Genomic DNA, 56567 nt, shown 5'->3' on the forward strand with positions numbered 1-56567 from the left:
ATCTCCTCTTTTGGTGTAGAATTAGATGGACTACTAATAACCTTTGGTACACTCGAAATATTAAAGCGATGTTTTGCAGAAATGGCTTCTTCATTCAACGTGGCTAGTTGGAAGGCTTGTCTAGTTGGCAGTGAAATTCTTACACCCGCTCGACGACCCGATATGAAGCACCCTACCAAAAATGATTCCGGTAAGCACGAGGTGCGATTCGCCATGCGTTCGAGCTGTGCTTGGTAGGCTCAAACCGTCGTGGTTTGATTCAGTTTCACGAGTGCCCCATTTGGAACTTCCTGTTCATAGGCCCAAACGGCGTGCATAAAGCACGAGTGAATTGCTGAGATGTCATCTCGCCAATAGTGTGTCACATCCACTAATACCAAGGGATGGCATCACCGGTAAGATAGATGGTAGCTAGATCTACCATCTGATCATTTGGAATATTGCTAAAATCTTCGAATTTTTCGGCATTGAAAACCCACCCAGATGGATCTGCTTCATTGAATCGTGGAAAGTCAAGTTTAACAAACCGATGATATGTGGGTGGTCGAGGTGGTCCATCAATTCCGTCGGCGTTTTGGCGAACCCCATGTTGCGGGTTGTTTTCATGATTGGATGCTTCCAGGGAGGATGGTCATGGTTGATTCTTTAGAGAGTCAATTTCTTCATGGATGGTTGTCGCTAAATTCTGTTTGGAGTCCGGTTGAGAGGCCGATCAAGGATCCCTGCATCGAATCAAATTAGCCAAAGGTGTGGATCGAGCACTCTTGCGCCGAAGATGACTGAGGCTAAGCGATCTGCCGAAGCTGTGGATCAAATGTGGATCAAATCGCTTGAGAATTTCACCGAATTGCTCTCATAGTTGGGTGATGTCCTGCCCCAATTCTGCGTTGGTGGGCATGCTGTCGGCTCTAATACCAAATAATACGATCCTAGATCGTATCGTAAATAAAAAATTTTGAAGAAGATGAAGGGAAGAAAAATAGCCAATAGAGGGGCTACGACCTCCTAATTCCAGACGTTTTTCATTCACTGCTTTCCTCGTTACAGCCAAGTCCAATAAAAATAACATCTAAAAGGATAACTACAAATAAAGATAAAGATAACTAAAATACGGTAGAGATAATTACAAAATAAGCTAAACCAAATAAGCTAACCAACACAACCCATGTGGAATAAGGAATCTTGGAAAATAGGATCGTATCAAATACCCAACCATACAAATGTGACAGTGGTTGCCCCTTAAAAGTTACTAGTAAAGGTATGTCAAATGTCGTAATGGAAACAGCGAAAACATAGCAATTATGTAAGCATTTCTCAAATACATCATAAACATAATGCAAACATAATGAATCATATGAAGCATGAGTTGCCATTCACCATTGGTATTACTCTAATCAATGGATTTCTTACAATGCAAAAAAAAAAAAAAAAAAAAGGTTCTACTTGAGGATTGGATCTTCCTAATTCCAGATTGATATTTACCACGTAAATTTAGAATAGCTAAAGAAGTTGAGTTGCAAATTTATCGGCTCTGTACACCGGCTTAAAATTATTTGTGATATACAAAATTTCAGTCACCAGAAGATTCTTCCAATTTTTATATAAACAGCTGAGATATAGGATTCTTTTGAATAAAAATTTAGGCTAACACGTTAGCCAGTTTCATTGCAGTCGCTGTATTTTTACCAACAAATAAAAATAAATGGCAACTTGTAACCATCTAAAAAAAGGCAACTTGTTACCATGTATGCAAATATGCAGAAATTATTCTAAACTCTAAGTATTTAGTTGCAATGAAATAAACGAAGAAAAATAAATGATTTCTACATCTAGCTTTGCACTTTAACCAAAAGCCCATTTTCATCCTATGTATGTCTAAGAATCTCCCTTCTTTCCACATTGCTTCTTCTTCTTGCAATTTCCTCAACTTCTCCCTCAGTCTCTCCACGTATCCGCCCCTTCTTCGAGTTAAGCTACATCATAAGATTCTGCTAACATTGTTTATTTGAATGATGTAGTTTTTTTTCCATTTGCAAAAAAAAAACTATATCATTCAAATAAACAATGTTAGCAGACCCACTAATTTGCCACTAGTACATTCCATTCTCCAATTGGTTGCCAATCACAATTCCAACATCACCACTCACAAGCGTAACTTTTACCGCTATGACAATGTCATCCAGGAGTTTGTGGCCAGACTATCAGTACTAGCTCAACATTGAAGCGACAGTTTGGCCACAAAGCCATGGATGATGCAAAGACATGGTTGATTTCCAAATCAAACAGGATGTGAATTCCGGACACCGAACGAACCGGAATTAGAGAGGGAAAAGTCTCAAAAAACAGGAACAAACAGAAGAATGAAAACAGGGAGAACCCAAAAGGAACATAACAAAAAGTTATAAATCTCCAAAACATTAATGCCCTGTTCGTTTCAGATTGTCACACCCGATTGTGAGGCCCCAACCGATTATTGGCTCAAAATTACATTTAATTATAAGCCAATAATCGGATGGGAGCCTCACAATCGGTTGTGACAATCTGAAGGTAGGATTTTGAGAACCGATTGTGAGTCCAAAACAAAGTCCTAAGAAAACAACGATCGTGGAAATAGGAGTAAAGAAGCCTAAAATCCTAACGATCGAGTGAAAGCAGAGTGTACTAAAATCCTGTTCAGAAAGCACTTAGAAACGATTTGGAATAATACAGAAACAATCTGAAATTTTATAGATTCAATAAAAGATCCGAAATCAGGTATATGAAGTCTCAAAATGATCTGCAATCAAACAAATGATAGAAGATGAAGAGGGTAAAAGAATTAACCGAAGGCTAGGGTTTCTCAACTCGCATCGAAATCACCGCCATCGAGCAAGACAGAAGGAGAAATGGCATGGGCATGAATTTATAGAATGCCCTAGAAATATCTACGGTCCTGATGTTTGAGTATTATAGGCGGTGCTTTTAGATCAACGATTCGTGTGCAATCGTAACCAACGGCTAAGATCTCTAATCATCTTCGTCCTCGTCAGCGAACGGTTGGGCAGCATTTATTTATGGAAAATGATATAGGGACCGAGAATAGGACCTAAGAGAGGACCTGCAATGAGAATAATATTGATTGACCTCCTCACAAGTTATTGTTTGTACAAGTCTTGTTATATTTGAGTAGAGTTCTTCAAATTTTGATAATTTGGCCCATATATTTTACACATCCTCACGTGTTGGTATTCACCCACCTTGTGGCCATGGAAGAGGTCATTATTTGTGGCCACTGGCCACTGATTTCCCTACACTTTGTGGCTCAACTGAGATTCCACTATGAAGCATTTCACGTGTCTCCTTGTAGGTATTGGTGTCACATTTGCTAAGGCAACTAACCTCCAGATAGGCCTGTATTTCATCCTACAGCTCGTTGTGCCACAGGACCAGTTGAGATAAGCTGAGTGCAGATGAGTTGGGGGACTTATTTCATGTCAAGAAAGGTGATCTGCTTGTCCTAGCTTTTGTAGGTCCTCTTGGGGTGGTGGACATAGTTCATATTTGGTACTGGATGCACACTAAACGACCAGTTTTAGGGCTCTAGCCGGTAACAAGAATAATTTTCTTACAGCCAAACATAAAAATAGCACCAATAAGAAGAGGAACAAAAGAAAAGGAGAAATCCTACTCAAGAACAAAAGGACAAAAGAAAGAGCAGAAAAGCATTAAAATTTCCCAAGATTTCCATCCTAATGTTTGATGTCTCTTAAAATCTCAAAATCAAACCAACAACTCCCCCCCTCCCAAAAAAAAAAAAACTGCCACCATGCACATTAATGAGCCACAAATTGTTTTCACAAAGTAGAAACAAACAACCTTTCATGAAAACCCTGGCTAATGTGTTTACTTGCTGATCGTAATTGTTCACATGGATTATTTACAAGCCTCAGGGCACCTTCTCTCCAATGAAAAGACGGTGTGCTTCTATGCTTTTTTTTCATTTTATAAGACACTGATTAGTGGCTAAAATGGCATTCTTATTGTCAGTACAATTCGTTGAAAGACCTCTGTCGACCTAATTTCTTTAAGGAGAAGTCTCTAATTCAGACTGGCTCAAAAACAGGTGAAAATATAGTAGATCTAGCAACTGTCATTTGCTTTTTGTTCATCCAGGAAACCAAGTTACCTCCAGCGAAATTCAGTAATTGATCTTCTTTTACATATCATTCAAAAGAGGTCTTATTTGACATGACATCCAGAAAAATTTGCAGCTTGGTACCTTGCGAAAGCATAAGGCCACAAATCTGGCTCTTATGTATCAAGGAACAGTGGGATTTTTGGGTATCTATAATTGGTCGCACGCCCGACTGCATAGGATAAAATGAGTCTGGTAATGGTCAAGTAAATTACACTATTTACATGTCTCCTTGGCTGGTAGTTGTGCAAAAGAAAGTAGCTAAAAACTTCATCCACCTGTCTGTCTCTGACCATGGGCTTAGAGCTAACATAGCTCTTTGTTTCTCCCCTACCACTGAATGTTGCTGATAAGGGATGTATTCAATTTAATTATTTCATTTTTCTGAATTAACTAGCCTTACTATGTTGGGGCCATGTTCCCCATCTTTTCTGCATTTAAACTTGCCATCATTGCATATATAGCCTCAGCTTCCATATGAAATCTATCACCAGAAGTGAATATGTTCACTTTATTTCCCACATATACCCAGCTGCAACCAGCAAGCTTTTTAGCCTCCCTTCCTCTCATTTTATTTCTGATCCTTCTCATATCAGTCCACTCTCCCTCTGCTGATAAGGGATGTATTCAATTTAATTATTTCATTTTTCTGAATTCACTAGCCTTACTATGTTGGGGCCATGTTCCCCATCATTTCTGCATTTAAACTTGCCATCATTGCATATATAGCCTCAGCTTCCATATGAAATCTATCACCAGAAGTGAATATGTTCACTTTATTTCCCACATATACCCAGCTGCAACCAGCAAGCTTTTTAGCCTCCCTTCCTCTCATTTTATTTCTGATCCTTCTCATATCAGTCCACTCTCCCTCTGCAGCATAAACATTTGCCAACTGCACATATCTGGCTCCATTATATGCTACTATGTCTAACAGTTTTTCCTCAGCTTCTCTTGCCAACTCTAAATTCCCATGTAACCTGCAAGCATTCAGAAAAGCCCCCCAGATTATAGCATCGGGTTTGACCGGCATCATTGTTATCAAAGACAATGCCTTGTCCAAGCGATTTGCCCGCCCAAATAGATCAACCATGCAGGAATAATGATCAATTTCAGGTAATATCCCATGATCTTCAACCATAGAACCAAAGTATTTCTCCCCTGCATCTACTAGTCCGGCATGTCGACATGCAGAGAGAAGAGCAATGAAAGTAACCTCATCAGGCCCGATATCCCTCCGTAACATCTCTTCGAATAACAGAATAGCTTCATTTTCACGCCCATTGTGTGCATATCCAGCCATCAGCGCATTGTAGAGAACCTGATCTCTGTTAGTAACTTGCTTGAATATTACTTCTGAATAGTTCATATTACCGCATTTCGCATACATATCAACCATAGCACTACTCAATTTATCTTCCATCTCAATCCCCATCCTTATTATGTAATTGTGCACCTGCTTTCCATGATCTAGAGCTGCTTGAATGGCACATGCTCCAAGCACGGTCACAAGGATCAACACATCAGGAACCACCCCACTTTCTCTCATTGTGAACTCCCTGAAGAGGTCATAAACGGCATTGCACTGCCTAAGTCTGATGTACCCAGAAAACAAAGCTGTCCAAACAACAGAGTTCTTTTCAGATAATGAATCGAAAAGCATCCGTGCTTGTACCATCTTCCCTTGACTGCAATATCCCATGATCAACGAACTGTTTGAGAAGACATTCTCTGTGTGGATCGCTCCATGAACATACTCCGCATACTGTAAATTATCACATTTACAGTAGACATCGACGATTCCACTGCTTATGAACGAATTCAAGCTCAAACCGTTCTTTAACACAAAAGCATGGACTTCCTTTCCATGTTTTAAACTCTTGAGACTAGAGCAAGCATTCAATACGCTTGCAAAAGTGTGTTCATTCTGTCTAATCCCATTTTTCCCCATTTGGACAAACAATTCCAGTGCCTTAACTCCATAACCCTTCTGGGCACAACCTGAAATCAGTGTATTCCAAGAAACTGTGTCATTGATGGCTGGAACTTTTTGAAATATATCGAAAGCCAGCTCCAATTCTCCTTCTCTGCAACAAGCCGCAACCATTGCATTCTTAGAAACTAAATCTTTCTCACTTGTTTCATTAAATACTTGAAACGCGTCCGAGAAACATCCACATTTCGAGTACATGTCAACCAAAGAACTCGACCCAAAACTGTTTGAATCATTGCTGGTTTTCACCATGTAGGTATGGATCTGTTTGCCATAATCTAAAACTGTTAGCTTTGCTACTAAGTTCAGCATTGTCGTGAGTGTGAATTCATCAATTCGTGTCCCGTTACATTGCATTTTGGCAAAGAGCTCAAGTGCTTTCTGTTCAAGTCCGCCACTTACATAGCCTGAAATCATCGAATTGTAACTGACCGAGTCTTTATCTGGGGCCAAATCAAAGAGAAGACGAGCTTCTTTCAAATCCTTGTTCTTGATGTGACCATGGATGATGGCATTCCAACTGAATACATTTCTTTCAGGCATTCTGTCAAACACTCGGCGAGCTTCGTGTAGAAGGCCAGTTTTAGAGTAGACTTCTATGAGCTGGTTTGAAGTGAAAATAGTTGGGAGAAAACCCTTTTTTATGATGTGGGCATGGAAACTAAGGCCTTGTCCCAGAGATTTCATCTACATAGCTAGTGTACAGAGATGGTCTGTCTCTGAAAAAACTCAACTGGAAGGATAGAAAATAACAAGGATAACACCGGATTCCTGTTCTGATTTTCTATGCAAAATCAAACAGTGGATAACTCGGGATCCTGATATCTCCACTATTCCTGCTCTGTTAATCCCAAAAGAAACAGCTCCGTAATAAATTGTAGTCATGTTTAGTTGATTATCGTGTTTTAATTTGCATTGGAAGGCAGGAAGTTTAGGATAGTATTTGTAACAAAAGATCCGATAATTTCAGGATGAACGTATCCAACTGAGATTGCCAATCTCGAGAACAACTTATCCAAGGATTTATTCTAGTCTCGTGGTAGATAATCCAAGATTTCGATTGCTGATGACAGTTTAATGTTGACATTTATTTACAAATCTAACCCTTAAATAAGGGTATTTGAGTCATGACGACTGATATTTGCGCTACCATTTTTTTTATAATGAGACAAAGTTATCTTGTCTTTTCCTTTTTAATTGGCTGCTGAGGCTTTTTGGGAATTGTAATAGCTTTTTGCAGCTGGTTAAATAATAAAAAAATAAGGTTTAGTTTTTATCATTATCAAACCATGGTAGTGGGAATGTTAGTAGCCTTTAGTCATTTGGTTGCTTTGGTTGTGATTTTGCCGAGTTTTAAAAGTGTTTTCCTAGGTATGTGGCTTGGATTATTCAATGAGCAGTGTTCTCCATTAGTACTTTTGCTTGCCAATATATCACATAAGTTAAATGCATGTGTACTTATCATAACCTATTACTAGCCTTAGGCAAAAAAAAAAAGGCCAATATGGGGTCCTAGTATCCTACAAAACCATATATATATATATATATATATATATATATATATATATATATATATATATATATATATATATATATATATATATATATATATATAGAGAGAGAGAGAGAGAGAACGGTTCCTACACATATGTGTAGAGAGTTCTCTACACACTAGCTTAAAATACAGTGGGGGCCCATATTGTTTGGGTGATCCAAGCCATCCATTTTAAAGACCCTCACATAGATAGGGTGTCTACAAAAAATCAGATCCATAGGATCATCCCAGCCCTACGATTTGTGGAGGTAAAATGGATGTCTTTAAACCTTCACAAATTAGTCCATTTTTTGCCTCCACAGTTCGAATGGTTAGGATGATCCTATGGATCTGATTTTTTGTGGACACCCTATCTATGTGAGGGCCTTAAAAATGAATGGTTTGGATCACCCAAATAATGTGGCCCCCACTGTATTTTTAAGCTAGTGTGTAGATAACTTATCTACACTTGTGTGTAGGAACCTCTCTCTCTCTCTCTCTCTCTCTCTCTCTCTCTCTCTATATATATATATATATATATATATATATATATAAAGGAACTAACCTTGGACGCTAGGGGGTCCAATTAAGAGGGTGCTGTTGGATCAAACATCAAGGGTGGTACTATTATTGTACCACCCACCTTGTATACTTTAGAAGGCTAGGGGGTCCAATTAAGAGGGTGCTGTTGGATCAAACATCAAGGGTGGTACTATTATTGTACCACCCACCTTGTATACTTTAGAAGGCTAGGGGGTCCAATTAAGAGGGTGTTGTTGGATCAAACATCAAGGGTGATACTATTATCGTACCACCCACCTTGTATACTTTAGAAGAGAGCTATCCTATATATATATATATATATATATATATATATATATGAGAAAACAGTTCCTACACATATGTGTAGAGAGTTCTCTACACACTAGCTTAAAATACAGTGGGGGCCCACATTGTTTGCGTGATCCAAGCCATCCATTTTAAAGGCCCTCACATAGATAGGGTGTCTACAAAAAATCAGATCCATAGGATCATCCCAACCCTACGATTTGTGGAGGTAAAATGGATGTCTTTAAACCTTCATAAATTAGTCCATTTTTTGCCTTCACAGTTCGAATGGTTAGGATGATCCTATGGATCTGATTTTTTGTGGACACCCTATCTATGTGAGGGCCTTAAAAATGAATGGTTTGGATCACCCAAATAATGTGGCCCCCACTGTATTTTTAAGCTAGTGTGTAGATAACTTATCTACACTTGTGTGTAGGAACCGTTCTCTCTCTCTCTCTATATATATACATATATATATATATATATATAAGGAAAGTGTTGGTGAGCTTAAGCTCACCAAACTTATGGTGAGCTTAAGCGCCCCAATCACATGGGTCCCACATTTTCTGTGGTGATCCAAACCATTCATTTGCAAGGCCCTATCATAGATAGGGTGTGTACCAAAAATCAGCTCCATAGGATCATCCTAACCCCTCCATTTGTGGAGGACAAAAATGGGCAGATTTGTGGACAAATAATGTCTGTCCATTTTGACCTCCACAAATGGATGGGTTAGGATGATCATATGGAGCGGATTTTTGGTACACACCCCATCTATGTAAGGGCCTTTCAAATGAATGCTTTGGATCATCCTAACAAAGTAGGCCCCAGTGTGATTGAGCGCTTAAGCTCACCAACACTTTCCTATATATATATATATATGAGGAAAGTGAAGCTACACCACCGGTGTAGCTAACTTAGCTACACCGCCGGCTTAAAATACAATGGGCCCACATTGTTTTGGTGATCCAAAGAATTCATTTGATTGGCCCTCACATAGATAGGGTGTCCACCAAAAATCAGCTTCATAGGATCATCCCAACCCTTCAAACTGTTGAGGCAAAAATGGACAAATTTGTGAAGGTTTTTACACGTCCATTTTTGCCTCCACAAATCGTAGGGTTGGGATGATCCTATGGAGCTGATTTTTGTGGACACCCTATCTATGTGAGGGCCAATCAAATGAATTCTTTGGATCACCAAAACAATGTGGGCCCATTGTATTTTAAGCCGGCGGTGTAGCTAAGTTAGCTACACCGGTGGTGTAGCTAAGTTAGCTACACCGGTGGTGTAGCTTCACTTTCCTCATATATATATATATATGAGAATAGAGTTCCTAAGGTGTCACCTCATATAGCTTATATGAGGTGGCGCTCACAAAACATAAGGGGCCCACATTTTTGGGGTGATCGAAACCACTCATTTGAAAGGCCCTTAGATGGATATGGTGCCTACAAAAAATCAGGTCCATAGGATCATCCTAACCCTTCCATTTATGGAGGTTAAAAATGGACAGATTTATGGAGGTTTATACCCATCCATTTCAACCTCCACAATGGAAGGGTTAGGATGATCCTATGAAGTTGATTTTTTGGGCACACCCTATCTATCTATGTGAGGGCCTATCATATGAATGCTTTGGATCATCCAAACAAAATGGGCCTCTTATGTTTTTAAGCGCCACCTCATATAAGCTATATGAAGTGACACCTTAGGAACTCTATTCTCATATATATATATATATATATATATATATATATATATATATGTGTGTGTGTGTGTGTGTGTGTGTGTGTGTGAAGGTTTTTACACGTCCAATTTTGCCTCCACAAATCGTATATATATATATATATATATATATATATATATATATATATGAGGAAAATGATTGTGAGCTTGAAGCTCATATAGCTTATATGAGCTTGAGGGCTAAATACATGTGGGCCCACATGTACTTGATGATCCAAAGCATTCATTTGACAGACCCTTACATAGATAGGGTGTGTACAAAAAATCAGCTCCATTGGATCATCTTAACCCATCCAATATATATATGAGGAAAATGATTGTGAGCTTGAAGCTCATATAGCTTATATGAGCTTGAGGGCCAAATACATGTGGGCCCACATGTATTTGATGATCCAAAGCACTCATTTGACAGACCCTTACATAGATAGGGTGTGTACAAAAAATTAGCTCCATTGGATCATCTTAACCCATCCAAAAGTGGACAGACACCGTTTGCCACAAATCTGCCCATTTTTGTCCTCCGCTTTTCGAGGGGTTAGGATGATCCAATGGAGCTGACTTTTGGTACACACCTTATCTATGATAGGGCCTTGCAAATGAATGGTTTGGATCACCACAAAAAATGTGGGACCCATGTGTTTGGGCCCTCAAGCTCATATAAGCTATATGAGCTTCAAGCTCACAATCATTTTCCTCTATATATAAAGCGGAATCCTCTAAGCTGTGGTGGTGCCACGTGTCAGCCCCTCCTCTATCACGTAATTTTAAAAAGCGAGAAAGCTATTAAATCTCATATTAAAAGCTATTAAATCTCCTATTATATCTCTTTCTCTCCCAGGAAATTAAATCTCCTATAATATCTCTCCCTCAAGTGTACATGGCTTCTAAATTTCTTACGTGGCACTATTTGTATCCATTTTCTAAATTGCATCCCTGATTTATTTCACTGATTTTATATCCATAAATATAGTCCATACGTATAAATTTCATCCCTGATTTATTTCCATAAATATAGCCCATAGGCCAACGTTTTCTCCTCCCTCACTAAAAGCCTTCTTATTTGTAACGCTTGCCTCTTCTACTATCCTACTTGAAAATCCATTAAAATCAGCCATTACTATTTACGTTTTATCTACACCCACTGAATCCCTTTAATTTGTAACGCTTTAATCCTCTACTCTTCTCTCCAATCCTCTAACGTCTCTAATCCACCTCTGAAACTGCCATTATTATTACAAAATACCTCTAAAATGCCTCTTCAATTTGTCCACCAGTCCATCTGCCTCTGCCTCTTCCTCTTCTATTCAAGGCTTTGGCACTCGAAGGAATCGTGAATTTCCTCTTCATCTCACTTTTTTTTCACAAACGGTTAAAAAAAAAAACTTCTTTTCTTTCTTGATTATTGGTAATTGTTTATTCCTACCATCTGTAAGTATTCCTTCTATGAAATTCATTATTTTCTTTCTTTCCTCATTATTTTCTACAGTTCCCTTTTGAGATTTTTCTACATTTATTTTGCCATCACAGACATTGAAGATTATTATGTCAAGTTAAAATTTATTCTGATATTTTCTTCTTCTATTACTAATTTCTTGATGCCTATTTTTTTAGGGCAGTGATATTTTCCTGATATAATTGTTTTTATTGAGGTGATGATATTTGTGATGTGAAAAATAGTTTCTTCCTTAAATTTATACACTTGATGACATAAATTTAGAGATTTTTGGTGCGAAGATTTGCTGGTTTCAACTGTCCCTTCATTCTTTTTTTTTTCTGTACTTAACGTTTTTTTTTCAAACGAATCTGCGATCAAAGAATGAGATGCAGTCTTCGTCGCATATGAGGTATGTCTAATTTTTTAAAATTAATCTTAGTAAGTTGTTTTTTATGCTATTGATATTTTTTTCACTCTTTGAGTTCTTTTTTTTCTTTTAAGAATCAGGGCAACATGGCCTCTCTTATTTTGATGCATGTTTTAGTTCAACCAGACAATAACTTGAGAAAAGAGTCTATTACTTCCCTTGACTGGAGATATCCCCACCATATTGTTTAGATAATGGCACTCCTCTATTATATACATTGGATTCCTACACGAGCTATTATAAAAGCTTGCAAAGAATGAGGGATGAGAAATCTTTCCTAACAAAAAAGCATTTCACTGGATTGCATGCTTCCTTTTAAATTGGAATGTATTATCTATCAACAGATCACTTGAATAGTAGGAAAGGTTGAGCATTTTGAAATGTGGGTTCTTCTCTACTGGGTCAGTCTCCCGAACCATGTAGTCAAACATTGGTTGTTATATGTGGTCAGAGAGAGGTCTTCAGAAAAATTTTGTTTTTCCCACCAAAGCCACTGATTCTAGATCTCAGCGAGCTGCTCCATTTCTCATTCAAGAAATGCATCAAAACCCGCTAGATTCCACCACCAACTAAAGTTGCAACTGAAACCCCAATCTTCTTTACCAAAAGTAAGTATTTTTTGTTATGCAACCCAACCTTATATCAAGGAACGCATTCGATTGAGAAGAGATACTTTCCTCTGTTTTTTTCCCTTTTTATTTGACTTGTGAATTTTTTATGGTAATTTTTTTATGTTATTATTTCTGAATGGGGAGATGGATAATGATTATTTTCATATTTTAAATTAGAATAAGACATTTAATCATGATAATATACTATGATAATTATTTAATAATAGTATGGTTATTTAAGATTCTATATCTGATTTCCTATTCTATTCCTAATGTTATGCACATAGAATATATTCCATTCCTAATTATTTAAGATTCTATATCGGCACTGTTGACTTTTTATGCAAAAGTCTTTTTGTAATTCAATCTTACAAAGGGGTGCTTTTAGTCTTTTACATTGGCTTTGCTTTTTGCTTTAGGGCTTCTCACTCAAAGTTAGAGCTTCCCTCCAAAAAGACTAAAGCCATGAGAAAACTTTAGTCCTAGATGGGAAGTGTGAGAGGGTGAGAGTGGCCATATATATACTTTCACTCTCTTAGTCTTGTGAATGAGAAAGAGGTCATGAGAATCCTACCCGCACGGATCACCCACTTGGGTCCGGTGGGCTTTTGGTATTACCACACACGCGCGCCGCCCGGCTCGGCCGCGCGCGTGGGCCCAAAGCCTTTTTATTTTCTTTTATTTCTTTTCTTTTTCTTTAATCATTATTTAATACTTTTTACCGTTTGAGATTCCTTAAATCTTGGTTTTGTGACCGTTTGGGAAACGTCTCTTACGCACTAAAAGAGTGCGACGTTTCATCCCAACGTGTCACTTATTTTTCTATAAAAACGGTTTTACAGAGATAGAAAGATACACAGAACGGATTCTTCTTCTGCTATCTTCTCTCTGGTTTTTCCCAACCTTTCTGATCAAGGCTTTTGGCACATATAAGCAAGTTGTTAGGCATCCGGGTTGCGTGAGTGCATACCCCTGGAGCGAGAGTTGTTGTATCCTGGAGGCATACGCCGTGACGCCCATCTGCACCGTTGATTCGTCATAGTGGGGGCGAGATTTGCCTTAAGGACAGCGAAGATTCTTCGTGCCTCAACTCGATAAGTGATCTAACGATTTGTTCTTCCTTTACAGTTTATTATTGCAGAAAATTGTTACTGTTGAAATCTACTTTTGGAGTTACCAGATTAATTTCGTATAAGGTATTATCTCATCCTAAATTACAGATTTGCACATCAATTTTTATAACAATCTTAAGGCAAATCTTTACGATCTGTGATCTGTAATTTGGGATTCCGATTATTGGAAATTAATCATCATGACTTCCCAAACCGAAAGACCGGAAAAATTTGATGGATCGGATTTCGGTAGATGGCAAGAAAAGATGCGATTCTTTCTGACCTTTCTGAACCTAGATTATATCTTGAATGCTCCTGAACCATCACCTGATGAGGAAGAACCTGCAAGAACCCATCTCTCTGAGAAAAGGAAAAGAGACAATTATCTCTGTAAAGGCCATATACTGAGCTGTCTCAGTAATCAGTTGTTCGATGTATTTTTCAGAATTGAGTCTGCCAAAGAGTTGTGGGAAACTCTAGAGCAGAAATACCTGGTTGAAGCCGCGGGTTCTAAGAAACATCTTATTGGAAAATATTTCCGATATCAGATGATAGATGGAAAATCTATTATGGATCAAGTAAATGAGATCCAGTTGATTGTTTCTGATATTCTTGCTAGAGGTATTAAAATAGAAGAACAGCTCAAAATTGGTGCAATCATTGAAAAATTACCACCTTCATGGGAGAAATTCCAAGACACCCTTCTGCATGACAGAAACGATTTTTCTCTTCAAGATCTATTTGTATATCTTCGAACTGAAGAGGAAAACCGTTTCAGAAAACAGAAATCAAAGGCCTATGAGTTTAACTCTAAGGCAAATCTCACTGAATCTTCATCTGGAAAGAAAATCTATTCTAAACCTGGGTCTGGATCTGGAAAAGGAAATTTCAAGAAAAATAATAAGGACTTCAAGAAAAAGAAAGGTAACTGAGGTCACTATGCTAAAAACTGTCGCAAAAACGACAAGAAGAAAAACCCTCAAGGAAATAATGCGCCTCAGGCAAATATGGCTGAAGATCAATATCTGTCGGCTGTAGTATCTGAAGTGAACCTGGTTAGCAACGTGAAGGACTGGTGGGTGGACACTGGTGCCACCAGACACATCTGTAGTGACAGAAGTGTATTTTCTTCCTACGAGCTTGTAGGGGATGGAGAGCAGCTTTTCATGGGAAACTCGTCATCATCTGCTGTGGCGGGTAAAGGAACAGTCCTATTGAAGCTTACATCTGGAAAAGTTCTGAAGCTCTGTGATGTCCTTCACGTACCAGATATAAGAAAGAATCTGGTGTCTGGGTCACTTCTGATCAAGAAAGGTTTTAAACTAGTTTTCGAGGCTGATAAATTTGTCATTACTAAGAATGGTGAATTTGTGGGGAAGGGTTATTCCAGTGAGGGTTTATTCAAACTGAATGTATCTGAGAACATTATGAATAAAGCATCTTCTTCTTCTGCTTATATTATTGATTCTTCTTGTTTATGGCATGGTAGGCTAGGTCATGTTAACTATGCATCTTTAAAGAAAATGATGATCATAGGTCTAATTCCTAAAAGTGATCTAATAGTAGATAAATGCGAAATTTGTGTGCAATCAAAGTACTCTAAGAAGCCTTTTCATAGAGTAGAAGAAAGAAAATCAGAACTTCTTAGTTTAATTCATAGTGATGTATGTGACTTAAACAATGTTTTAACTAGAGGAGGAAAAAGGTATTTTATTACATTTATAGATGATTTCTCTAGATTTTGTACTGTTTATCTTATTAGATATAAAGATGAATCATTTGATAAATTCATTTCATTCAAATCTGAAGTAGAGAATCAGTTAGAAAAGAAGATCAAAATCCTAAGATCTGATAGAGGAGGTGAGTACACCTCTAATGATTTTAGTGCTTTTTGTGAATCTCATGGCATAATTCATCAAGTAACTGCACCTTACTCTCCACAACAAAATGGAGTTGCTGAACGTAAAAACAGACCTTTAATGAACATGGTAAACTCTATGTTAGGGAGTTCAGGTTTACCTCAGAACCTATGGGGAGAGGCTCTTCTCTCTGCTTGTTATATTCTAAACAAAATTCCATTTAAAGATTCTGACAAAACTCCTTACGAGTTATGGAAGAATAGAAAACCGCATTTTAAATACCTTAAAGTGTGGGGGTGCTTAGCTAAAGTTAGGATTCCAGATCCTAAAAGTTCTAAGTTAGGTCCTAAGACTGTTGATTGTGCATTCATTGGATATGCACAAAACAGTAGTGCATATAGGTTCTTAATCTATAGATCAGATCATGTTGATATGCATCCTAACACCATAATTGAATCCAGAGATGCTGAATTCTTTGAAACCATATTCCCTTATAAAACTAGTCTAAGTGAGAACACACTAAAAAGACCCAATGAATCTATAGAAAAAGAGCATCAAGTGTCTGAGGAATCTGTAGAGCCTAGAAGAAGTAAAAGGGCAAGAGTAGAGAAAAACTTTGGTCCAGAGTTCATTGCCTATCTTCTAGAAGGAGATCCAAAGACATATAAAGAGGCAATGTCACTTCCAGATTCTTCATTCTGGAAAGAAGCTGTCAAGAGTGAAATAGACTCTATTTTGAGTAATGGGACATGGATCTTGACAGATCTGCCTCCTGGTTGTAAACCTATTGGTTGCAAGTGGATCTTTAGAAAGAAATTAAAAATTGATGGAACTATAGATAAGTTCAAAGCTAGACTAGTAGCTAAAGGGTTTAAGCAAAAAGAAGGAATGGACTTTTTTGACACTTACTCACCTGTAACCAGGATAACCACTATTAGAATCCTTATTGCCATAGCTGCAATCTATAACCTTGAAATCCATCAAATGGATGTCAAAACAGCCTTTCTGAATGGTGAATTAGATGAAGAGATTTATATGGATCAACCTGAAGGCTTTGTAATCCAAGGCCAAGAGCAAAAGGTATGCAAACTTATAAAATCTCTATATGGTTTAAAACAAGCACCAAAGCAATGGCATGAGAAGTTTGATAGTGTGATGCTATCAAATGGATTCATAATAAATGAATCAGATAAATGTGTTTATAGCAAATTTAGTGGGGATAGTGGTGTTATTGTTTATCTGTATGTAGATGATATGTTGATCATCGGAACAGACATAAGTGTAATTAAAGACACTAAGAAATTTTTATCAAATAATTTTGATATGAAAGATCTGGGAAAGGCAGATGTAATCCTGGGTATCAAAATAAATAGAAACCCAGAAGAAATAATTTTAACTCAGTCTCATTATGTAGAAAAAATATTAAGGAGGTTTAATCAATTTGATTGTAAACCTGTGGCTACCCCATATGATTCTAGTATAAGATTATGTAAGAATAAAGGGAGTGGAGTAGATCCACTTGAATACTCTAGAGTTATAGGGAGTCTAATGTATTTGATGAACTGCACTAGGCCAGACATAGCCTATGCAGTGGGTAGACTCAGTAGCTATACCAGTAATCCTGATAGTGATCACTGGGAAGCACTAATTAGAGTATTGAAATATCTTAAAGGAACCATAAACTATGGTTTGCATTTTTCTAAATATCCTGTTGTACTAGAGGGGTATAGCGATGCCAATTGGGTATCTGGATTTGAGACCAAATCTAGGAGTGGATATGTCTTCACTCTAGGAAGTGCAGCGGTTTCTTGGAAGTCTACCAAGCAAACTTGTATAGCCAGATCCACTATGGAGTCTGAGTTTATTGCTTTAGAGAAAGCAAGTGAGGAAGCCGAATGGCTTAGAAACCTTCTGTCTGATATTCCACTTTGGAATAAGCCAGTACCAGGTATTACAATCCACTGTGATTGTCAAGCTGCTATTGGAAGAGCAGGTAATAATGTATATAATGGAAAATCCCGACACATTCGTCGGAGGCATAACTCCATAAGACAGTTGTTGAAGAATGGAGTGATAACCATAGATTTTGTAAGATCAATTGATAATATATCAGATTGTCTTACAAAAGGACTAAATAAAAATTTAGTCATAAGCACATCGAGGGGGATGGGGCTGAAGCCCACTGTTTAGATCACCTATAACAGGAACCCAACCTATCTGACTGGAGATCCCAAGAAGTAGGTTCAATGGGAAAAACAAGTTATTTGAGTGATCTGTTTTGCACCAAGTTGTATGTGAATTAAGTTCACTAAGCCTATCCCTATGGTGTGGGTGCAACCTGTAACGGTAAGAGGATGAGTTGTAGGACTCTTAATGTTATCTACAGCTGACTAGCTGTCATGCTGATTGTCAGTGGGGTGCGTAGTTACAGGGCACTCCTGATAGATACACCTATATGAGTGTGGAAGTGTGGCCGCTTCCTATGAGAATTGGGCTAAATTCTCTAGAGCTCTCATGAAATCAGGATATAGCACATGGCCGAAAAGTGCAACACCGTATGAACTTGCTTATGCCTTCTGTGTTGTGTGTGTGGTATGTTGTTTCAGTTTATTACTAAAAGTGCTTGGTTCAAGACGTATATTCACCAAGTACTTGATAAACTCGATATACCTGCACTAAGTAAAGGTTCAAGTCCAAAAGACACCTCTACTGATGCATAACACATCTTGCCTTGATCAAATCTATTTACATTTATGTTTTATTTCTTGTAATTTTGAATTAGTGGGGCATTGTTGACTTTTTATGCAAAAGTCTTTTTGTAATTCAATCTTACAAAGGGGTGCTTTTAGTCTTTTACATTGGCTTTGCTTTTTGCTTTAGGGCTTCTCACTCAAAGTTAGAGCTTCCCTCCAAAAGGACTAAAGCCATGAGAAAACTTTAGTCCTAGATGGGAAGTGTGAGAGGGTGAGAGTGGCCATATATATACTTTCACTCTCTTAGTCTTGTGAATGAGAAAGAGGTCATGAGAATCCTACGCGCACGGATCACCCACTTGGGTCCGGTGGGCTTTTGGTATTACCACACACGCGCGCCGCCCAGCCCGGCCCGGCTCGGCCGGCAGCGCGCGTGGGCCCAAAGCCTTTTTATTTTCTTTTATTTCTTTTCTTTTTCTTTAATCATTATTTAATACTTTTTACCGTTTGAGATTCCTTAAATCTTGGTTTTGTGACCGTTTGGGAAACGTCTCTCACGCACTAAAAGAGTGCGACGTTTCATCCCAACGTGTCTCTTATTTTTCTATAAAAACGGTTTTACAGAGATAGAAAGATACACAGAACGGATTCTTCTTCTGCTATCTTCTCTCTGGTTTTCCTTCTGGTTTTCCCCAACCTTTCTGATCAAGGCTTTTGGCACATATAAGCAAGTTGTTAGGCATCCGGGCTGCGTGAGTGCATACCCCTGGAGCGAGAGTTGTTGTATCCTGGAGGCATACGCCGTGACGCCCATCTGCACCGTTGATTCGTCATAGTGGGGGCGAGATTTGCCTTAAGGACAGCGAAGATTCTTCGTGCCTCAACTCGATAAGTGATCTAACGATTTGTTCTTCCTTTACAGTTTATTATTGCAGAAAATTGTTACTGTTGAAATCTGCTTTTGGAGTTACCAGATTAATTTCGTATAAGGTATTATCTCATCCTAAATTACAGATTTGCACATCAATTTTTATAACAGGCACCATTGTGGCGGGCTTACATAGAACCATCCTAATTTATTCATCACCACGTGCATCGCACGGGTCTGTAGCTAGTTGGAATAAAATCCGAGACCATAACCTAAGTTATTTTTCACAGAAAATCTAACCATCATAGAAAAACCTGATTAGGATTTAACTATGCCTCTTAATTAAACACTGAAGAGATAACCCCACACAAGGACAACCCGAATAGCAGTATGTCACAATTAAAAAAAGGAAGACCATATTTTCACCCCCCGCATTACGCATGCGCTCCCCTTATAAGGTGATTTGATGTGATAAGGTGATTGCGTTAAAGTTGCACATTGTTCACATCAAATCACCTTATAAGGGAGCGCATGCGTAATGCGGGGGTTGAAAATATCATCGCCCTTCAAAAAAATTTCAACATACACTGATCCACTTGAATATCACATGTCCTCCTACTAGTTCTGTCTCTTCAAAGAAATCTCACCATTGTAGCCGTGAGGCCAAACTATCTTAGCAGATCACTCTTCTAAAAAAATCTCATCTTTCCATCCCAAAAATTATAAACCTCGTACAAGCGAAATTGACCAACGAAATTGATAATTTCCACAACGATTTTTGTATTTTATGGGGATTCCAAACGAAACTCTGTTTTTCTAGCAGCCCTCAAAATACACTGATCCACTTAGAATAATAAGTCATTAGTTAATGTAGAATCTTCTCTAAATCAGCTTATCATCTATTTATGAGGCTAGCGACTGGATAGACGATTGAAATTAATCGGGTAGCTATTGGCCCATGTGTCCAATTTCAACACCAAAATCAGGACTTAAGTACCAAAGCTTCATTCCTTCGGTGTTAGGATTGGAGGGTTAGAATCATCCCATCGAGATGATGTACGGTGTAAAACCTACTTATGCTGTGGCCCAACAAATGAACAGTTCGGATCATCCAATGAAGTGGGCCCCACTCCACTTTTCTAAAAAAGTACTGGACTTCACGCTCACTCACAACTTAGACTACATTTCATTTTCGAAAATGTCAATCCTGATTTATTTATATAAAGATACCAAAATCCACCTTCTGTTCTGTAGCCAGCAACTAAGAAGCAATGTCATTGTCAACCACACTGATGGTAAACGCTTTTGATGAAACTAAATGATAGTTAGGACGGATAGGTCATCATCGGGACCCACACTAAAGGGGTTATTTTAAGTAAAGATGACAAGCATCTGTAGCAACAACTTAAATAGGTTGCAACCCGAAAATCATTTCCATAGAATGATCCTTAATCCCCTGATCTATAAAGGGATTGCCCATTGTAGAGACTTCCATAGGTTGGAGGGTTGCGATCAGATGATATATGCGGGACTGCCTACTTACGTTGCAGTCCAACAAATGAACGGTTTTGATCACCCTATTGTTGGGGCAAGGCCCCGCCACCCAAAAAGAACCCCAATAGCCTTGGATCAAAATCCTTGTAAGAGAAGAAGAAGAAACTCTTGGAGAGAGAAAAACCTCTTTTCTTGTGTAGAGAAAAGCTCTTCACCTCACTTGAGAATCATTAATGGTCTTATAAAACACATTCCAAATATGCAAGCTTAATTCCAAACAATTTTATATCACTAATCTAACACCTATGAAGTGTCCCCGGCCCCAAGCATTTTACAAAAATACCGGAATTCAGGCGCATACATCATATAAAAACTCACGTTATCTCATTTTCTATTATTAATCCCACCCAATTTTTTGAAAGTTAATAGCTGATTGCAATGCAAGGAAGCTCACACGCACCTCTATAGATCGGAGTGGAAATATCAAGTCATTCTCCCCTTTTTTTCTACACTTTTCAACATGTGGAATCACGTCTTTAAAGGTTTGAGAGCCACCATTCTCTTCTTTACAAAGAAGAAATACAGAGGACCCTTTTTCTGTTCATTATTCGCATACATCTTACCCGTTCAGTCATTGGCTTGCTGATTACAAATTTTCTTCTTTTTTTTCTTTCCCAAGCCACATCATGGATGAGCCATATTTTGAAAAATTCCTGCTTAAGATAATACTAACCCTTTGAGTTACATAATTTCTAATATTTGTGTATACTTTTTGTATTTTTTATTTGTAGTTTTTAATTATCTATTCTATAAACTACCATTTGGAGGATAAGGCTTATTCAGTAAAGATGTTTTTTGGGGCATGCACCCCTGGCGTTTACTTTCACTAATTTTTACAGGTACTGTGAAGTCCCGTGAAGGTGGGACGTCTGCTGTTGGATCAAATATCAAGGGCGCTACCGCTTCCACTGTAGGTAACAGTGGGGCACCATATAAAAACTAACAGTATAATAATAGTTTTCAAAAAGGGAATCGCTAGTGTCCATCACAAAAGGCATTTCACAGCTGGTCTGTCACATGTCAGACCAGCCACCACGTGAATGGATAAAAAGCTGTTGTCTCTATTCACTAGGTGATTGGTCTAACATGTGACATGCCAGCAACGAAATGCCTTTTGCGATGGACCCTAGCAAATCCCTACAAAAAATACCATTCAAAAAACAAAAGCAAAAATATTCCAGCTTTTGTTTTTGTTTAGAGCAATAAAGTGAAACGATTAAAAAAGCGAAATGATATTAGCACAACCATGCTGTAACAATTGCACATACTTAACTTGTCTTTTCAACAATACTTTGGTTTGTGAGAGCTTTTTGGGGACTGTAATAACCTTCTGACCGCTAAGTATTTAAAGGGAGGATGCGTTGGTAAAACTTAAAGTATCAAAACATTGTTGTGTTGATATCATTTCTCTTAAAAAATCCCTTAAAATTGAGAGGCTAAACTTGTCCTAAAAAGTAAGTTGTATTTTGGTTATTTTTTCTCATTTACATAGGCCCATTTTATTGTGGGCCCACTAGTTTCTATTTGGAACAATTACGAATGGGGGACAAACATTAGGTGAAATTATCAACAGGACCCATGCTTTTCAAAAATTATTAACGAGGGACAAAAGAGGTCTTGTCAGTAAAAGCTGGACGAAAATGCCCTTGTCATTTACAACACATTTTGACCTTGTTTTTTCCTTCTTTCCTCTTCTTTTACTTTTTCATTATCACATTTTTTATTTTTTACCCTACTAGTCATCTTCCTCCTTGTTCAGCCACCATTATTGCTAGCAAATCTTGAAAACTTGAATGTTGAGTTCTTACCATCTATCTCTTTGTATCTAGGTTTTGCTTTTCTTTTCTTTTTTTAGGGTTTTGCACTATTTTCATTCCTCTGTTTTCTGATCTATCTTGTCTAGGATTTAAGCGGTTTGTATTTTAGGTTGTGTTCTGGAGATAATGCATGGATGACTTCACTCACTTTTTTGGAAGACAACTGGTTGTATAAGAAAAAGTTAATGTAATACATGAATGGATGGCTACATATTTTTTGATTTACTTAATTTTATTTTTATTTTTTGTAATACACAAATGTAAGGGTGTCAATTTTGGCTCGGGCTCGCTCGAGCTCGGCTCGAATCCTTAACGAGCCGAGCCTGGCCTAAATCGGGCTCGGCTCGTTAAGCTTAACAAGCCCGGCTCGGCTCGGCTCGTTAAGAATTTAATATATTTAAATATATATATTATATATTAATATATACACTAAAAGGGTTGTCCAGGGAGTGAAAGGGGGAGGCAAAATATGTCACTTCATTTTTAGACCCCATTTGTTACTTGGACCACCCCCAAGTGTAAAAAAAGTAGTCAAATTACGCTAGATAGGGCTGTCCAGGGAAGATGAGGGGTGTGACCTTAATATAACCCGAGCTCGGTAAGGCTCGCGAGCCTGGCCGAGCCCGAGCCTGGTTCGAGCCAGAGCCGAGCTTTTGAGGGCTCGGCTCGGCTCGTTTACACCCCTACACAAATTGGGATGTAATACATGAAGCACATTTAATGAAAACAATATCCATTTCTTTTGTTATTTCTATCATGAGCATAATTGTAATGCCATTAAAAGAGTTGCTATAGGCAGGAGATTTTGTAGCAGAAGGGGTTTATCAACTCTCTGGAAGGGAATTTTCAAGTCTCTGGGATTGGGGTTATCTAGTATAAAAAATGGGGTTACCAATTTCCGAATGGGCTTATCAAGTCCTTGAGAATTGGCCGAGAGTACTGGAGTTTTCGAATGGGGTTTTCAAGTCTCTGGGATTGGGGTTATCAAGTATCAAAATGGGGTTACCAATTTCTAAATGGGCTTATCAAGTTCTTGAAAATTGGCAGAGGGTACTAGAGTTTTGGAAGGGGGTTTTCAAGTATTTTGGATTGGGGTTATCTAGTATCAAATGGGGTTACCAATTTACGAATGGGCTTATCAAGTCCCTTATAATTGGTCGAGGGTAGTGGAGTTTTGGAAGGGGGTTTTCAAGTCTTTGGGGTTGGGGTTATCCTATATCAAAATGGGGTTACCAAATTCTGAATGAGCTTATCAAGTCCCTTATGAACACGTTTTTACTTAATGTTTTTTTTTCACTCTTTCATTTTCACAATTTTTTTCTTTCTACCCTACGATTCATCTTCCTCATCTTCCATTGAAAGGGAGAAAGAGAAATTGCAAAATCCTAAAACAAACGAAAAACAAAACCTGGATATAGAGAGATAGATGGGGGATGAGCTCACGTTTCAAGTTTTCGAGCTTTCCCGCTTCCAATGGTGGCTAAATGATGAAGAAGATGACTGGTAAGGTAAAAAAAAAAACAAAGTTGAAAATAAAAAAGTAAAAAAAAGAGGGAAAGAAGAGAAAAGAGGGAAATGTGAAAAAACAAAACGTGTTGCTTAAGAAAATTGCATTTTCGTCCGGCTTTTAATGACAAGACCTCTTTTGTCCCTCGTTGATAATTTCTGAAAAGCATGGGTCTGGCTGATAATTCCGCCTAATTTTTGTTCCCCATCGGTAATTGGTCCTTTCTATTTTCTGTCATCAGTATCTTGCGGTGCGTAAAGATCGGTCGGTCTACCTCAATTGCATGCCTGGCTTCTTTTACCTTTTACCTTGGCTACTGATATCTGCACTACCATGTGTATCGATTGACAGCTGGTTATGTAGAAAATGACAGCGAGCTAGTGCATTTATAAAATTGGTCGTGCAAATATCAGTGGCTTCCCCTTTTCGAATTGACACTCTGCCCTGTCACCATCATACTAGAAAGTAGAAACTAGTAGGTTACCTTGTACAGTCGTTGCAGTAAGAAAAACAGAGAGATAGATGGAGAGGAAGGTTCTCCTGGTCTGTGGTTCTGTGGCTTTTCTAGGGCTCTTGGCCGCTGCTTTGGGTTTTGCTGCAGAGGCCACAAGGGTCAAGGTATATCTTTTTTTGTGTTATTTTCTTGAATGGGTTTCTTTAGAAATATGTTTTGTTTACGTCTTCAGTTGTCTTTTATTTGGATATATGGGTTTTAGACTTTGAATGGAGATTTTTCAATGGTTAATGTTAGGAGTGTTTCTGACCGTTCTTTTTTGTACATTTCAATGGAGATTTCGTTTTTTCTTTGCAGGGTCTGCCTTTCTTTTATGATCTTTCAATTTTTGTAATATGGATTTTAGTCATTTTGGCCTAGATTTAATTGGGGGCATCTGTAGTAGTCCCTTTTTGATTGGAAGGGTCCCTTTTACATGGTATTTACTTTTTATCTTGTGGAAGAAATTGGTTGTAGAACATATCTGTGGTCTTGTGGATGACTTTTCTGTTGAATCTTTTATTGGACTATAGAGCTCGGATTTCACTTGATGTTGGGGGACAATTCTTTTTCTTGTTTAATTATCAATGTAGGCTTGTAGCGCCATCTAGTATTTGCTTTGTCTTTTGGGCGGTCACTGTCTATTTCAGTTGCTCTTTTGGTTTGATGCACTTATATTTATTTGGCCTTCCTTTATTCAGGAGTTTATTGGATTGTTGGACATTTCCACTTGATTTGTTCATCCTGGCCAGCAATTAACAAAAAAGGGTTAACATTCCTCATATTAATTGTCGTTTGATTTGAGGAAAGCTGGTTTTGCAGGTCTTCTTTAACATACTGCATTCAATGTGATTCGTGTTGTTTTAGTAAGTCAGGTTAATAATTTTTTCATTCATACGCTATGAAGATACAACTCAACTCATGCGCTATGAAGATAGTTGTACAAAAATCAATTGATTCTTGATCACTTGACACTTGTTAATTTTTGTGTTAAATAAGATAAAAAGTTTCTCAGGACTTTACTAGGCTGCTATTCACGGGGCTATTGTGTTCGATGCTTGAGGACCATGTGCTGACGATGTGGAAGCTTGGTGTTTCTCGAATTATGGATGTTCATACAGCTCAATAAGGCTTTAATGCTAAACCATAGCCATGTATTATTGTGGGACCTCCTACTCTTCATAGGAAATCAGCCATGTTATATTTTTCGGTTAGAAATCGACGGTGTAGCTTCAGGTTCTGCTCTAGCGGTGGTGGCCTCAACTGTATACCTTGTACTCACAGTTCGGTTTTTGTTTGCCTATCAAAAACAAAAAAGAAAAAATAAGAAGAATTAAGGAAGCAAATTGTGTACACCAAGGGATAAAAAGCTTGGCAAGGGAGGACCTTGACAGGGTTTTGGTAGAGGGTGATTCTCTTAATACAATCCGGTGGCTTAGGGGTTCTCTTGTTCCCCCTTGGAGATTTGCCCACTTCTTCGACGAAATTCAGGATAAAATTGAAGGCTCGTTGATCATGTTCTTGCATGTTAGAAGATCAGCTAATAGTGTTACAGATCGATTGGCTAGGGAAGGAGTAGATAAGCAAGACTTGACGTTGTTTGATTTTCTGCCGCCATGACTTTTTCCTCTCTTGTATGCATTTACGTTCTTTTGTACTTTTGGTGATGACTTTCTTGGTCATCTTTTAGGAATGAAATTTGCTAACATTAAAAAAAAATAAAAAAATATCAACCATGCAATGTAAGAGAGAAGGGGCGAATTGTTAATTTTCAGCCAGGATTGAGGCATTCATTTGATTCAACCATGTCCTCTTTTAAACAATAATCTATTGGAAGTCTATTACTTGCCTAAGCATGGTCAAATATCTTTATATTACAAGCAATCTTATAATTGAGAACTTCATGAAAATTTTGTCCTCAAATTCATATCTCATTCAAGTGATCTGTTTCTGATTTGTCAATGCTCAGGTCTAGGTATATGACTCATTCCGAGAATTCAGGTTCCATTCATTCTTCCGCTGGTTTCTGGTGAATATGTTAACTATTTGCCCTTCCCCAATGCGGATTGTTAAGATGTCACCACATTTTTTTTTTTTTTTTGAAATGGCTATATATATTAAAGAAGGAACCGAGAAGGTCCCCAAAGAATACACGAACAGGAAAAGAGAAAGAAAAAAGAAAAAGGAAGAAAAAATACAATTAAGGAGGCATGTAATCAAACCACTCCAGAACAACTCTATCTATACCAGCCTTTGCCAAAACATCAGCTTCACAATTGGCTGACGTCCTAACATGCACGAAGGAGGCAGATGAATCCATCACCCAATCAGAAATTTCCTCAACCAAGCTTAGAAACCGCCAAGGGGAGGGAGCAGAACCCGAAATCCATCTAATCACATTGGAAGAATCTCCTTCTACTATTACTTTATCTAAAATTTCTTTATCCAGATGAAGGATCCCAGAAAACGCAGCTTTGACTTCTGCCTCATTGGAGTCTGTAAAGCCACACGGACCTGAATAAGGCCAAACCACCTGGCCGGAATCATCCCTGAGAAGACCATCAAATCCTGACAGACCAGGATTCCCAAAACTTGCGCCATCAAAATTTAACTTAAAGAAGCCAGCCGGAGGGATAGACCACTTCTGAATAACCTTGGCTTTGTTTGACGCTTCATTGCAAACTATTTGCCAGAAAGCTGCTACAAAAGTAAGGGTCTGGAATTAGGTCGTAATGTATCATGCTCCTTCTTTATCTGTTTGCTTGCTATGAATGATATTTTGTTACCTTACCTTAGGCATTTGACAGAAATCTACTACAAAAAGTAGTGGTCTAGAATTAGGTCATAAGGTATCATGTTCCTTCTTTATCTGTCTGTTTTTACGAATTTAAGGAGATTTTGTTTCCACAATAACTTGGCAAAAGGGGAAGTGGTTATACGGTTATACCCAAGTCTTCTTCACTTTGAGTTTAAGGAGATTCTGTACCCTTGTATCACTACTTCCAAATTGTTGGGACAACTGTCTTGTTTCCTATGAAAATAGGAGACTTCCCCTTTTTATTTATTTCCTAATATGACAGAGAGAGAGAGAGAGAGTAGGTTTAGGAAACCTAGGTATATAAGTTATGTAATATACCTTGTAGAGAGAAGAGAGGAAATGTGAGGGTGCTCATATGTATGGTTTTGTCTTGTTGTGGGGGAGATAAAACAAGTGTGAGAGAAAAAATAGAGTGTTTTCTTCTTGGTTTTTTCTAGTGGTTGGTAATAGAGAAGTTTTTTTCCCTCTTGGTTTCTCTTGTGTACGGTCTTGGTTGAGAATGAAGGGAAAGGGTTGCAATTTGCGGGTTTTGTGTTAATCCCATTGTAATTTTTGTATTTTTTGTTTCTCATAGTGGGAGATTGTGTACTTGCACGTGGATGTAGGCATCTTGGCCGAACCATGTAAAATCTCGGTGTTGTGGTTTATTTCTTTCTACTGTTTCATTTCTTTACGCCCAATTGGATCGGATTTTGCCCGGCAGATTTCTCAACACTAATGTTGAAAAAGCGTCCCCATATTGGGATGTTATGAAGGATTGTTGCCTCATTAATCACTAATAATGGCGGAATCAATGTCCTAAGTTGAAAAGGGATCACCATTTACAAACAAATCCATTCCAATGAATTGAATCATTTTTACTAGTTCCTATATAAGTTCTGGTAGAATCAAGAAGTGTTAAATGCAAGCATTCTTGGAGTCATGTTTATTGACAATTACATGAATGTTGTTAACAGATGCAAATTGAGGAATAGTAAAAACCATTGTTACTTTTTGCCCTTTTTCATAAGCAAATGCATTTAGCATCTATAGAGATAACTATCTAGCACATACCCCATATTTGAGAGAAGTATATGGAATTATTAAAGGATTCATTGGCCGACCCCAACTAGTTTGGGACAAAGGCTTAGTTGAGTTGAGTTGAGTATTGTAGGTGTTCTATTTAATAGTAGATTTATTTTGTGTTATTGTATCGTATGGAAGTTTAGCTAGATGTCAGCTTTCCTAAGTTGCTTATGACTACGTAAGCTTGTTAACCCTCTATAGTCTAAGAAGACAGTCTAGGATCCAGAAATGAGTTTTTTCTTTTGAATGGTGCGGATCCCAGAATGAGATAAGATCACATTATTGATTGTTTCTTCCGTTATTGTTCTCCACTTGTAATTGTTCATTAAATCTCTGAGTTAGCAATGAACATTACCATGCAGCAATGCACGTGCTTCATGCTTCCCAACACGAAAATCTACTATTTATTTGCCAAAAGTGTATCACATGTATGACAAACTTCTTTTGTGTCTGGATGTGCTTATTGTCCATTCTCACACTACATGTTTACCTCTTCTGTATGGAATATTTGATGACACTATTAAAGGTTTAAAAGATAGCTGAATATATATATATATATATATATATATATATATATATATATATATATATATATATATATATATATAGAGAGAGAGAGAGAGAGAGAGAGAGAGAGAGAGAGAGAGAGAGAGGTGTTCCTGTGCAGGGAGCTTCCCTGCGTTTAAGTGGCTTAAAAAGCCTCCCATTGGTTTGTATAGCGGGTCCACAAAAAGTGACCAATGGGAGGCTTTATAAGCCACTTAAGCGCAGGGAGCTCCCTGCGCAGCTGCACAGGAACATTTTTCTCACATATATATATATATATATATATATATATATATAGAGAGAGAGAGAGAGAGAGAGAGAGAGAGAGAGAGAGAGAGAGAGGAAAGTGTTGGTGAGCTTAAGCTCACCAAACTTATGGTGAGCTTAAGCGCCCAATCACATTGGGGCCAACTTTGTTATGATGATCCAAAGCATTCATTTGAAAGGCCCTTACATAGATGGGGTGTGTACCAAAAATCAGCTACATAGGATCATCCTAACCCATCCATTTGTGGAGGTCAAAATGGACAGACATTATTTGTCCACAAATCTGCCCATTTTTGTCCTCCACAAATGGAGGGGTTAGGATGATCCTATGGAGCTGATTTTTGGTACACACCCTATCTATGATAGGGCCTTGCAAATGAATGGTTTGGATCACCACAGAAAATGTGGGACCCATGTGATTGGGGCGCTTAAGCTCACCATAAGTTTGGTGAGCTTAAGCTCACCAACACTTTCCTCATATATATATATATATATATATATATATATATATATATATATATATGAGGGAAAGGATTGTACGCTCGAGTGCCCAATCACATGTGGGCCCACTTTGTTAGGATGATCCAAAGCATTCATTTGAAAGGCCCTTACATAGATGGGGTGTGTACCAAAAATCAGCTCCATATGATCATCCTAACCCATCCATTTGTGGAGGTCAAAATGGACAGACAATGTGTGTCCACAAATCTGCCAATTTTTGCCCTCCACTTTTGGAGGGGTTAGGATGATTCAATGGAGCTGATTTTTGGTACACACCCTATCTATGATAGGGCCTTGCAAATGAATGCTTTGGATCACCACAAAAAATGTGGGACCCATGTGATTGGGTACTCGAGCGTACCATAAGCTTGGTACGCTCGAGTGTACAATCCTTTTCCTCTCTCTCTCTCTCTCTTTATATATATATATATATATATATATATATATATATAGAGAGAGAGAGAGAGAGAGAGAGAGAGAGAGAGAGAGAGAGAGAGAGAAAACGGTTCCTACACATATGTGTAGAGAGTTCTCTACACACTAGCTTAAAATAAAGTGGGGGCCCACATTGTTTGGGTGATCCAATCCATCCATTTTAAAGACCCTCACATAGATAGGGTGTCTACAAAAAATCAGATCCATAGGATCATCCCAACCCTACGATTTGTGGAGGTAAAATGGATGTCTTTAAACCTTCACAAATTAGTCCATTTTTTGCCTCCATAGTTCGAATGGTTAGGATGATCCTATGGATCTGATTTTTTGTGGACACCCTATCTATGTGAGGGCCTTAAATATGAATGGTTTGGATCACCCAAATAATGTGGCCCCCACTGTATTTTAAGCTAGTGTGTAGATAACTTATCTACACATATGTGTAGGAACCGTTTTCTCATATATTTCTGCGCTCGGGCACATAAACCGAGCGCAGAAACAGGATGGGGCCACATTTTGGGTGGGATCCAAAGCATTCATTTGATGGGCCCTTTCATGGGTAGGGTGTCCACCAAAAATCAGCTCCATTGGATCACCTTAGGGTGTCTATTTGTGGGGCAAAAAATGGACAGATTTGTGGACAAATAGTATATGTCCATTTTTGGCCCCACAAATGGACACCCTATGGTGATCCAATGGAGATGATTTTTGGTAGGCTCCCCATCCATGATGGGACCTTCCACATGAATGGTTTGGATCACCCCCCAATGCCCTCCCTATTTCTGTGCTCAAGCGCAGATAAGCTTATTTGCGCTCAAGCGCAGAAACCATTTCCTCTCCCTCTCTCTCTCTCTCTCTCTCTCTATATATATATATATATATATATATATATATATATGGGAATTGCTAGCTTCCATCACAAAAGGCATTTCGCGGCTGATCTGTCACATATCAGAGCACCCACCTCGTGAATGGAGAAAAAAGTTGTTGTCTAGGTGGCTGGCAATCTGGCATGACATGCGACAGACCATCCGCGAAATGCCTTTTGCGATGGACCCTAGCAAATCCCTATATATATATATATATATATATATATATATATATATATATATGAGAAAAGGGATTCTGCGCTCGAGTGCAGGAAACAAGGGTGGGCCCACATTGTTGGGGGGATCCAAAGCATTCATTTGGAAGGACCTTTCATGGATAGGATGTCCACAAAAAATCAGTTTCATTGGATCATCTTAGGGTGTCCATTTGTGGGGTGAAAAAATGGGCAGATTAATGGACAAGCATTATATGTCCATTTTCACTCCTACAAACGGAGACATCCTATGATGATCCAATGAAGCTGATTTTTGGTACACACCTCATCCATGATGGAGCCTTTCAAATGAATGCTTAGGATCACGCCAACAATGTGGCCCCACCCTTGTTTCCTACACTCGAGCGCAGGAACCTCTCTCTCTCTCTCTCTCTATATATATATATATATATATATATATATATATATATATATAGTGCTCCTTATTTTATCATTCGGATTACATATGGCATAATTCATAATCTACAACCAACATTAAAAATTCGATTGGTAAGTCGTTGTCTTATTGGAGTTGACCTGGTTTTGGCCTATAGTAATTCGCAAAAAAAAAAAAAAAAAAAAAAACCGTAAAAACCCTTGTAGTTCTATGAAAACTCAGCCTGGCGAATGGAAAACTTGTTTGTCTTGGCCTAGTTAATAAGTCAATTACTGACTCACTGAGTTGACTCGCACAGACCATGATGAATGAAAAACTTGTCTGGCTCGGCGCAGTTAAATAAACAGTGAAAAACTTGCTCAACCTAGTTAACATTTCAATCACTGGTTCAGTTGAGTTGACTTGCACAGTCCACCGGGCAAGTCCGTGTATGAGTTCGAGTTTTAATCATTGTCCAAAACATCTGAATTGTTTGAACAAAGCTAGACTTGAAATTTTTATCAATTTCTGAGATACATTGGAGTACACATTTTGCTGTTTTTTGTACCTGCTCAGATGAAGATTTTGTCATTAAAAAATTGTATATATGGCTTATAGGGTGGTAACCATGGGCTGAGTCATTATTGCATTATGAATCCTGCTGCAGGTTACTGATGTTAAGTTAACTAATGAAACGTGTACGTACCCAAGAAGCCCAGCTTTGGGACTTGGATTAACTGCGGCAGTGGCTCTTATGGTGGCTCAAATAATTATTAACACTGCAGCTGGGTGCTTTTGTTGCAAGAAACACCCTCATCCATCGAGCTCCAATTGGACGGTGGCATTGGCGTGCTTTGTTGTATCCTGGTAATTATCTCTTAGACTATAAGTTGATGCTTTATTTTAAGTACACGAGAGCATTGTTTTAATGTACAACTTATAGGCCTCTCTCTCTCTCTCTCTCTGTTTTTTTTCTCTCTTATTGTTGAAAGTGCTCATTGGGGATCTGATTAATGCTTCAACGATTTATTATCTCCCATTCTTATCATACATAGTTACCTACATCATTTCTTAGTAGCATCTTATACAAGCACATACAAACAGATATATATAGATATATATATATATATATATATATATATATATATATATATATTTATTTATATTTATATTGATACTTTTTCTGTTACCACACTGTTAAATGGACCCTATCTGTAACTGAGTCAGGTAACTCAGCCAGTGCATGGCCATGGGTGCTTGTTAGGGCTCACCTCGCACCCTCTCTCGGTCTCTCATGTTGGATTTGTGATATTATATCACTTGGGGATTACTTCTTTAAGGAGTGTCATTCTTGGAATGTGTTAAAAGTCTATTAAAGAGAGTTTTATCTTTAGTTGGGGTATTATTCTAAAGAAGTAGGTTAAGAGCTTTTCTCTACACAAGAAAAGGGTTTTTCTCTCTCCAAGGTTTCTTCTTCTTCTTCTTCTTCTCTTGCAAGGCTGTGGGAGCCGGTTTTTTTCTCTCGCGCGCAGGACGGCAGGGGATCACCATATCGGGTTCTGTGGGAGTGTAGTTTGATCTGCGTTTCTTGTGGACTCGGGACCGGGTTCTAACTTCGCAAGAAAGAGAAACTCAGAGTCGGCACCTAGGTTAGGGCTTAGGACCTGTGCCTGTTCTTCAATTGAAAATGGGAGTGTTACCTGAGTTTCATTGGAGGAACAGTAACCAAAGGGGTTCTTTTGCTCTGGGCCTAGAACCTTGTATTTTGCTCTGTTTGCTTTAAGGCATGGTCGTTACAGATATCTGGGTAAGGGTTATGGTTATAATCGGGGACGGTGTTAAGCACCTCTCTTGCCTGGATTAATCCGGTCTCTTGACTTGATTTGGCATTTTTCGAAGGATTTAAACAGGATAGCTTATCTTTTTATCCTTTATTAGATTATACTTAATTCCTGGATGTAAATAAAGTGAATTTACAAAAATACTGAAAATAAGTGGTAGTTATCCTGGTTGAGATCGTATGTTGTAGAATGAGTCCCGAAAGATCTCGCAACTGATCCCAATTAGCTTAACTAATCTAACGGAAAAGACAGTGCGGAAAGTAAAAGAAAGGTTGAAGAATTTATATCATAAGTTCTGAGGGCAATGTGAGTCGGAGATCTTATGATGTCACCACCTCGTACCTTACTTCGTAAAGAAAAATGCAGAAAGTAAAAGAAAGGTAGAGGGATTTATACCATAAGTTCTGAGGGCAATGTGAGCCGGAGATCTTATAATGTCACCACCTCGTACCTTACTTTGTAAAGGAAATTACATAAAGCTGATAAGTAAATGTAAATTTATCAGAATTTACGGAGAAATCGGTAGCGTAAAGGCGCAATACGGAAGCGGGGGCTCCGAAATCGTTGAGATTTCGGCAGCGTAACGGCGCTATGTGGCTTAGAAAGCTCTGAAGTTGTCGAAACTTCGGCAGAACAACGGCGCTACTATCGAAAAATAACTAGTAGTTCTGCGAAATTCGGTAGAACAACGGCACTGAATGAAGGATGTCGCTCAGAACATTCGGAATTTCGGCAGAATGCTGACGCCCGGTGTGAGCTACGTAGAGTTTCTCTACTTTCTCTCTTCTAAAAGCAAAGAAACTAGGGTTTTTGGAATTCAGAGGGGTATTTGGGCTGGAAATACACAGAAGGGGGGTGTATATAACACAAAAAAGGGGGGGGGAGAGAGAGATAAGAGATGAAAAACACCTTACCCCCTCCCTATTTATGGGGGGGGGGGGGGGGGGGGGGCGGTATTTGCTGGTCATTTCGACCAAATTTTGCCAGGGGCGAAATTTGGTGTCACCCAGGTGATGTCACCTGGGTGACATCTTCTCTCGAAAGGAGCGATGTTTCGTCTTTTCTCCGTTCTCGAAAAATATGATTTTTTGTCTTTTATCGATAAGTTTCGAATGTCCGTAACTCATCCGATTGAATTTCGATTTACACGGGCTCAGATCCGTTGGATTCCTCGTTCTTAGGATTTTTCAATGAACCTAATATCGCTCGCTTTCGAGAAACACAGTGTCCTTTGGGTGAAAACGGAAGTTTTCGACTCAAAGTTAACTTACCGATTAAGATGTCGTGTGCAAACGGGCGTACCGGTTGATGCCATAAAAGGTGGGTGATGTCTAAAGATAGGCTTTTGGTTTGTCGAAAAGGCAGGTGTTGCGTAAAAACAGGCTTTCCGGTTGTAAAAAGCAGCTTTCAGAAATCATTTTCTTCTGAAAATACCCTAAAGAGAGATTGAGAGAAACCGAACTGGTGCTCTGGGACTCGTCATAAGGTTCTTTCTCACGACACCTATCATTAGTACCGCCTTGACAAAATTGGGTGTCTACAAAGGCCTTTGAACCAAGCTTGTTGGGTTCTCTTATAGTGTTTTTAGGGTTGTGAAAACATTGTAAGAGGGAGTTGGGTTTTTTTTTTGTCGCTTGGGTTGCAAGAAGAGGGTGTTGGTGGGGTTTTTCACCATCGTTGGAGAGGTAAGTGTTTTTCACCCTTGTTGTAATTTCTCATCATTGATAGTGAATTTTACTTGCTGGATTGCTCATGGAGTAGGCTAAAGTGCCGAACCATGCAAATCTCTTGTGTCTCTTGGTTTGTTATTTTCTTTCTTTATTTCCCAACACTCTTGATTTGTTTGCACACACTCGTTTGGGCTAATTCCGTGGATTGCCGGAGGCTTTTTGTCATTGATTGCTTTGAGTAGTTTCCGGTACCGGATTTCTAGCGGCAGGGTCGTGACGCAACATCTCAGCACCTTTCTGATTAGTGGAAGGGGCCAGAGGACAGCAATGGAGTGGCAGCGGTGACGGGAAGAACATGAAAAACGAAAAAGGAAATGAGTTGATAGAAGTGGAAATGACATTTTAGTCATTTTAGAAAAACTACTCTGGCCGATAGAAAAGACAACAGAAGGGGGTGAAATGACAAAAAAGGGAGATGGAAATATCATCCCCTTCTCGCTATGCAAGGTTTTAAATTCCGTTTTTGGTCGGCACGGAAACGGAAACATTTCGATTTCAGTGGAAATCTTGTAAAATCATGGAAACGTATGACAACATATGCAAATGATGAATTTTTTAATCCTTTAAAAAACATATGCAAATGATGAAATTTGAAGTTCAAACTTGGGGGAAATGCTAGAATTAGCACAAATACATACTTATAAACCATCACATAAGCAACAAAACCATCCATAATGGCTTAATCACATCGAAATCCTAGTGGCATGCATTCTCACGCATGTCTAGAATAGTAAAGGCAATAAACAAGTATAATGTAATGAAGTATAAGAAAGTACAATGATCAGTCTCTCCTTTAAGGACTCCAACTCTATGTCAATACCACAGAGTTACGCTTACGAGGTATTATTGGTCCCATGCCGATCTGACATCCCTTGCATAATGAAATGAAATGAAATGCAAATAATAAACATATAACAAGTCATGTCTGTGTGCACACATTTTGTGAATGTGTGAAATTCATGAGTGAAGCTCTTGACAAGAGAGACTGTCTTTCTATCAGATTCCATTCTTTTCTTGACAGTCGGGCACCGTATAAAAACTGTGAACACTAGTACCTTGGAAATGGAGGCCGGTTTTACCTCATTTGATCTTTGTTGATATCATAACCTTTTATATGCTCTTTCTTAACCGATTATGGAAAACTGATGAACTGAAAGGGGGACAACTTTAAATATTCATTTTCAACCTTGTGATTGCTGTTATTATGACCGTGAAAGAAGTACACACATACTAAGAAATTGGATGATCTCGTATAGATGCTGTTTAGAAATTTTATGATACTTAAAATTTGTTGTCTTTTAGCATTTACACTGCTTATTTAGTGCAATTGTGATAAAGAGGTAGTTTTATACATGTCTGCATAAACATGTATTGATCTTATATGAAGTTAAATGTACTTTTGCCTTTCCACTTCACAGTTTTTGGTGAGCTAATCTGATAAATGTTGCATAACAATCACCTGGATCTGATCTATAATATCAAATGAGCAGAAAAAAGGAAATCACTTCTGTGATGAGTGCATTCTCTTTCAGCTTCTGCTTTTCTGCATGATGTTCTTGACATTTAGTTTGAAATATCAAGCGTGAGAATTGTATCTCAAACATGTATTTATTTTTTGTTGATTTGCCGTTCCATTTTACTACTTTGATGTGCTAATTTGATTACGTTGCATAATAAAGCCCTGGATCTGTTTTATAATATCAAATGAGCAGGAAAGGATATGCCCATCATGTCTGTCATGAGTCTGTTCCTTTTCAGCTTCTGCTTTTCTGCACGGCATTCACATAGGTGGAAATATCAAACATGGGAATTGTATCTCAAAAGAGTATATCCTCTAGATGCTTTTTGTAGAAGAGTGACTGTTGGTAGGAACATTAACCTTCTAGTTGAGCAAACTCACTCTTTTTGTTGACTTGGGTGAGCTAGTAAAGTATGTGAAATGTACTTTAAGATTTGTTGAAAGGTACACCAGTATAGGTTACCGTTAATATATTGTGCCATCATTTTAGCTCACCAGTTAATGTAGCTTCCAAGAAAACCTCCACTAGGACCTCTCAAATACAAAGGATTATAAAGTCCAATTTAGGAAAGAGATCGTGTCATGGGAGTTTTGGCTTTCCTGAAAGCTCATATGCTCTGATGATGCTGCCAATCCTGGTTTTGTGTCAATTTGGGCAGGAATATACCACGTCATGGAGAAGGAAAACATAGCAAGTTGTTCGAGTGTTAAATGTTGAGACTGATTGCCATTGTCTGCTGCTAGAGTTGATGCGGATCAAACATTTGCTTTGAAATCTGAGTTGATAAACCAGTCAAACAAAACATTTACAATAACCGAGCTTCATCAACACTGCAAACCAAATCAACTGCATTCAGTTGATGTGTTGAAAGTAAGTTTTCACCGTGTTATTCCATATAATGATTGAGTACTTCAGATTTTTGGCACATGAATTAAACCCCAAGTGTGGCATTTCTTGCCATGAGAATCAAATTTTACTGAAATTTTAGCACTAGGAAGTAATTGTGCAGGTCTATACGCATCATAATGAGGATTTGTGAATGGCGTTTCCATTCTATCAAGTGAAGAAATGGTAGAGCACCTGTGTTTTTTTTTTCTGCTAACAGGTAAGAATACCTGCCATTAGTTTAAAAAAACAAAAAACAGGCAAGAATACATGGTAGATCATTTTTTTTGGGGCGATCTAAACCATTCATTTGTTGGCAAGAATAGATGGTAGATCATTTTTTGGGGTGATCTAAACCATTCATTTGTTGGGCCCTGACTCGCAGAGGGGTAGGATCACCCCATAGAGAAGATTTTGGGGATACGACATATCTATGTCTGGGTACAACAAATGAGTCGTTTAGATCGCCGGCTCCTCTGTATATTATATATTTATTTATTTATCTTGCTACACACTTGCCCACGAATTCACCATATAAAAACTCTTACCCAGGTTCTTAGTTTCTTTATGCCAATGGTCTGTTTTAGATTCCAATTTCTTTCATAGTTAACTTGCATGAGAAAAGCAAGGCTTATATTGCTCTATGATCTGCACCCTTTTCTTAGGTCTTATAGTTAAATGGATTGTATTGTTGTCATGCATTAGATTCATAACCTCTTTTCTTCATCATTCATTACCTCTTTTCTTCATCATTCAGGATTACATTTGTAGTAGCATTTCTGTTGCTGCTGATGGGTGCTGCACTGAATGATCAACGTGGTGAAGAACAGATGTACTTTGGTAACTACTGTTTCGTGGTCAAGGCTGGAGTTTTTTCTGGAGGGTCAATATTGTCCCTCGCAAGTGTTTCGCTTGGAATCATTTATTACCTGACTTTGTTCTCCGCTAAGAACACAGATCCATGGGGTCCACAAAACAATCAAGGTATTGCAATGGCACGCCCGCAGTTCCCACCACCGCCGCCGCCGCCGCCTCAGGGAACTCAACCTGTTTTTGTTCCTGAAGATACTTACATCAGACAGCAATTCCCATGAGACACTTTTCACCGTATCCAGGGGGGAAATCTTTTGGGCTATGTTTACTTGGGCTTTCATAATATAGCCATGGAATCATCTGTATAGGAGCATCATACACAATCTTTTGTAATTACTTGAGATCTTCTCATCATCTTTTTTGCTTTCTATCTAGTGAGATTACTGGAGAGAGATCACATGAGAGATCAGTTGGACTGTTTCTATTTATTGAAGAGATCTTATACCTCAGTTTAGGGCGATGATATTTTCACCCCCCCCCCTGCAGTACGCATTTGCTCCCCTCATGAACGCTTTTTGACATCAAATCACGTTAAAAAGGGGAGAGAATGCCCTTTTAATGTAGGGGGAGTGAAAATATCATTGCCCCTCAGTTTAATGTGGTGTATGAATGGAATAGATGTTTTGTATCTGATTACTTTTCAGTGTATTGACGTCTTACGCCTCAATTCAATGGCGGGGTTTTGCATGTTGAAAGAGAGCAAGGGAGACATGTTGTGTGTACGTAAATTGCACAACCGTGTTTGGGGACAAGTTTGACGTCTGATGAATTGCTATAGAACTTTTCTCTGTTTACAACAGCATTTCCTCTTGGCAAATTTCCAATCTTCTTGGATTATCACTTGAATCTTATGATGGAAATTTGGGCTTTTTTTCTGATGGAAATTTAAGAGATCTTACCTCAGTTCAATTATGTTTTCTGAGTAACAATCTTTCAAAAAATAAATTGTTTTCAGAGAACAATAGATTTTGTAGGCAAAGTCAATACATATCAATTTTGTCGTTCAGTTTGAATCTTATGACTGCGCTTCTCACTGAGCTTTCTCTCTTAATTAATTGGGGTTCAACTCTCTTAATTAATTGGGGTTTATTGAACCAATCCAATGGTTTAAATTGTTCGACTGGGAGCTGCTCAGAGGATCCTTTTTTCTGAATTGTTGGGGTTAAAGTTGGTTCCGACTGGGGAGCTCAGAGACCACCTTTCTCTCTTTAAGATGATTTTTCTGAATTTCTATTCTCGTGAATGGTAAGAAAAGAGAAGAAATAATCATCATTGTCACCGACACCATTGACAGGTAATAAAAACTAGTAAAAAAGGCACACAACAATTTTTACGTGGAAAACCCTTCGAGGTGAAGGGAAAAAAAAACCACGGTTCAAAATCAGATTCACTAATAAAAAAAGAGGGAAATTACAAAAGTTCCTCTCGACCCAGTATCTAATCAGGCTTGAGGATCTTCTAAGCTTCTCTTTCTATTTCTCTTTCTTTTTCTTTACAACACACACACACACACACACACACACACACACACACACACATATATATATATATATATATATATATGAGTTAAGTGAAGCTACACATACGTGTAGCTAACTTAGCTACACCAACGGCTTAAAATACAGTGGGCCCACATTGTTTGGGTGATCCAAACCATTCATTTGATAGACCCTCACATTGATAGGGTGTGCCCAAAAAATCAGCTCCATAGGATCATCCCCACCCTTCAAACTATTGAGCTGGAAAAAATGGACAGATTTGTGAAGGTTTTTACGCGTCCATTTTTGCCTCTACAATCGTAGGGTTGGGATGATCCTATGGAGCTGATTTTTTGGGCACACCCTATCTATGTGAGGGCCCATCAAATGAATGGTTTGCATCACCCAAACAATGTGGGGCCCACTGTATTTTAAGCCGTCGGTGTAGCTAAGTTAGCTACACGTATGTGTAGCTACACTTTTCTCTCTCTCTCTCTCTCTCTCTCTATATATATATATATATATATATATATATATATATATATATATATATATATATATATATATAAAACACATATACATACAAACCAACCCCCCTCTCCCCTTTCTCTTTTCATCTCCAAACTGGTGGTCATATATACAACAATACCTAATGGACTAATTACCAATGGAGGACAAACATTAGGCAAAATTATCAACAGGACCCATGCTTTTCAAAAATTATCAATGGGGGACAAAAGAGGTCTTGTCAGTAAAAGCTGGACGAAAATGCCCTTTGGCATTTACAATACGTTTTGACCTTGGTTTTTCCTTCTTCCCTCTTCTTTTACTTTTCCATTATCACATTTTTTACTTTTTACCCTACCAGTCATCTTCCTCCTTGTTTAGCCACCATTGTTGTTGGCAAATCTTAAAAACTTGAATGTTGAGTTCTTACCATCAATCTCTTTGTATTTATGTTGTTTTTTTTAGGGTTTTGCACTATTTTTCATTCCTCTGTTTCTGATTTATCTTGTTTAGAGTTTAAGCTATTTCTTTTAGGGTGAGTTCTGGAGATAATGCATGGATGGCTTCACTCACTTTTTTGGAAGACAAGTGATGTAATAGTATAAGAAAGAGTTGATGTAATACATGAATGGATGGCTACAAATTTTTTGATTTACTTAATTTTTTTTTTTTTTTTGTAATACACAAATTGGGATGTAATACATGAAGCACATTTAATGAAAACAACATCCATTTCTTTTGTTATTTCTATCATGAGCAGAATTGTAATGTCATTAGAAGAGTTGCTATAAGCAGGGGGTTTATCAACTCTCTGGAAGGGGGTTAGTAACTCTCAAAAGTAGGGTTACCAATTTCCGAATGGGCTTATCAAGTGCTTGAAAATTGGCAGAGAGTACTGGAGTTTTGGAAGAGGGTTTTCAAGTCTCTAGGAATGGGGTTATCTAGTATAGAGAATGGGCTTACTAATTTCTGAATGGGGTGATCAAGTCCCTGAAAATTGGCCAAGGGTACTAGAGTTTTGGAAGGGGGTTTTCAATTCTCTGGGATTGGGGTTATCTAGTATAAAAAATGGGGTTACCAATTTCTGAATGGGCTTATCAAGTCCTTGAAAATTGGCCGAGGGTACTGAAGTTTTGGAAGGAGGTTTTCAAGTCTCTAGGATTGGGGTTATCAAGTATCAAAATGGGGTTACCAATATCCGAATGGGCTTATCAAGTCCCTGAAAATTGGCCGAGGGCACTAGAGTTTTGAAAAGGAATTTTCAAGTATTTGGGATTGGGGTTATCTAGTATCAAAATGGGGTTACCAATTTACGAATGGGCTTATCAAGTCCCTTAAAATTACCCAAGGGTACTGGAGTTTTGAAAGGGGGTTTTCAAGTCTCTGGAGTTGGGGTTATCCAGTATCAAAATGGGGTTACCAAATTCCAAATAGGCTTATCAAGTCCCTTAAAATTGCCCAAGGGTACTGGAGTTTTGGAAGGGGGTTTTCAAGTCTCTGGAGTCGGGGTTATCCAGTATCAAAATGGGGTTACCAAATTCCGAATGGGCTTATCAAGTCCCTTAAAATTGCCCAAGGGTACTGGAGTTTTGGAAGGGGGTTTTCAAGTCTCTGGAGTCGGGGTTATCTAGTATCAAAATGGGGTTACCAAATTCCGAATGGGCTTATCAAGTCCCTTATGAACACGTTTTTACTTCCTGTTTTTTTTTCACTCGTTCATTTTCACGTTTTTTTCTTTCTACCGTACAATTCATCTTCCTCATCCTCCATTGAAAGGGAGAAAGAGAAATGCAAAACCCTAAAACAAATGAAAAAAAAACCTAGATATTGAGAGATAGATGGGAATGAACTCACGTTTCAAATTTTCGAGTTTTCCCACCTCCAATGGTGGCTAAATGATGAAGAAGATGACTGGTAAGGTAAAAAAACAAAGTTGAAAATGAAAAAGTAAAAAAAAGAGAGGGAAAGATGAGAGAAGAGGGAAAAGTGAAAAAGCAAAACGTGTTGCTTAAGAAAAGGGCATTATTGTCCAGCTGTTAATGACAAGACCTCTTTTGTCCCTCGTTGATAATTTCTGAAAAGCATGGGTCTTGTTGATAATTCCACCTAATTTTTGTTCCCCATTGGTAATTGATCCATACCTAATTAGGCTTGAGGATCTTCCAAGTCTTTCTCTTTCTTTACAACACACATATACATATAAACCCCATCACTCCCCCCTCCACCCGGCTTGAGGATCTTCTAAGCTTCTCTCTCTCTCTCTCTCTCTCTCTCTCTCTCTCTCTCTCTCTCTCCAACACATACATATATAAACACACATATACATACAAACCAACCCCCCTCTCCCCTTTCTCTTTTCATCTCCAAATCGGTACAACAAACATATACATATACATATTGTAACGAACCGGCTTCCATTGCCTGAGGTCGCTACCAAAACCATTGATTTTTTTTATTTTTTTTATTTTTTTAAGAACGGATAACAAATAGCGGAAGCGATTAATTAAAACTAAATAAACGAAAACCTTCCCATCATCATTATTCTTGTAAACAACTAACAATAAGAAAAATGTCTCCAAATTTGAGACCCACTAACATAATTAAATCCAAAGTCTAAATAACCAAAATAATAAATCCTAAATCCAAATAAACCAAAACCACGGAAGTGACCATGATGTCAATCCGTACTCTATGACTCTAGCACCCCAAATGCCCGCATTGGTCTCATCAAATGTCTTCATTCACAAAAGCTCCCTCCTCTTCACCTACCATTCCTGTAGGATATGAGGGTTAGAAGCAAGTGAAGGAAACTCTCTGAATAATGAAATTAAGCGACATGCATTTCACGATAATATTTTCTACAACAATGGAACAATAATAAAACATGAACTGTAGCAGTCTTATTATCAACTTATAACTAAAACAAATAATTGTAAAATGCAATGCACGTGTGAAACTTTAAATGATCTCTCCTTTTCCCCAATGATCATGCGACAGTTTCCATTGATTTTCTCCTCATGTACTGCGGTGGCTTTCTAGCCTGGCCGGTGATCATTGACCATCAAGGACCCTCCGTTCCCTAATGGAACGTGATCCACTTTAGGATTTCAATCGGTTCACCACAAGGGTTCCTTCCAATGCATCGCCCACCAGCTGTCGTACGCTCTCGGACTGATTGGCTTTTGGCTTTCCGCCCAAGGTTGGATCTAAGGGTTCTCCTTAGTCCTCCCTCCCATTATTCCCAATCCTAAATATGTGTATAATTATTTTCCAATAAAGCCTTTCTTTTACAATCCATATCTCAATTTTCCAATCATTATCCAATTCCAAGCATTAAATAATTGAAATCGGAATAACATGCCTAGAACAATCCACTCTTATTACACATGCTAAATTATTCATTTCATTATTATGAAAAATAGAATAATAAAATCACATCAACATTAAAAACATTATTAAGTGAGTAACCAAAACTTGCCTTGTCGTCAGAACTTGGGAAATTCGAAGCCGCTTCTAACCAGAATCAGAGAAGCACAAATCCTAGGATCATGGAACCGCATACACAACTAAGCTTTTCATTAAATCGCTAAATCTCATCCTAAGTTAGGCACCTAGTTCTCTTTACTCCAATATTCTCGATTTATTTGAATAAGTGATTACTTATATTTAAGGTGTTAATTTAGCCATCGATTTCCAACCCTTTACTACTAATATAACGATCATAGATATCAAAATAACTTGATATTAAAAACACTGATCGAACTAAAATATAAGAAATTTCCTTAACTTAATATGAAAGTACTGATTTAAAAAAAAAACTTATTAGAGGACATCTAACTGTTTATATATATATATATAAAACAAAATTTTCAATAATTTATACGTATAATAGTACCGTCTAAGGTACTAAAAATTTTGCACTAGATAACCTCCAGTATTTTAGAGAAAATGATGAAGTTCATCGCATGATATTGACATGAAAATTTTAAAGTTTCTATGTACCTATTTTCTACACAATAATACTGTTACGAAGAAAATTTTCAAAGTTAATATATATTACTGACGAAACGAAATGAAAAATAAAATCCCACATTATATGCACATTTATATAAATACTGTGCTAACTCGTAATACAAAAGCACTGGATGTACATAATGTATTAAAATTTCAGTTGAAAGCGTAGATATAAAAAGAAAACTATCAATAACATTTCGTTTGGCATACCAATGCCGATTACTAAAAATTTTACAGATTTATTTGACATTGGCAAGGCACAAATCTTGGAACTAAAATCTTTGGCTTTTATCTAATATGTGTGCTCAAAAAGTTTTCTTAATTTCTTTTGAACATTAATTCATTTGCCATTTATCTGTATATAGTCTTGTTCCGAAAAAGACAAATTATAACTCAAGGAGATAAGATATGGGCTTTGTAAGAAGGTTTTAGAAATCCCATTATTTTATTTTATTTTATTTTTGTTACATAAGCCTATTTGAAGAAAAGAATGATTAGTTTACTGAGCACTTACTTGTAGTCAAAGAATCAACATGAACTTCTCTTCTCCTTTTTCTTTTAATGGCCGAACACCTCTCTCTCTCTCTCCAAAAATTTGCTGGGAATAGGAAGGATGCAATACACGTTCACAAGAGGGAGAGAAAAAGAGGAAGACTTCTTAATTTATGAAATTGGATTTCCTACCCAAGAAATCCCTATTTACATAAGTTTTCTATTTTTACTTACCATGCTTCCAATTGATCCACCAAGGAAAATTAAAAGGTTAACAAAAGAAAATCTTTGATTGCAAGATTGAAGGTGGCACATAAAATATTTTAAGGAAGTATGAGGTAGCATAAATGCACACGTCCCCACTTGGGAAAGTATACACGCCCAAAATAGTTTGTAGAGATTTGTAATTCTCCACTTTTACAATCTTCCTTTAATTCCTCTTATTGGCTTTCCTTCTTTATAAGGTTAGATCTTTTAGTCCCTTTTTTTTTTTGTAAATCTTTGCAAAAGAATCATAGTTATCTAAACATGTATATAACTAGGGGCCACGGGACGCCCAAATGGTGAATTTAATTGCCGTTCCCACTCCAATTTGGAGTGGGCGGCAATTAATTAGGAGAAAAAGGAGGGACGTCCCATGATATTTGGAAATTAGTAATATTTTCCCAATATTAGAGGCGTAAGAATTTTGGCTAAGATTTGATTTGCTATTTTTAAGGGATTGAATTACGGCAAACTTTTTGAGGCCTCCAATCATAAAAGTTATTTCTCAACTTAACTTTATATGCCAAGAATGCCCCTTCACTTATGCCTAGTGTAAAAATCTTGCTTGGGCATTCTTGACACACCCACTTTAATTTAAATTTGGGGTGGAAATATCAATTTTTTTGTTTTTGTTTTACAAGACATAAACAAGAGGGTCGGTTAAGAAGGGATATGGTTTATACAGTTAAATTGCAGGGTCCCACCAAAAATAAAAAATTAAAGCCTCCACTGACTTTTTATAAAGTGCCAAAAATACCCCTTGAAACCCTTTTTATGAAACATATTAACTAGGTTAATTTAATACACTCCGTATCATAAATTTTTTGGCGTGAAAATATTTTTAAATAAAACCCCAAAAATTTCCAGTTGTTACATTATACATACAAACCAACCCCCCTCTCCCTTTTTTCTTTTCATCTCCAAACTGGCACAACAATACGACACATATCACTCGACCCACCTAAATTAGGCTTGAGGATCTTCCAAGTCTTTCTCTTTCTTTACAACACACATATACACATATACACATATGTGTATATGTGAGGATCTTCCAAGTCTTTCTCTTTCTTTACAACACACATATACACATGTACATATAAACCCCAAGCCTTCTTTCTCTTTTCATCTCCAACTGGTGCTCATCACGAGGGGCGCCACGAAAGGTTGATCCTCTACATGAGCACAGTGAAACATTCCAACACCAACTGAATTGAACACACTGAAAACAGTAGCTTGCCTTAAAATGGAAATTAATCAAAAGTCAAAGAAAAAACAAAAAGAACTTAAATGGGTTACCTTTAAAATTCACCCTGACCCACAACAAAAAAAAACCCATCTCTTAAAGTCTTCATCTGATGTGGTTTAAGTTTGCAAATGGCCATGCAGCAGTTGCAGTTTTGGCCATTGACTTGGTGGGGACCACTTCTGGAGTTCCAAAGACATTCCAAAATCTCAAAGTCTCATCCCTTGCTGCAGAGGCTACTGTGCATCCATCTGGGCTCTGAAAAGAATTCAATAAAAAAGTTAAGAACAATAAAAAACCAAGACAAATAAAGAAATCCATCTCTATCATCTCAAAATTTCATATATTATATGTATGTGTTGATACCTGAGCCATGAAGAGAACTCTAGATGTATGGCCAGTAAGTTCTGTAATCTTAACCATTGAGGGGTACTTCCACAAAGTGAGTTGATTTTGAGTGAATCCATGAGAGCTCAACAATTCCCTCTCATTCTTGCTCCATAGCAAAGAGCAGACTTGTGAGCCAGTATCAACTGAATTCAAACATGCACCTGTGTGAGTGTTCCAAAACTTAATAGACCTATCTCCAGTACCCCCACCTGAAGCAAGCAGATTGCTCTGGAAGGGACACCAAGCAAGTGCCTTCACAGCCGCGGTGTGATCTTCCAATCTGTGAAGCCACTGAGTAGGAGAATTCGAAGAAGCCATTGATCTGTCCCATATGTGAAGGAGGTTATCATTCCCTCCACTCGCTAATTGTTGGCCCGAACCCGACCACTTTAGCCCGCAAACCTCTTGTTCATGCCCTCTATATGTTTCAACAATGTGTGATCTTATTCTGACATCATTGTTAATTATCAAGGCGTCCATTCCACCTGTCGTTAGGATGTGATTGTTCCAACAAAGAGACCCGACACGGGAACGGTGTCCGCCTTGCAGAGTTCTCAGCTGTAGAAACACAAGCAAATGAAAGAATACTATTAACCTCAGCGATATAATCATCAGCTGTATAAAAACAGGGTTTGTTGTTAACATAAAACTACTGCTAAAAACAGAACATCTACTCATTGGAGAATTACTAAGAAGATGGGAATGCAAAAACGCATACCTTTCGATTAGCAGTCGAGTCCCACAGCTGGACTTCAGAACTGTTCAAGCCCACAGCAATATATTGTCCATCAGGAGCCCAACTCACACTGGTAACAGGACCATTCTCTTCATCCACAGTCACAAGCTCCGTTGTAGACCCGTCTGAAGCATCCCACAAGTAGACCGTATTTCCAAGGGTGATCGCTAAGATATTGCTGCTACTCCAATCCAGCAAGTTTAAATAGTAGTCATCTACAATCTCTGGGGCATCTAGTGTCCTCTCTGCAGACTGTAAGATCATAAAAGGAAGATCACTTAAAAAAACAAGAACCCACCTCCTCCTCACAAACGAAAAAAAGAAAAGAAAAATAGAAAACCATGAATAAAAGAAGCACAATGTTGAAGTATAAATGATTAAATAACACCGACTCTAACACCTCGAGTGTTGAAGTATAACTTGATTACATAACAACAAGTCTAACAGCACAATGTTGAAGTATAAATGATTAAATAATGTTAAATAACGCCTTCTCCAACGGCTTAAGCTTTTGGAATAATTGGTTGTTTCACGTTAAGCTTTTGGAGTAATTGGTTGTTTTTCACACACAAGACCAAGAGACATCAAAGAATAAAAAAGAAGCAAAAGAAAACTCACTTGTGAAATGTATCTATTAGATTTTGAGAATTTGGTTTGATGGAGAGGAATATTGTCGGAGTAGGCTTCTTGGAATATGCTTTCAACTGGCGATGGAGGTTTGCTCTTGAAAGCAAGTATTCTGGTTCTGTTCATCCTCAAAGTTTCAGCCAATTGCTTTCTGTAAGCCTCTTTCGAAGGAGAACCAACTACTTTGTTCTCTTTCTCTTTCCTTGCTTCCATTAACAAGTAATGGGCCATGTCTAAATCCATTGCAGATCTTTCTGGGATGAATCTATCACCCTGCGATTTTCAAACAATTATCAGAATTCGAAGAAGAAAAGACAAATAGAAAAGAGAATCAATCCCCTTCAAATCAAAGAAACGAGATTCTACCATATTCTTAAATATAATATCAAAATAACAATATAGAAAGAATGGGAAAAAAGGCCTAATTCACAAAGAACTTATAGGAAAATTAGAACAGAACCCATGGAAGAAATTGTTTAAAAACTCTTCACAGAGTGTATCTTGAAGGTTAGAGTAAACAAAACCCATAAAATGAAAGAGGGGATTCAAGAAAGAAAAAAAATGTAGGGAAATTAAACAACAGAACCCAAAAAGAAAATATTTAAAAACCATGTAAACTGATGTTTATTGCCCATAAAAGAAGGGATTATGGAAAGAAAGAATTTGCTAAAAAATAATAACAGAACCCAAAAGGAAAATATGTGGAGAAACTATCCCAAGATACAAGAAAGAGTATATCAACATACGTATTGCCGGGAAAGTGGGTGCTTTGGAATTATGTGTTCTTGAAGAGGGATTCGAGATTGCGTCTTGTTTGAAGAGATTGAAGACGAGAAAGATCCTGGATCCATGATATTAGCAGAGAGAAATAGAAACAAAAAATCCTGCAAAAACAGAGCAACAAAAGAAAATAAGATTCCACGAAAATAAAAGACGAGTGATAATAGCCTTCTAATATGAAAGCAATCGAAAAATAAAATTGCAAATGACAATGTGTGTGCGTGTGTGTGTGTGTGTGTGTGAGAGAGAGAGAGAGAGAGAGAGAGAGAGAGAGAGAGAGAGAGAGAGAGAGAGAGAGAGATGATTGATGGGTCTTTTCAAGATCGTTTGGAGAAGATAGAGCTTTTCTCAGTTCACTGTATGTATGAATTTGTGGGGTATGCTTTGCTTTTATACACGAATCGTTTTCTTCTTTAGAGTCGAGTTGAAGGAAAAAACCCTAACGGCTCTATTTCGTGGACTCCTTTTTTATTTTAAAAAATAGCCGTCATGCTGAGTTGGGTTTGTCGGGAGCCTAGTTGGGAGTTGGGTAATCGAACCAATGGAATCCGTGGGCAGATTCTGTCTTATTAATGTTTAATTCATGTGAGAACATCCCACGCAGGTTGACTCTTTGGCAGATTTTGTCTTATTGAACTAGGTGGCTCTTCTCACATGCAAAATCCAGCCCGGAAATGGCTTTCCGCGAAATTGGCTAGCTAATCCCAATCTTCTATTATCTTATTCATTTAATTCAAGGAAAAATTATTAGAAAAATGCAAAGTTTTCATTATATTGTGAAAAAAGGGTAGTCATTTCAAATTTATAAAAAAAGGGCTGTCAGGGTACGAAAATAGGCCTTTAGGACAAATATATCCCTTACTTTTTCCCACCAACTTTATAAGCTCTAATCCCTAAGCTATTTGACCTACCACCTTCTCTTTTTCTTTCTTCTTCCCCCACCAACTTCCAACGTGAAAAACAACCATTGTTGGATACCTTGGTATCTCATCCAACGTGAATAGCAGCCATAGTCTTTTGGAAAAAAACACCATTACTTGTTTCTTCTTGGTTGATAAACATAGCTCCACGTATGGCCATTCTTTTCTACTTGAATAGGGTTTACATATTCTTTTCATGTTTTCATGTTTTCATGATTTCTTGGGTTTTCATGTTTTTCATGTTATTTGTGCGTTGTTTTCATGTTTTCGTGGTCTACCAGCCTCTTTGTTTGGATATTACCATGTTTATCTTGACCTGTCCCTCTCTAACTCTCTGTCTCTCTCTCTGTGTATAGAGAGAAGCCTGATTGGACATCGTATGTATACTTGGACTCTTGGAACCATTAGTTAGGCTTCGGAACCACAATTTAGTGGTTCCTCGGAGGTTAAATAGTGGTTTCATGACTGTAAATTATGGTTTCCAAGTGATTGGTACATTGTAATACTACTTTATTGGTTATGAAAGGGATCATGATTGTATCATTAGTGTTTGGAACATATTGGAACCATTACGTAGGCCTTGGAACCACAATTTAGTGGTTTCGAGAGGTTACATAGTGGTTCCAAGACTCAAAATTATAGTTCCAAGAGTCCAACTAGTGTTTGGTATATTATTACAGTATTTTAGTGGTTTTAAAAGTCATCATAGACGTATCATTAGTGTTTAAAACCTATTGGAACCATTACTTAGGCCTCGGAAACACAATTTAGTGGTTCGAAGACATTTTTTACCGCTGAACATGTGGTTCCCTAGTGGTTCCGGGGTATAAAATGTGGTTCCCTAGTGGTTCCGAAGTATAAAATGTGGTTCCGTAGTGGTTCTGGGGTATCAAATGTGGTTCCTTAGTGATTCAGAGGTATAAAATGTTGTTCTCTAGTGGTTCCGGGGTAGAAAATATGGTTCCGTAGTGGTTCTGAGGTATAAAATGTGGTTCCCTAGTGGTTCCGGGGTATAAAATGTAGAAAATGTGGTTCTGTAGTGGTTCCAGGGTAGAAAATGTGGTTCCCTAGTGGTTCCGGGCTATAAAATGTGGTTCCCTAGTGGTTCCGAGGTATAAAATGTGGTTCCCTAGTGGTTCCGGGGTATAAATGGTGGTTCCCTAGTGGTTCCGGGGTATAAAATGTGGTTCCATAGTGGTTCTGGGGTATAAAATGTGATTCCCTAGTGGTTCTGAGGTATAAAATGTGGTTCTCTAGTGGTTCCATAGTAGAAAATGTGGTTCCCTAGTGGTTCCGGGGTGGACTTCCAGTAATTTTGGGTTCCTACTGGGCATCATCGGGAGTCCGAATGAAGATTAGGAATTCTGAAGCTTCATCCGGACTCCCGATAGACTTCCAGTAGTTTTGGGTTCCCCCTGGGCATCATTCGGGAGTCCGAATGAAACGTTCGGAATTCCGTTTCGGAAGTCCTAAGATTCATTCGGACTCCCGATGCAGTTCCAGTAGTTCTGGGTTCCTACTGGGCATCATTCGGACTTCCGAATCGGAAGTCCGAAGATTCATTCGGATTCCCTATGCAGTTCCAGTAGTTTTGGGTGCCCCCTGGGCATCATTCGGGAGTCCGAATGAAACGTTTGGAATTCCGTTTCGAAAGTCCGAAGATTCATTCGGACTCCCGATGCAGTTCCAGTAGTTTTGGGTTCCTACTGGGCATCATGCGGGAGTCCGAAAGAAACATTCAAAATTCCATTTCGGAAGTCCGAATATTCATTCAGACTCCCTATGCAGTTCCAGTAGTTTTGGCTTCTCCTCTGAGCATCATTCGGGAGTCAGAATGAACGTTCAGAAATCCGTTTCAGAACTCGGAAGATTCAATTGGTGACTCAGGGGTACACCATATGATTCGACTGTTGCATAGATGGTGAGAATGAGGAGGCTATTTGGGTGTTTCTCAATTACCAAGTCCTGGTTAACAATTTATTTGTTTCCCCACAAAATGTCTTCTTGTTAATACTGTCTAAAATGTGTTATATAATGTTGGTTATATATCATTTTTCCAGCCATTTTCATTACAGAACTCACAAATTAAACCTGCAGACATCGATATGCATCGCTATGTATCAAGCACAAAATAACTGAAACAACAATTACATTACAAATCATGCCCACAAAACAAGACACTATTACAAATCATGCCCACGAAACAAAACAACAATTACATTACAAAGTTACAACATGACTTCCTCCCAAAAGTTACATGGATACTTTCCCATACACCCCATTTAACATTTCAAAAAGTAGAGAAGTTCGCATAGCCGTAGTATCTTTCTGGGTGAAATCCAAACTAGCGTCACGGTTGAGGTATTCCATCTCTTTCAAAACGAACAGCCCACAATCGTGGCTGCAAAACATGAAGAATATGCAACAATAAGAATTAATCGTTTACGTAGGTTTTCCTAACTCAAGTAATTGGAAGTTACATCACCTGCTATCTTGTATGGGTCGAACAACCACTTCATCAATGGGGAATGCACTTATATCAATGTCTTTCACCATTTTGAACCATTGAACAAGGTAATCAACCTACAAATCAATAATTCAGTACGTTATGCCAGTAGTCAGCATAAATTAATATTTGGCCTACGAAACAAGTTTAGGGTAGTACTCACAAGGGGTTGCACCTTTCTAGGATCCGTGCGAGCGACTAGAGAGTCATAAAGAGCGAAGGTACACTGACCCATATTCAAGACTAGAAGAACCTAATGAACCAAATCTATGTTGATTTGAATGAGTACTTTTCTTAGCTCTTTAAGTGGGATATTCTCTAGACGCTTTACGAATCGGGAACATGATTCGGGATTTTCACATCTATCGGATATTATAAGTTGCTGCAACCACGAAAACAAATGTTAGAATTGCCGGCAGTTTCAAATACAAAAATCATTACTTGTAAGTCACTTTAATCTCACAGCTAGATGGGTAGTAAGGCAAATGCTTGCTCCCTTTTGTTCTTTTCGCAAACATTCATCCCGCAAGTTCAAGTAGTCGGTATATACATTAACGATCTGCAGAACAGACCATTGGTCAACGAGAATGAACTTAACAAGAAATGTGCGCTCACTCTTTACGTTACTCAATGAACCATATGTAACAAATAACATAAAATCTTACCGGAGATGATAACCACCCTCTATGATCGGTTAGTAGAAGCGAGTCTTCTTTACACATGTAGTACCCATCACTTTCAATGACTTTGTCACTACAAATCCAGTAAAAAGTCATCTCCCTCTATGGACCTTAGCTCAGATCATTCTACTGAAACAACCTATCTATGAATTTAATCGGACAAGATAGAGTTCCAAAAAATGAAATGGGCTTTCCAACACAACCTAAGTTATAAGGAATTTACCAAGGTTGTAGCGCTGTCAATGCATCCACCTTGCTCGCTGCAGGCCCGGTGACTTTGCCAAGAGCATCCTTGAATTTCCGCTGGCCTATGTAATATGGTGATCTCATTGCTCTACTAGGTCTTGTTCCCCTTCGACGTTGCTTTACATTGTTTTTAATGCTCCCAAGAGGTCTCTTATTTTGTGGAGTATTTTGTTTACTCTTCATTTCGGGAGTGTCAAGCAAGATAGCAACTATATTAGCTGCAGCCTCCCGGTCATCCTCTGTAATTTGACTATTAATATAGATCTGGTCTATTGGATCAACAACCACATCTTTCCCAACATCATACCCAAACTTTACAATATTTTCGTCTTCGGATCTTCTACTAATCCACCCTCCCAACGTCCCTTATCACTCCTTATCCCAACGTCCCCAACTTTCTTTTCAATATGTCATGTTTTATCCACTTGTTCATCTTCCTTTGTTTGCTTCTTCTTTGTTCGAGCATATTTCTTTTTATCCTTCACTACCTTCTCCTCCTCACCCGATAACTGTACACATTTCTTCTTCAATGAATCTGTCCCTTTCAACTGACTTTTTAGCTCCCTCACTTCACGTTCAAGTTTCACTATCCTCTCCAACAAAGAACTATGAGATGCAGATTCCTCTACTTCTTTCAGAAGTCCCTTTCTTACTTTCATCCCTCTTCTTCTTCGTTCTCTCCCCTTACATGCCACAATTGGTTCCATCGCATCCCCCACTGCAGGTACAATTGCCCCAATCGAATCCCCCACTAAATCCTCTACAATACCAACAACGTCGTCCTGAACCTGGGCGAGCAGTAGGGCTTCCTCCCTCGCCATAGCTTCAACCATCATAAGCACCTGAAATAAATGTCATATTTTTTTATTAGAAATACGAATGTAAGAAAACAACACGCAAGACATACATACAACGACCAATTAACAGTAATCTCTCACCTCTGTTGCTTTCACCATCCCATCACCAACACGGTCAATCAACTTTCTATGCTCCGTCTTCTTGGTATCCTCACCGATCCACTTAAATAGACGTGGATAAGCATCAGGGTAATCAGGTACCCAGAACGTGGTATGCTCAAATAGCCATACCTGAAATCACGCTACATTATTTATGCACTCCTATAATTTAGAAACAAGTAACTATAAGGCATGAATGGAAAATTACCTGTAAAATGATAGAGCAACCCAATATATGCCCCTTCCCACCAAGTGCAGCATGTGAATTTAAGGACCTGACCAAGAATTCATGAACGAGATAAGCCCACGCAACATCTCCTATAGTCCCCAAATCAATATAAGGGAATAGGCAAGAACATGCCCTGTGATCCCTCTGTGCGAACAAGACAGTACTGTAGAATAACAAGATCACATGTTTCACTGTCGACTTTATCGACTCTTCTTCATTTGAATCCATTTCCGCATGAATAACATTTACGACCTCTTGGAACGTGGCTGTTGGAAGCCCAAACCTCCAACCATCCACCCTTGTCATGCTATCCCAATCTAGTTGCACCCTCTCCCCTCTCATAGTTAAGCCTAATATTTTGGCTACATCACTAACCAGAAAAGGGACATCCTTGAGGTTCTTGTGTAGTAGCAAATCTCTGAATGGGGTCTCATTTATCAAATTCTTATGCGCATCATGTAACCGAAACGTTTTTAAGGACTCCTGGAAGCGGGAAGGACAGCATCTAGATAAGACATATTTGGCCTGCAAAAAAAGCTATTAGGAAACAGTTGAGGTAGAAACTTAAGGAGATGCAAATGGAAATGGAGAAGTTAATCACCATGATGAAGCCACAACGAAGGAAATGGAAACCTTTCTATCCTTAACTTAAACACAATCTGTAGAAAGCAGCGACAACCACTTGAAACACAGTGTTAGTCGCATGCATAGGTAAAGAGAATCAAAATTATCCATAAAGGCCTGACAGATATCCCCAACTCACTTTAGAGTTGTACCATTCATTGGATTAGTAGGACCATTGCTGTTCATAACAACCATGAAAACATACCATCCATCAAAGACAGAGAAATAGAACAACCATAATAACATATCATCCATCCATCCATCCATAATAACATATCAAACCCAAATATAACATACCATCCATCCATCCATAATATCAACCATAATAACATATCACTTCATAACAACCATAATAACATACCATCCATATACATGCTAGAAACACTAAATCAAAAAGTAAATAACTGCATAGGGATCATGTACAGCTCTCATCGGCAGCAACAACCTAATGATCTGGGGGCAGCAGGCGGCGGACCAACTCGCTGAGTGAAGAAACCTGCTCAGTGAGGGTGGTGAATGACGTCCCATACTCATGCCGGAGGGTGGACACCTCGGTGCGTACGACGCTCACAGCCTCCTGTGTTGCGACATGGTCCTCATGATGAGATACAAGGAGCTGAGAAAGCGCAGTAAACTTCTCGTCAAAGTACTGACGATGTGCAACGAGCTCCTCTGCGGATACACGCTGAGCCTGCAGACGAGGTGGTGGAGCGGGCCTCTGCTCATCAAGTCGCATTGCCTTTATAGTTGTACGATTCATTGGATTAGAAGGACGAACACGTTCTTCGCTACCTTGGATCAGCTTCTCATGTTGGAAGATACGTGTCAGAAGCATCCCAAATGGTAGACCAGCCAAGGCCTTTGTCCTCGTGTCCTCCATGAAGCTAAGTATGATATAGCCAAGGTGAAGGGGCTGGCCCTTTAGAAGTCGATACATAATAAACGCCTCAAAAGGCTGGACCATGTCACTATTGCCTCCGCGAGGCGTGATATTGCTGGTCAGAATCTTGTGTAGGACTTTGCACCTATGGCTAAGGGAATTGTAGGACACGTTGGTTGACCCGTCATTAGGTGGGGGTCTGCAACCAAGGTCCCCATAAGCGGTGACAGGATCAACCATATAACGATCAAAGTCATCCATGGTACCGGGCCAGAAGAAAATCTCGTCGCCTGTGGTGGGAAGAGAGGCGACTTCACAAAATTTCTCCATGGTCATGCGAAAGGTTTTATTATTGACTGTGGAGTGGAAGAACTTATAATCTTCGTCGACTTTATAA

The 56567-nt window shown here is 38.3% G+C and overlaps 3 protein-coding genes across 5 annotated transcripts; 1 reads left to right on the forward strand and 2 right to left on the reverse strand.

The window, feature by feature from the left end:
- Positions 1–3790: 3790 nt before the first annotated feature.
- On the reverse strand, positions 3791–7227 carry LOC143876451 (LOW protein: PPR containing-like protein). Its single transcript, XM_077378145.1, has one exon. The coding sequence runs from the start codon at positions 6852–6854 to the stop codon at positions 4842–4844; it is 2013 nt and encodes a 670-aa protein (XP_077234260.1). The 5' UTR covers positions 6855–7227; the 3' UTR covers positions 3791–4841.
- A 17397-nt stretch (positions 7228–24624) lies between these two features.
- Positions 24625–38988, forward strand: LOC143877021 (transmembrane protein, putative (DUF1218)). Its single transcript, XM_077378724.1, has 3 exons — positions 24625–24782; positions 32417–32616; positions 38483–38988. Exons 1-3 carry the CDS (start codon positions 24687–24689, stop codon positions 38817–38819), a joined length of 633 nt encoding a protein of 210 aa, XP_077234839.1. The 5' UTR covers positions 24625–24686; the 3' UTR covers positions 38820–38988.
- Positions 38989–46162: 7174 nt separating this feature from the next.
- LOC143876452 (cell division cycle 20.2, cofactor of APC complex-like) lies at positions 46163–49410 on the reverse strand. Of its 3 annotated transcripts, none has more exons than XR_013250387.1 (6): positions 49096–49410; positions 48341–48622; positions 47705–47974; positions 46963–47544; positions 46650–46854; positions 46163–46525 (listed from the first exon to the last, which is right to left on the reverse strand). XR_013250387.1 is itself a non-coding variant. In XM_077378146.1 (5 exons), the coding sequence occupies exons 1-5, from the start codon at positions 49198–49200 to the stop codon at positions 46702–46704; spliced, it is 1392 nt and encodes a 463-aa protein (XP_077234261.1). In that variant the 5' UTR covers positions 49201–49410; the 3' UTR covers positions 46163–46701. The 3 variants fall into 3 exon arrangements, 1 of the variants encoding a protein (XP_077234261.1); XR_013250388.1 differs by having other exon boundaries at positions 46163–46572; XM_077378146.1 differs by having other exon boundaries at positions 46163–46854.
- Between the last annotated feature and the right edge of the window lie 7157 nt (positions 49411–56567).

Source organism: Tasmannia lanceolata, unplaced genomic scaffold (assembly GCF_043159265.1).
Source record: "Tasmannia lanceolata isolate RefF3 unplaced genomic scaffold, GAP_Taslan_0.1 ptg000005l, whole genome shotgun sequence".
Taxonomy (NCBI): Eukaryota; Viridiplantae; Streptophyta; class Magnoliopsida; order Canellales; family Winteraceae; genus Tasmannia; species Tasmannia lanceolata.

What these genes read in the sequence shown, in the direction of transcription:
- LOC143876451 (XM_077378145.1), bottom strand. Translation starts at nt 6,854, where the DNA reads ATGAAATCTCTGGGACAAGGCCTTAGTTTCCATGCCCACATCATAAAA.
- LOC143877021 (XM_077378724.1), top strand. Translation starts at nt 24,687, where the DNA reads ATGGAGAGGAAGGTTCTCCTGGTCTGTGGTTCTGTGGCTTTTCTAGGG. An exon ending in CAGAGGCCACAAGGGTCAAG is followed by an intron (nt 24,783 to 32,416) that starts GTATATCTTTTT and finishes ATCCTGCTGCAG; the next exon opens with GTTACTGATGTTAAGTTAAC. An exon ending in GCGTGCTTTGTTGTATCCTG is followed by an intron (nt 32,617 to 38,482) that starts GTAATTATCTCT and finishes TTCATCATTCAG; the next exon opens with GATTACATTTGTAGTAGCAT.
- LOC143876452 (XM_077378146.1), bottom strand. Translation starts at nt 49,200, where the DNA reads ATGGATCCAGGATCTTTCTCGTCTTCAATCTCTTCAAACAAGACGCAA. An exon ending in ACCCACTTTCCCGGCAATAC is followed by an intron (nt 48,623 to 49,095) that starts GTATGTTGATAT and finishes TGAAAATCGCAG; the next exon opens with GGTGATAGATTCATCCCAGA. An exon ending in ACTCGACTGCTAATCGAAAG is followed by an intron (nt 47,545 to 47,704) that starts GTATGCGTTTTT and finishes GTGTTTCTACAG; the next exon opens with CTGAGAACTCTGCAAGGCGG.